Source organism: Dioscorea cayenensis, chromosome 6 (assembly GCF_009730915.1).
Source record: "Dioscorea cayenensis subsp. rotundata cultivar TDr96_F1 chromosome 6, TDr96_F1_v2_PseudoChromosome.rev07_lg8_w22 25.fasta, whole genome shotgun sequence".
In the NCBI taxonomy this organism is placed as follows: domain Eukaryota; kingdom Viridiplantae; phylum Streptophyta; class Magnoliopsida; order Dioscoreales; family Dioscoreaceae; genus Dioscorea; species Dioscorea cayenensis.
Genome location: NC_052476.1, coordinates 13,571,593 through 13,643,681, shown reverse-complemented (window position 1 = coordinate 13,643,681; position 72,089 = coordinate 13,571,593). Strand labels below are relative to the sequence as shown.

The 72,089-nt window shown below is 33.1% G+C and overlaps 1 protein-coding gene, 1 long non-coding RNA gene and 1 pseudogene across 3 annotated transcripts; all 3 read right to left on the bottom strand.

Moving 5' to 3' along the window:
- Positions 1–19,966: 19,966 nt before the first annotated feature.
- Positions 19,967–22,854, bottom strand: LOC120263505. The gene is made up of 4 exons (XR_005537104.1): positions 22,702–22,854; positions 22,322–22,368; positions 20,826–20,938; positions 19,967–20,355 (listed from the first exon to the last, which is right to left on the bottom strand). It is a non-coding gene; the product is annotated as an uncharacterized LOC120263505 (long non-coding RNA).
- A 9,090-nt stretch (positions 22,855–31,944) lies between these two features.
- Positions 31,945–36,306, bottom strand: LOC120263504 (phenylacetaldehyde reductase-like). Of its 2 annotated transcripts, none has more exons than XM_039271435.1 (7): positions 36,200–36,306; positions 36,007–36,153; positions 35,317–35,486; positions 34,102–34,293; positions 33,374–33,536; positions 32,695–32,881; positions 31,945–32,303 (listed from the first exon to the last, which is right to left on the bottom strand). In XM_039271435.1, exons 2-7 carry the CDS (start codon positions 36,116–36,118, stop codon positions 32,159–32,161), a joined length of 969 nt encoding a protein of 322 aa, XP_039127369.1. In that variant the 5' UTR covers positions 36,119–36,153; positions 36,200–36,306; the 3' UTR covers positions 31,945–32,158. The 2 variants fall into 2 exon arrangements, with proteins under 2 accessions (XP_039127369.1, XP_039127370.1); XM_039271436.1 differs by having other exon boundaries at positions 36,007–36,156; positions 36,209–36,305.
- A 16,628-nt stretch (positions 36,307–52,934) lies between these two features.
- LOC120263657 lies at positions 52,935–57,579 on the bottom strand (annotated as a pseudogene).
- Between the last annotated feature and the right edge of the window lie 14,510 nt (positions 57,580–72,089).

The window sequence follows — 72,089 nt, the reverse complement described above, 5'->3', positions numbered from 1 at the left end:
TACCTATTTCATACCATATTACAATTCGGTTGAATTCGGTAGCAACCGAATTTGTACCAAATACCGTATACCTGATTTCAAATTATCAAATTTAATTTGAAATCGCGTATGAATTCGGTACAGACCGAGTTTGCACACCCCTACCACAGAGTTAATATATGTGAAGTTGCCACCACATCTAGATTATTATATAAGAAACTAAAGTACATACCGAGCAAATCCTTTGCTTGATATTGAACCACTGAACCATCACTAATGTTCCCACTACCTAAAGCATGTTGCAAATTAAATATTCACAGAGAACTTAGTTCTGATTGGCAATAACCAAGAAATTTTTATTGTTAATTTTTTGGGAAATTTTCATAGATTACATAATCACACACAATTAAAAATAAAGGATCAAAAACTCTTATCAAATCAACAAAAGAGTTAGGTTCCTTGCTTTTCTAAGAACATGACATATTAACAATTCATACGGATGGATTCTTTTCACTGATCACATGGTTCATGTACTTGCATGGAAGCATAGCTTGCATAATCAAGTTAAGCTTTGTACAATTAGCTTTTCCCTAATCATCTATCCCATGTATTGATGACACATTTGTTGCTCATGCATTTATACCTCTTTCCACAAGTCAATTATAGTAATTCTTAATATATAGATGACAGATCTAGATTTGCGCTGATTAGATAGAAGATACATGCATTGGCTTGCATATTTCTGATGATTTAGTCACCCTATGGTGTTGCCTTGTCCTTGTGAGGATCAACAACAAATATCATTTTTATGAGGGTATTTAAGCAAATTCATGATTTTACAGGGGTATGCAAGTAAAAATCCCTTATTTAAATACTCCATCTCATTATAAGTGTTCACTTGTAAAAACTTTTCATGTTGCAATTATCTATCCATATAACTAATTTAAATGTTAATTTCTAAATTTAACAATATTAATACATCATTCATTATTATTTTCCTTTAAATGCACAATCCTAATGGACGGAAAAGATCATTAATACCTATCTACAATGTTTGAATAACAAAATATATACTTCAAACACTACATCAACTCCTAAAAATAAAAGTCTACTAGCAACAGTCACATGTGAGCCATGATCCGCTGAGGCTAGTTTGTACTCAACTGCAAATTCTTCTTCAATTCTCCGTGACTTTCTGGTTCTCTTGTATTCAATTCTGGTCTTCTCAGTTGAGTTACTCCTAGAAGTATAGACACTTGGAGTGTTTGGATAGGAATTATGCCCTTGTTTACATATTTATTATAAAATAAATAAATAAATAAACTCCTCCTTATTCACAATAAAGAAGCTCATGCTTGAAATATATATATATATATATATATAAACTGACTTGTGACACATGATTTTATGAGAGTTGATTGCCATTTGATGTGGTATTTCTTTCATCATCCCTTGTCTCTCTACCTTCTCTACAATTTACTTGTTGCCCCCTTATGTGATCTTCTATTGCATTTGTTACTTGGAGTATTTGGACAAGTATTGTAATTAACTACAATGGTAATTAGAAAAATTATGTTTATTTGTTCTTAATAATCAATCACAATGAATAATGAGGCTGAGAACAAAGCAAGATAAGAGTACATTTGCTCACCCTTTAATCCTAAACCAAATACATGAAAGTAGCAAGGATAACATATACGTACACAAAATGATCACATGTGGCTCAATTCTCCATGTTCCTTTGGTCATCTCCTCTATTTAATTCATGCATCCCCCACATCATCAAGTTCTACAACTATCTGTATTAATTGAATAGAAAGAAAAATTAGCTCACATGAATTATTCTTCCCATGAAGTACTCACTTGAAACCCACATGTTGTTGTGGTTTATGTGATGGTTGTACATCTACTGTAGTTACTTCATTTTTAGAGTGATCTTCTTTATTGATAGGAAGACTTTGACTTGCCTCTCCATGTATCTGCTCACTTGAAGTTTCTTTATTACCTTGACAAGACATGAAAGTAAAATTTATAAGACATTAAATTGGTGTTATACATATTTGTTCAACAAAACAAGCACATAGTACAACACTAACCTGAACTCGATGATACCTTTTGTTGTGGTTTGCTTCACTACAGATGATGCAAATAATCTTTACACCCTTCTTGCTCACATTCCCATTGGTAAAGCCAATATTTTCATCATCTTCTTTTCTCTTAAGTAGGGTCTTCCTACTCCTCTTATTCATTGGATCAGGTGTGATGATAGGCCCATGAGTCTTTGTCATGTGTTGGCTTTAATATGTTCTTATATGTTTCCATGACAGTGATGACCCTTAACAATTATGTAGGTAATTGTTAGGCTTTCCTTTGTTATAAAATAAAACTGAAATGGCTTGGCCACATGGAACTCAGCTTAATTACCATCTCCTATAGGAACATATGTAAAGTTTCTTATCAACTACAAATTGGCCATCAGGCCCTACAAGTTGGTACTTGTCTCCCCTGACCAAGTTGTTTTACAAAACCAACTTAGTTGTTTGAACTTCTCAAGCTTCTTCATTATTCTAGGGCAGTGTGATGCTGTCATCTTCTGCATTGCATCCTTTTGTAATTCTCCTCATCAATTGTCTTAATCAACTCATTCATGGTAATTACACCCTTTATCCTAGCTTCTTGGATGTGACTATTAAAGCACTCACACAAATTGTATAATAATATATCACATTTAAAATTACTACAAAAGTAGGCCTTACTTCAGTATTTGGGTTTAATCTTTTTTTCATGTAATCGTAGACCCTAATAGACATCCCCTTTATAATCTCCATTTCTTTCTCAAATGCATGAAAGTGACTGTCTTTAGCACAAGCCCATAATTGGTCTTTAATTGTTTTGCCCCCAAGGGGCTGTTTGGTTCAAGGTAAAGTAGAAAGATTACCACGTTTAGCATTACACCAGTGGTAATCTAGAAAGGTAATATCACATTACCATTCTAATAATATTACCAAGAAAGTTGGTAATTCTATTACCACCAAATTTGGTATCTATCTTAGATTATCAAATATGTGGTAATCTCATAACACGGTAATGAACTATTCCCAGTAATAAGAGTTCCCAACCAAACATGGTTATATTAAATTACCACAATATTCCCAACCATATAACATTCTCACCCATATTACCATGGTAATCTCATTACGTGGTAATATGTCATTACCACAAACCAAATGACCCCTAAAGGTCTTCCTAAAATTTGTGTTAATGTGTCTAACACAATACTTGTGTTTACCAAGGGGAAATAGCTTTGTAATTGCAGGCATTAAGCCCTAATTAATTTTATTGACGGCCGCATCACCACCCATAACAAATAAAAGGAAAAGGTAGAAAAAAAACCATAAATGTAAATTAGGGAAAACATAGCATAGGATCAATTTATTTAAACAATGCTTTAGTTTAGGTTGCCATAGTTTTGTCTTTCAATCATGAAAGCCCATTGTTTGTTGTCAGTGATTCTTAGATCCTGGGCTAGCATCTATACAAAAAAATTAGTACACCAAAACAAAAATCAGTACATCTTACCAACATATATAAATACTGAATTAAACTAGGTTTAATTAGGATCAATCATCTACAGGAACTCTTTCCAATTTACTTTGTTCTCTATACTCATCAAAACCCAAGCAATGGGATAAATGCAATCATTTGGATCTATCCCAACAACAGAGAGTAGCTACCCTCCATAGAGTCCCTTTAAGAAGTAGCCATCCAAAGAAATTAAATACCTATGAACCTACTGAAAATCCTACTCTCAATGGAGCCATGCAGAAATAGAGGGATTGAAAGACCCCGTCATCACTGCAGTTGATAATAATGGTTGAACTAGGATGGGGTTCGGCAACTACAGCCTGCAATCATACAACCTTTTAATTTGGGACTTCTCATCCCCATCTATGAGCCTTTTCCCCAATTAAGAATAAGGAAAGGGCAAAATAAGAAAGTTAGTTTTAAAGTCTATTGTACAAACCTAATGGAAGAAACACAAACACAATATGATATAAAGAATGAATGTAATTTACCTATGGGCAATACACTTGGCCCTATAAGTTTTCACCCTACTTATATCAACTTCTTGCTTGCTTTTGATAGCTTGAATGATTCCAGCAATATTACATACAAGACCTGCTCTGAACTGCTTCTAAATAAGTCCTTGCCATCCAATCTGCATTGACATGCCAATTGACATGATCTCTTGAATATTCATGATCCAAAAACCCTATCTTAATTTGGATTATGTTCCTATCACCGACCATGGGGGAAGCCCATAAGTAGAAGAGGTATCATTTCTTACAAAATGCTTTACATTTCCATTTATTATTAGGCTTTAATTTCATCAAATTAATGATTCCTAATCCCATAATTCTTCACAGCCTCTTTAAATTGTTTGAAACTTCTAAATTTCATTGCTATCTTAAATTGTGGGTTCTTCATATCAACTCTACCATTGAATTCTGCATATCTAGGTGAACAAAAACCAAGCACTCCTCATCTATTGAATAGCATGATTGCAGCTCTTCAGGCCTCATATAGTCAAATTCCACATCACCATCACTTCCCACTCTTCCTGCATCTCCTTCTACTTCTACATCAGCTCTAACCCTTGTAGAATCCTCCCCATCTTCTTCATTTGTTTCCCCATTAAAGCTATAGTCTGAATCATGGAACTCATTTTCCTCATCCACTATTTTCCCCTCATCTTCTCTTCCTAGTAAAATACCTTCTAGGTCTACATCCTCTACAACTTCATCTACAACTTCATCTTCATCTTCATATTCCTTCTATATAGCTTCTTTTGCTACTACAAATTCCTCATCCACAACTTCTTCTACTACTTCAGACCCCTTCAATAATTTAACCATACTTGTCTGTTGCTCTACAACCTCATCATTACAACTAGTTTGAACTACTCCATGGATACAGCCAACATTTGAAAATTTAGTGTAGATATACACTTCTCTATTAGAGCCAACACACATTGCCATAAACAGGGCATCTAAATTAGTTTTTATCTCTAGTAACATTTTTTCCTAACCATTTACATCTAACCACCAAAAACTACATCCTTCAACATCTAACCTAAATTCTTTAGCTATGGAAACTAACTCCAGCTTGGATTTCTAATTAGCACAGCAATTATCTATATACCTTGCCATGCCTTCTACCTCACCAACCATATAATGCAACCGAATTGTGATAATTCTGTTGTTGGTATTGGAAATAAATGGAGTGGATTAAGTAGCATGACTGCAAATGCTATAATGTATGCTATAGTGTATGCATTTAGCATGTGGCCGCACTTCTACTTCCCTAAACCTTAACATTAGATAATATGAATGAGCCCTAACACCTATGAAATATACAAGCATCCCTAATTCACCAAAAGTAAGAAAATTAAATCAGATAGTACCTTCACCATCTTAGCATGTAAAATCAACAAATAAAATTATTTAAATCACATATGCAAATAAATTAAACTGTGAAAATTAAATAATTCATTTAAGCTACATAATCAAATAAATTAAATAACATGATAGCTTCAAACCACGAAATGACAATTTATTTAAACTAAACCGACAAAGGCAAGTAGAACAATTTGAATACCGCAATTACATGTAAAATCCTAAAGTAAATTCATCAAAGCCACCGAATGAAATTAAATTAAAATCAACATAGAAATTAACTCAAACAATCAATAATAAGTGTTTTAAAATAATTAACATGTCACAATTACAAGTGTACATACTTACACAAATTCAATCAAGCTGCAGATGCCAAAAAAAATTAAATTTAATTAAATAAATAAATAAATCACATTGTAAGTTCAATTGTAAAAAAAAAAATCAATTAAACCAAACCATCAAAGGAAATAAATTAAATCACATAATAATTTGAATCATCTTGACTTGTGAAATCATCGGGGGAAATAATCGCATCCATTAAATCACTATCACATGTAACTTGACATTTTATTTGTTTAATTTTTTTATTGTTCATTAATTCATCACATATATAATCATATCGCAATACATTGAGTAGAACTTGGGTATTCTTCAAGAGTAGTTTAAATAAATAAAGAACATAAACAAACAGAGAATGCCTTGGAGTCCTTCGACGTTGTTTTTGACTTTGATTTCATTCAAACAAAAACAAACCAATTGAGAACTGCATGCTCTATCTTGGCATAACATCCATATCAAAGATTTAAATACTATTAGATGACAAAAGGTTTGGGGGAAGGCCACTTATAGTATTCGTGTGCTTCATCCCCTTCCTGTCATATTTCCCTGTTAATGGTCATCTTTAAGCTCCTCAACAACAGTGTCTTAGTCCTCTTGCTCTAGTGTTCGACCGATCTCTCCCTCACTGGACTAAGGGATGCACATAGGATGGCCACCATTTTTCTCGCTCTATCTCTAGGTCTTGGAACAAAGAAGGTGTGGATGAAACTAACCTCTGAAGAAGAAAGGGCCACCCTCTCTCGGTCTGGGAATGATGAGGTTTGGATGATGATCTCTGAAGAAAAGCCACATTTTTCTCCTTCTACCTTTCGGTCCGGGAACTAAGAAAGGGCTTTTCATACACGTTTATACTTGGTTCACATGTGGGTGAAAGCCAACGTGGAAGCTCAATGTGACATGGCCAACTTAGGTGACATGTCTTTGCCAGGTAGGTGTGCCAACGTGTCATTCATGTGCTGACATAGATTGTTTGGTGTCCATTTCATCATAAATTAGTTGGAATATCTCAGATAACTACCATGTGAAATAGAATAAAACTTAGGTAACCATTTTGATTCAAATTGAAGTTTGAACCCTAAAATAAAATAGAACCACAGTTTAGTGCCATCTCAATAAAAAAATTTAATAGCATGAGTCATCATGTCACATATCCGATCAGCATAAAATATTGTCTCGACACCAATAAATTCCTATTTTTCAAAGAAAATAATAAGGAACTCTACTTACTTTCTCCCATGGACAAGCATAACTCTTTATTTCTCATTTCTCTGCATGCCTATCTTCTTCCTCTCCTTTCTATTTTTTATTTTTATAATTTTTTTCAAAAAAATTCTTTTTCTCTCCACGTAAGTTACATGGAATATGTATTAGCATAATAATTAAGTTTGAGTATAATAATTGTTTTTAAAAATATTATGGGTGAAATGGAAGTCGGAAATGGTCTTGAAAAGAATATGTATAGAAAGAAGGGCCAAATAAATGAAAGCAAAATACTAACAATAGTAGAAAGTAGAGGGAAGAAAATAACTAATACTCATTTACTTTTATATATACTGAATTATTTATGGTTATCACAAAAAAAAATAAACTAGTCACGCAATATATATAATAATCTAGAGATCAAAAAGACAAAAATCTCCAAATACAAGAAGTTGCAATGAGAGATAAGACTCAATAATTATCTTGTGCAATCACTTGTGTGAGCTAAGAGAACAAGAATAGAGTTAATTTTTCAACATGTTTGTGTAATTATTTCATGTGATCTATATATGATTCGAACCAATCTTTTCAGCAGAACACAAACACATTGTATTTTTTATGAAATATGAATAAATCACGTGTCAGTGCATGTACAGACATGGAGTTAATCCCTCGAAATACTTATGCACTCATCCTATATGAGCTAAGATTGTAATCCGCCTTCTTAACATTATTTGAACACCTTATATATAATGTCCAATAACGATAGATCATAAGGTCATTGGCTTAATTAATTGTCATCTTGTTCCGTATTCTATTCTCAAATTCAAATAAAATATCATTTTTAACCTTTTTTTATTTAATTATGATCCACTGCCACTGCTAAGAGTTCTCTTTGATAGGCTTGTGCCTTTTATTGCACTTGCCGGCACCGTCATCCAATGTAGTGGTGGACTGACATGGTTGGCAGTCAGGGCTAAAAGCCCAGCTGGCAGGTCAGAAAACCTTGAAAGAATTCCGTCCAACGAGGTTTAAGCCTTAGCTAATGGAGAGGGCAGCCCAGGCTAAGGAGAGGGAAGCCCTTGGTGGAGCTGTGGTTGGGACACAGTCCAAACGTGGTTGGGCTGAGGAAGCTCGAAAATTGAAGTGTGATGCACCTGGAAGATGAAGGAGTTGTAATTTTTTTTTAAAAAAAAGACGACATTGTTTCACTTAAGGGAAACACCGTTGTTTCACTTAATTGGAACATGTGTTTGACTATGAAAAGGCGTCGTTTCTTTTTGCTTTTTCCCCCCAGAATTCAGCAACCCCATTTCATTATTTTTTTCACAAAATTAAAATCCCTAACCCTTATTTCTCCAATTCCCTTATTTCCCCCAAATTCACCTCTAAACTTCCATAACCAAACTACCACTCATCATTTCACCACTGTTCAGCCGCCATTGGCCACCAAAGTCGTTGTCAGCTGTGAAGAGAAGGTGAGTTATTAATATATATGTCCAAAAACTATTTTATGTAATGTAATTTTTATTTTATTGTAATTTCATAAAATCAATTAAACATTTATTACTAAAAATAATTTTTCTTGTAATTTCCAAAAATATATTAATTTAAGTTAATATATTTGTTGTGTATTTATTTGTTGACGGTTGTGTTAATTTGTTAAACTAGTTATTATCTTTTGTTAACTTTGTTAAATTTTTTGTGTTACTTTAAGTTAATATATGTTATATTAATTGCCAAAAATTGTTAGTTTATTCGTTTAGTAACTTTAGTTTGTTTAGATAATTGGTTTTCGAAATTTTTAATGTGTTGAAATTTTTGTTTGATGTAGGTTATTTAATATGGATATGTTTTGACTAATAGACCAAGAAGCACCGAGTCTAGTGTAAAAGATGATAACGCGGCCACATCTTTCAAGTCCGAAATGAGCAAGAGTTGAGTTTGATCCAAATTATCTAATTGTGGATCCTAGGCTTCGAATGCCGATTGAGAAATATGATGCCCACATTAAAGACGAGGTGAGATGATCTTATGTAGCAAAAGGTCCATGTCAACCGAGAACTCACAACTTTCCTAAGAAGAAATATTGGAATATGTATAGGTCCTTCATGGTTTGATTCTTTTCTGTGGCTAGAATATAGCATGGAGAAGGATTATGCATTTTTCTTGTGGTGTTATTTGTTTAAACTAGCAACTTATGGATTGCAAAGCGGGAGAGATGTGTTTTCCAAAACCGGGTATAATAATTAGAAAAAAATGCTATTTCTACTTTTAGAGATCATGAAGGAAATTTTACTAGCATTCATAATTTTGCAGCTGATAAATTGGAATTGTTCAAGAATCTGTGAGAAAGTGTCACACAAAAGATCTCACAACATAGTTCAAAAATGGAAGTTGCTTATCGTGTTAGATTGATGGTGGTTCTAGATGTTGTGCGATTTTTGTTAAGACAAGGTTTAGCTTTTCAAGAGTAAAATGAATCTTCAAGTTCCAAGAATAAGGGTAACTTTTTGGAGTTATTCTATTTGTATGGTGCACATGTTGATAAGATTACCAAGATATTGAAAGCAAATGCTCCCTGGAATAACCAAATGACTGCTCCAAAAATTCAAAAGGCTTGATGCATTCTTGTGCTGAAAAAGTGAGATCACTCATTATTGAAGACATTGGTAATCAGATTTTCTCATGTATGGTTGATGAAGCTCGAAACGTTTCAATGAAGGAACAAATGGTTGTTGTTTTCAGATATATTGATTCTTATGGACAAGTGATTGAGAGATTTCTTTGTGCAGAGCATGTGACAAACACTTCATCCCAGACTTTGAAAGAGGCCATTGATATTTTGTTTGCAAAATATGGATTGTACTTATCAAGGTTATGATGGAGCGTCTATTATACAAGGAGAATTTAATGGTCTAAAGTCACTCATATTGAAGGATAATCCATATGCAAGGTATGTTCATTTCTTTGCGCATCACTTCAATTAGTTGTTGTTGGTCTTGCAAAAAAAAATGCCTATTATTGATGACTTCTTTAGTTATGTTATCAAGATTGTCAATTTGGTTGGAGAATCATGTAAAAGGAAAGATGCACTTGGACAAAGCCACATGAAAATATAGTTACACGTATAGAGAAAGGTATAATTTTTACTAGTAGAGGCCACACTCAAGAGACAAGCCTTGCAAGACCTTGGGACATATGTTGGGGATCTCATTATTATACAATACTTTATCTTCTAATGATGTGCCCAGCAATAAAGGATGTTGTTGGAAATGTTCATGATGATGGAACTAACCCTGACAACAAGGTTTATCTTTGGGTTTGATTGATCATATGAAAAGATTTGAATTTGTGTTCATATTATTTTTTTATGAAAAAGATGTTGGGTATAACAAATGGCTTGTCATAATAAGCCTTGCAAGTGAAAAATCAGAATATAGTGAATGCTTTAGACATGGTTATTGAAGATGTCAAGTTTAAGTTGCAATCATTGAGAGATGATGGATGGGATGAATTGTTGGCAACTGTTTCAGAGTTTTGTATTGAAAGTGATATCGAGATGCCAAATAATATGGAAGATAATATGTGGTCCACTGTCATCCAAGACGTGAGAAGCAAACTACTACATATTTGCACTATTATCACGTTAATGGTTTTTACTCGGTTAGTATTTTTCATATCACTTTCACTTTGTTTTGTTATTAAACTTTACATTTTTATTGATTAATGTTTTTTTTATTTATTTGTTATGTAAGTTTCTTGATATGATTATGCAAGATATGAATAGTCATTTTTCAGAATCTATTATTGAATTGCTTTCTCGCATAAGTTGCCTTGATCCAAAACAATCATTTTCAAGACTTGATTCTATTAAATTAGTTCATATTGCCGAGCTTTATCCTGAAGATTTCTCAGAATTAGATCGAATGGCATTGGTAGATCAATTAGAGATGTAAATATATGACATGAGAAAAAATGTTGATTTTTCTTCACCAGGAAGCATTGGAGAACTTGTTGTAAAGTTGGTTGAAACAGAAAAACATCTCAAATATCCTCTAGCTTATCTGTCAATTGAGTTGGCGTTGGTCTTACCTGTTTCAATTGCTTCAATTGAAAGAGTTTTTTAGTAATGAATATCATCAAGACCGATTTGCGTAAGAAAATGGAGGATGATTTCTTGAATAATAGCTTGGTTTGCTATATTGAGAAAGGCATATTTAATGAAATTGATAATGAAGAAATTTTACAGTATTTTCAAAATATGCGAACTCATAGGATTCATTTGCCCCCTCTTGATCTTAGAAGTAACAACAGTAGCTCAAGTGTTGGCACGTAGTTTGCATTTGTATTTTTCATTATTATTTCACTTACTATGTATTATCTTTGAAATTTTTTCGTATATTTATTATTGATATTGAATATTGACTTAGTTTGTATTGCCCTTTAAATTTGTATGTGTATTTTATAATTAATATCGAACATTGACTTTTATTTAAGCCCAGGTTTGACCAAATTCCTGGATCCGCCACAGATCCAATGTTAGACTCATTTTGTAGTAGTAGAAAAAGAAGAAAAAACAAAGGAGAGCTACTAATTAAGTAATTTTTATAAAATATTATTTTCTGGTGGCTTGTCAGCATAAAGAGCTTGTTGGGCACTTGACATGATAGCCTTAAATAAAATATTTATTTTAAATCTAACATTAAACGTGAAACTCTGTCTTACTGTTTGTATTTGGGGTCAAATTTTTGAGAGGGTACCCAACTATCGTGAATTATCTTTTTGTGGAGAAAGGGAGGCAAACTTTAATTTGTATTAAAATGGATACCCATCTTTAATTCTATTTTACTGGTTGGGTACTAGGGTAACTCTAGCCACATTTTAATGAAGTGGCGGGTGGGAAATCCTTGTCGGTGGAGAGAAACCAATCTTTCTTGCCACATGGTATTTCCATCTCTGCTATTTTCCACGTCAACCCTTCCCTCACGTGACCCATAAACCCCTCATCCATGTATTGGAGAAACCTATCTCGTTTCCCTTTATGAGTTCTTTCCCCTTCTGAGAAACACAAGTAGAGGAGGGTTTCATCAGTTCATCAAATCTTAGGGTCTCATGACGGAGGAGTAGCCAACTATCACTGGTGAGGAAGAAGAAGAATAGAGTGCGCACCTTGAAGATGGTTGTTAACTGGGAGAGACTATAGGAGGGAGACGAAGCACCGAATTATTGTTAGGCCCATTTTTGGAAACCCTAAATCATCATACATTGTTAACCTTTTAGAATACATGAAGATATGAACTTCAGTTGTTAGATGATCCCATTTCGCATCATTGCATTGTGTTCATCTTAATTTAGTGCATTATGTTCAACTAAAGTTTTTCCAATATTAGTAACATATTACTAAAATTCTATTAATGATGTATTGAACCCTATGTTTTCTTGGCTATTGTATGAACTACAAGAACATAGAAAGATATTGCATGAAAAGTTATAACAAACTAGAGGGTTTAAATGGGTAGTATTTATTCCAAATATACTTTATTTGCTTAAATCCCAAATATACTGAACCTTAAGTTTTTCCAATGATTTTATTTTTATTTAAATGTACATAAAGCCCATTTCACATCCAATGCTTTTTATTTTTCGTTCTGTCTATAAATTTTAGCTCTAAAGAACAAGTTATCGCCTTGTATTTCTATCTGGTTATATGAGTTTGAACAACCTTATGTAATAGAACAGTTTTAAATCTTCAAATGATAATCTATTGCAACAAAGTCATTGTAGGGAAACCTTTCCATTAATCTGTCCTGGAAATCTTGGAAGTGTTGTGTTTAAGTATGAAGTGTGCATTGCTAATCCTGTGTCTATTTTGTAATCTTTTATTTATCTCTGAATGTAGTTTATATGAATGGATTGTGTTCATCTGATTGTTGTTTAAAAATAAAATAAAATAACATAAGAAGAATCTTAACTTTTTCCAATGTTTTTTTTAATGAATCCAAAGTCCATTTCACATCAATGCATTATGCCATCAATTATGCTTAAAATATGGTTCATTAAGTTTTTTTTAAATGAACTTAAAGTCCCCTTTGTTTCTCATTCATTGATATTCGTAACTTATGCTTTAGATATGATTTTTTTTAAAATTAACCAAACAAGGTCTGAATGCATTATGTTCATCTAAATGTAGTTTATAAGAACATAAGAACTTTAAGTTTTTCCAATGTTTTTTTTAAATGAACCTAAAGTCCATTTCACATCAATTTATTGTGCCATAAGTTATGCTTCAATTATGCTTTAGATATGGTTCAATAAGTTTTTTTTTTTTTAAATGAACCTTAACTATTTTTTAAATGAACCTAAAGTCCCTTTTGTTTCTCATTCATTGATATGCTTAACATATGGTGTTTTTTTAAAATTAACCTACAATTTGAATGCATTGTGTTCATCTGAATGTAGTTTGTTTTTTCCAAATGAATCTAAAGTCCAAAACTGTATGATATATATTTTCAGATATGCTTTGCATTTCTTCATATATTTTTTTAATTGAAACTGCAACCATGTTGTATGGATATTCTTCCAATTATTCAATTAGCACACCAACTACCCTTGTTAGATTGCCTAACAATTTGATTTGATATTCTTAGGGTTTATTATTACTATCTAATTCTAGGTAGTTGTAGGTGTGAATATCTACTAATTACATAGGGTCATTACTGTAACATATAGTGCCACTTGACTTACGTTTGTTTCTAGTACCAACTGCAGAGTTGTTCAGACTACGACTACATTATATTATGGGTGAAATTGAAGGCATGGCAGGTTATATAGTTACTATAATGTAGATCAAATATCTATATTGGAACTGACTTTCATGGCCACAGATTTTGGGTTAGATGTTCATGGTCGTACTTTGTGGTGGTTAAATGTATCCGGTGAGGAGAAAGGATTAAAAGAGATATAGAATGATTTAGATGCCCTTGAAATGGCAATGTCTGTTAGGCCAGGTAAGGAAGTATGTGTCTATATTAAGCTTTCTAGTATTAGTTATGTTGATACAAACAATCATGGAGGTAACAATGGTGATGGTGTAGAGCTAGAACAAATATGTAGGGTTCCATTAGTGACAAATGTGGAAGAACATGGAATTGTGGAGGATGCTTATCTAGAAGACATTTTAGTGTTGGGGAGAGGAGGAGGGCAAGGTCAAGGGGGAAAAATAGTGGATGAGGAGAATGAGTTTCATGACTCAGATTAAAGTTTTAATGGTGACACAAATGTGGAAGATGGGAAAAATGGTACAAGACAAATGGCAGAGGTAGAAGTAGAAGGAGAAGCTATAGGAGTAGGAAGTGATGGTGATGTGGAGATAGATTATGCTTGATCTGAGGAACTACAATCATGCTTTTCAATAGATGAGTATGAGTTGGTGTCTGCCAAGCCTAAATATGTTGAATTCAATGAGGAGGTGAACATGAAGGACCCATATTTTCAAATAGGAATAAAATTCAAGAGTTTTAAACAGTTTAGAGAGGCTGTTAGAAACTATGGGATTAAAAATCGATATGTGATGAACTTCAAAAATAATAACAAAAAAAATGCAAGGCATAATGTAGAAAGGGCTGCACCTTCTACTTATGGGCCTTTCCTATGGTGAAGGATAAGAGCATAATACAGATTAAGACTGAGAATTTGGAGTATGAGTGTACAAGAAACCATGTCAATAGGCATATCAATGCACAATAGATATCAAGGAATTATTTAGAATAGTTTAGGGCAGATCCATCGTGGAAAATTGCTGGGATCATTCAAGCTTTAAAGACAAACCAGGAAATTGATATCAGCAAACTTAAAGCCCATAGGGCAAAGTGTATTGCGCAAAGGTACCTATAACTCACTGTAATTTTTTTTTTTCTATGTTCTACTGTCATCATCTTTTTGGATTGTAATACTCAATCTAATTTACACTCATTGTTTTAATCTTCTTTTTGGGATCCTTTATGGGAGAAAGACTCATTGATGGTGATGAGGATTCCCAGGTGAAAAGGTTGCATGACTATTGACTAGAACTATTGAAGACCCATCCTGGTTCCACAGTCATTGTGAGCTGTAATGTTTTTTAGTAGGTTGTAGACACCCTTTTTTTTACTATGTTTTCTATATGTTTGCCTAAATATTAATGAAATGCTGTGTAGAAGGTTGCAAGCATCTCATTTCTATGGATGGATGCTTTTTGAAAGGGCTGTATGGAGGCCAACTACTCTGTGTTGCTGGGATATATGCAAATGATTGCATCTATCCCATTTGTTGGGCTATGGTAAAGAAGAAGAACAAGGATAGCTGGAAGTGGTTCTTGAAGGTGATGAAGTTAATGTTGTTTATCAATTATTTATTCATCCATATTAAAATTAATTTTTTTCTTATGTACTCATTTTTCTCCAGGTGTTGGCTGAAAGATCTAAGGATAAATGACAGCAAACAGTGGGCATTCATGTTAGATATAAGGTTACTGAAAATTTCATTGATGCAATTTAAGTGCATTTGTGCTTAATTCTTGCAATTAGGGTGGAATGCATGCAATTAGGTTTTATTTCTTGTAATCAGGGTTAAATGCATGCAACTAGGGTTTAATTATTGTAATTAGGGCTAAATGTTTGCATAATACTGCTTGCCATTTGGGTTCAGCTGTATGCAAATGATATTTTGTTTCTTATCATTCATTCAATTCCTCATTTTGGTTTGCTAATTTTTTTCCTACCCTATTTTTTACTTGGTTCTAGTTGGTGATGATGGTCATTTTGACTCAATTAGGGTTTAATGCTTGCAATTGCAAAGATATTTCCATTTAGTGAACATATGTATAGTGTGAGGCACATTCACGCAAACTTTAGTAAGACATTTAGGGGCAAAGCTTTTAAGGACCAACTATGGGCTTGTGCTAGGGCTTCTTACCGTGCTGCATTTGAGAAAGAAATGGAAATTTTGAAGGGAACGTTTGTAGGAGCCTATGACTAAATGAAAAAAAAATAGAACCTAAGCACTGGAGTAAGTCACATTTCTAAAGTCATTTTAAGTGTGACATTCTCTTAAACAATTTATGTGAATGTTTTAATAGCAGTATCCAAGGTGTCATCACAATGAATGAGTTGATTATGACACAATTGATGAAAAGAATTCAAAAGTGGAGGGATGCAATGCAAAAAGTAACAACATGAATTGTCCTAGAATACTGAAGAAACTTGAAAAATTTAAAAAACTTAGTTGGTTTTATAACACAGCCTGGTCAGGGGGTGATAAGTATCAAGTAGTGGGTCTTGAAGACCAGTTTGTAGTTGATAAAAACAGTGCAATTGTTCCTGTAGGAAATGGTCAGTTGAGTGGGGTACCATGCTTCCATTAAGTATTTGTGCTACATTATAATAAATAGAAGCCTAAAAGTTACTTGGACAGATGTTACAAGGTTAGCACACGCATGGAAACATATAGCTACATACTATACCCAATACATGATAGGGATTCATGGCCTAGGAGTGACCATCTACCTATCATCCCACCTGAACCAGTAAACAAAAGAAGGGGTAGGAAAACATTGCTAAGGAGGAAAGATATTGGTAAAGACATTGGCTTCAACAATGGGAAAGTCAGTAAGAAGGGAGTCAAGATGAAATGCAGCATTTGTGGCACACTAGGACACAACAAAGGTACCATGGAGCTCAGGTGAGTGAGTTGTTCATGTTAAACACATTTGTTCACTCAATTCTATTGTCTAATTTAATTATTAAGCAATGTGCTCAAGTGAACAAAAATTATCAAGTGGACAAATGCATTCTAGGACAAGTCAAGGTATTACAATAGATGTTGGTGCCACAACCTCTACAACATCGCATGCAGATCCTTTATCACAGGTCAGTAGCTATTGAAAATAAATGTTGATTTAATTTTATTATGCATTACTATACTATCTGATTTAATTTGTCACCCTTGGCATTGCAGGACATTGAAATTACTGTTAAAATAGTCCATGACACAACATCTTTGGTAGACCACACAACCACTCAAGGCTCACAAGATCCTCTAACACAAGTCAATGTTTGTTTAATTAATTACATCCTAGATTAATTTCGAGTTGTTTTAATTGATTCATGGCTTATATTCTTGTTGAAATAGACAACAATTGTAAAATTAAGTGTATGATTATGTAATGGCTTTCTGAATTAATTCGTGGTTGTTTTAAATGTCAATGGTGGTAAAATTAAGTGCTTGTCAAATTAATTCACTCAGACTTTTTGAAGTAATTGCATCATGGATTAATTCCTAGTTGTTTTAATTGATTCATGGCTCAATTAATTGCTGAAATAGTCGATGGTAGTAAAATTAAGTGCTTGTCAAATTAATTCACTTAGGGTTTAATAGATGAAATAGTTCTTAAACTAAAGAAGGGTCAATTAGTTGATTTCCATTGCAATTCTTGTGTTACAGAAGCCCTACAATTGATTTTTCATGAATATGAATTTTAATGTTGTTTAGTTTAACACTGCAGGTAATTACAGAAACTTTACAGACATAGAATGTGGAACAACCCTCAGAAGGAACTCAATCAAGGATTCCAAAACTGAGTACAATGGGTAGGGAAAAAGTAACCAGATATGGAAAGGAAGATGCAGAACATGAAAAACAACCTTCAACAAGAACTCATTTGAGGAGGCTGGAAATGAATTCAATGTAGACAAAAAAAAAACCAAGGGCTAACACAAATGTGACTACATCAAAAGTGGCACAAAAGAAACACAAGGATTCTACATAAGGAAGTAAAGCAGGAGATGCTGACAAGAGAAGGAGAGTGTGTGCCACCAGGGGTTGGAACATTTATAGGTTAATCTGACATATACAACAAGGGAGTAAAGTAGGAGATGTTGACAAGAGAAGGAAAGTGTTGAGTACCTTTTTGTATGATAGTGTATCTATTTAATCTTTTGTTTTTGTTAGTTGAGTACCTTGTTGTTAGTTTGGGACATTATACTCAATGTTGCTAACTGGTGCAGTTTGCACAAATTTTGTTTTTTTAAAATTTTGTACAGCTGCATCTTCACAACTTGCATATTCAATGTTGCCTTTGTATGCTTTTGTAAAGATGTATTTTTAACTGATTTGCACAATTAATACTATTTTCAATTCAATAGATTGATTCATTTTGATCTATGAACATGTTTTAAGATTCAATCACCAATTTCAATGGTTATTAAATTTGAAATGTTTGTAATTGAAAGTACTGGAACAAAATGCATTAATTTCATCCAGAGAATACAGTGGGGGAAAAATGGAACCAAATACAACTACCAGTGCATTCCAACTAATAAAATACACATATAAATAATAGTAATTACAATTGAGCCACAATTTAATATCTTAGTTTATTATATACAATAAAATCATTCACACAAAAAAAAAAAAAATTTGAATAAAAAAAACTAGGGCATTGCATCGTCTTGCAATTGGTGGCTTCAAGGGATGAGCGGTTGCGACCTAAGATCTTCTACCTCAACTATTGAGTGTGCCCTTGTAGTACTCCCTCATCGGCGAGCCATTTATACTTGGCTAAAAAGGCTGCGAGAAGAATCCAGAGAACAATCCCATTGCCTTCTCCTTCTATTTCTCCCTCAGCTTACCATTGCTTGTGACTCGATGAGGGGTTTATGGGTCACGTGAGGGAAGGGTTGACGTGGAAAATAGTTGAGATGGAAATACCACACGGCAAAAAAGATTGGTTTCTCTCTGCTGACGAGAATTTCCAGGCCGCCATGTCATTAAAATGTGGCCGGAGTTACCCAGGTACCAACCAATGAAATAGAATTCAAGATGGGTATCCATTTTGATACAAATTAAAGTTTGGACCCCAAAATAATAATTCACCATAGTTATTATTTATGATTAGATTTAGTAACAAAAGTTACAAATTTACCTCTTATTAGGTTGTGGAGAATTGAAAATGAATATAAATAAATATGGGAAAAAAGAATGATAGACTCTATTTTGCAATATTGAATAGAAGTACATGAAAATCTCATTCATTGAAATAATATCTAACTTGAAACATACAAATTATTGAGAATATAAGATAAGAAAACTGCATTAAATTGATCAGCCAGTTTGAAATATTGCAAGGGGGACATGATGAATTATTTATTATTATTTTAAACTCATAAATGATTTTCTTTCATGATGGTCTCTAAAAACAAAAAACACAAAAAAATAAAAAATAAAAAACATTGTTTTGAATTTTAAATTAAACTTTTTTTTTCTTCACGTCTTAGAAAGAAATGATATTTAATATGTTAGGCACATGTCATATTCTCCTAAATTTACATTGGTTTAAAGGATTAAAACAAATAAATTTGTCTAATTTAGGGTTCACCCTTCTAAGAGGTCACTAGTTCACTGACTAGTGCATGCATTTGCAATTATCAAATAGTTCTTCGTTTATACACTATAAGAAAATTACTGTTTAGAAACAGTATTTTCCGTTTCTAATCCATTGCTAAAGTGAATTAGCAACGGATTAGAAACGGAATTTATCTGTTTCGAATACCCTTGTTTCTAATTTAAATAGAAACGGGAAAATATTCCGTTTCAAAATTTAGAAACGGATTGGAAACGGAAAGCATTATATTTCTAATTTTTGAAAAATTAAAACGGAATAAGATGTGTTGCTAATCCGTTATAAGTTACAAAAATAGAAACGGATTTCAAACGAAATATTTTCTGTTTTATTTTTGTTCCCCTATTAGAAACAATAGCTATTTTGTTTCTAATCCGTTCATAAAGTTTTTTTAAAATTAAAAAACAATATTCAAACAAATAAATCCGTTTCTAATCCATTTCTAACATTTAAATCAATAAAATAAAATAAAAATTATATCCCTAATTTTTTTTAAAAACCTGCTACATAAATTTTTAACCTAGAACACCAACAAATAAGATAAACTCATCAATTCATACAAAAAGAAATATTTAAGTATATATGTTCAACACAAAATAATAAGTATACGACAAATACAACTATAAGTCAACATCATGATCGTCAGTAACTGGTTGTGAGTCCTGTGTGGTAAATTGCGACTGCTGAAGAATCCTCCTCTCAAAACTCATCATCATATCCTTCATTTGACGCATCATCTCCGCACGATATTGGTCCCTCTCCTCTTTCATTTCAAGCAAACTTTGTTGAAGCTCCTTGTTATTATCTTGTACTTGGCCAAGCGTCTGTTGAAGCCTCTCCTCACGATCTTGGACTTGGTCAAGTTTCCGTTGAAGCCTCTCCTCACGATCTTGGACTTGACTAAAAGTTTGACGCAATTCTCTAACCTATATATCTATATAACTATAAATATATATATATATATAATTATTAAAAAAATAAAAAATAAAAAAAAATTTTATTTTTATAGTTACAAAAGATACACTAAATTTCTTCCATTTACTAATCCTATTCAAAACCCAAATAATATGAAAACAGACAAATGATAATCCTGACCTGTAGACAGTTGAGAAAACAATTTCTTCTCTTATTGACTTTTTATTCTCCCTGCTAACTAAATTTGCAAGTAGAGAAAAGCTCTACAGAGTCTACTACTTTGATGAAAGGAAAGAACAATACTAAAATAGGACTGTAACAAGGCAAAACCAATATGGACAACCAAAATGATATACGGCATATAACAGTCGAAATTTCTCAACTAAATAGACAAACAACCAACTTAAAAAAAGGATGAAACATTAATTATAAGCACTACAACCGCGAAGCAATGACAATGAAGAAATGACAAACAGAATTTCTAAGGACATGCTTACCTGTAAGGCCGACTTGTCAAAGTACTTTTTTGTTTCACACCAATAAGTCCTCCTTTCTTTTGACATGTGAAGAAATCAAAATGCATGGCTTGGATTCAGCCCATAGGCAGAAACTGTCAATAATGAATGAATCACAAAGTATCAAAGACTAAATAAATTGGCTTGCAGAGAAAGGTAGTTATCAAGTAAGGGAGGGAAAATTATGACGCGCAACATGTTGCCTGATAAATACCAGTACTACCATGACAAGTTGGAATCAACCACAAAGTCAATTATATTACAACCTACCATTCTGAACATTGTTTTATGATCACATATGACCTACTGTCTTTTTAATCAATAAAATACCTAGCAGGCCGTAACAAACACATTAGCAGTCAATCCTATATATCTATATAACTATAAATATATATATATATATAATTATTTGGGTTTTGTAAACTTTAATTTTGGTGGTAACTTTTATAACAACTGTCAAGTACTTTCATTTAAAAAAAAAAAATCCATGAACTATAACAATATCATGCAAATGTAGGACATGGGAGGTGGTAATTAAGTGGGCATAACTAATTTGTTAAAAAGAATACAAAAAAAAAAATTATGATGACAATGAAATGAAAATAAAGTATACACTTAACATTGACATTAATTAAAACAAGAGAAGTAGACACATGAAATGTGAAAGAAGGAATGAACCAGAGTCACATGCATAACTGCAATTGAACCAATATCCTTAAAATTAAAATTTATTTTTTTAAAAAAAATTATGAACCATGGAAGCAAGAGTAAAATATCTTGGATTATTTATGTTTTTGGATTAGCCCATGTATTCCATAATAATTTGTAATATTTGGATTAGACATAGTGTTACTATTTAAATATATTTAGATTATTTATTATTATTATTATTTTTTTAATAAAATAAATAAACCATAATTTATTAAAGGCAAATACATATCTTTGAGATTTTTTTGTTGACTAGTACAGTGCCATCTATAATATCCCAAAGCAATCTCTATTTTTATGTAGTCTTGAGATCTTCATTTATCTGTATCTAGGTTTATTCTTGATATAGATGGTAGTCATTTGTCTATCTTCAAAATGAATTGCGGACTTTGGTCCTATTACCAACCCCAATATTTATTTCTAATATACATCATCTTATATACTAACAAATGTCTAAATATTCAAGTGCCTGCTAATCGTGTATTTTTATTTTCCTATTCTTCAACTATTGGTATGCTTTGTTTTGTAACATCTAGCTTTGAATTAAAAATAAACCAGCTGACAGATTGATCAACTAAATTGAATAAATTACCATGTTGTGAAGAACTCATTGAACTCATATCAGAACTTACACAAACACTATAAACTATAAAGACCTGTTTTACAATTATGAAAACAGTAAACCTTTAGGACAATTACAGTCAAAAATCTTTCAACAAAAAGAAACTTTTCAAGCAATGATAATCCAATATCCCACTCAAAGTGCATACCTTTGGAGAATTTTGAAGTGAAAGCAGGACTCATGTTTGGGTATATCCTGTGAAGAAGCAAGCATACAATAACAATTTATTCAGATTCAATGAAACTACATGAGAAACATAACAGAACAATGATCACATTTATTATGAAAAAAAAACATAAAAAATAAACCCTAATAAATTAGAGTGCAAAACAAACTTATCATCTAAATTTACAGCAAGGTCTAGTGTGGATCAAAAACAATAAATTCAGGAACTAATCAAACACTGTGAATACTGTGAGATTTTGGTCAAAATGCAAAGCATTTAGATTTGAGGATCGATGATGATAAGAGATCACTGAAATACAAATCAGAATGCGTATATCTCGTGGGAGGTTGGATGAGGGTTACCTTTAACAGTCAACGAAGCAGAGGTAGTCGGCGAGAGCCGACGGTCCGGCGCCGGCGGCGAGCAATGGAGGGTGAAGAGGCGGCGGCGGCCGGGATATTGAATGTAGGGATTGGCGAGCGTGAGGAGAAAGAGGTGGTAAAGGTGGAGCCAGGGTAAAATTTTAAAAACGTCCCTGCGAATTTTGATTATTTCAAAATAGGTCTAATTTTATTATATTAAATTAGGATTCATGTATTTAAATAACATATTAATTTTAAAATCCGTTTCTAGTCCCTTTCTATTAGAAACTGATATTTTTTAATATTTAATAATATTTAAATAATATATTAATTTTAGAATCCGTTTCTAGTCCCTTTCTATTAGAAACGGATTAGAAACGGATATTTTTTAATATTTAATAATATTTAAATAATATATTAATTTTAAAATCCGTTTCTAGTCCGTTTCTATTAGAAACGGATATTTTTTAATATTTAATAATATTTAAATAATATATTAATTTTTAAATCCGTTTCTAGTCCCTTTCTATTAGAAACGGGTATTTTTTAATATTTAATAATATTTAAATAATATATTAATTTTAAATTCCGTTTCTAATCCCTTTGTATTAGAAACGGATTCGAAACGGATATTTTTTAATATTTAATCATATTTAAATAATATATTAATTTTAAAATCGGTTTCTAATCCCTTTGTATTAGAAACGGATTAAAACGGATATTTTTTTAATATTTAATCATATTTAAATAACATATTAATTTTAAAATGGGTTTTCAGTCCCTTCATTAGAAACGATTAAAACGGATATTTTTTTAATATTTTTCATAAATCGTATTTTTAAATGCCCGTTTGTAGCCGTTGTTATTAAAATCATATTTAAAAGCGATTGTTATTACATTCTAATCATTGCAATCTGAAAGCAGAATACATTCCGTTTCTAATATTCTGTTTTTAAATTGTAACTTTCTTGTATAATTATTTACTATTTTTCCAACTTTTAGTTTCATTTGGTCATATATATGTGATGTGAAATTAATATGCTAGTCTTTTAGGATGAATGTTCATACCAAGCCCCATCAATGAATAATAAACCATGAATTAGATAAATTTGTTCATTTTAGCCTCTTAGACTGAAGCGACAATTAATATGTCAAACACATTCATAATATAGTGAGTTCACATCAGCTAAAAAGACCAAAACTGACAAATTTGTCTAATTCAAGCCCAACAATTCTTTAAGGGGTTATTAAGTAAACAACTAGTCTAAGCATTTGTAATTGTCAAATAGTTCTTTAGCATTGTTAAACTTCCATTTTAGTTCCACTTAATCATATATATTTGTACTATAAAATTAATTTGAAATATAAATTTATATATATATATATATACTTGTCTTATTAGACTGAATGTCCATGCCAACTTCCATTAATGAATAGCAAAACATAAATTTTACAAATTATTTTTACCCAAAATCCTAAAAATAATAATATTCAATCAAAAAAGAACTTTAAATGTACTTCAAAAACTCAAATGACATTCTTGGAACACAACCATACAAAAATACATACCATTTTCAAATATATTGGAAATATTGTTCGCCCTCAATATTCATCCATTGGAACTCAAAGGGGGTACTTGGTAATTTTATTAATTATGAGACAACCAGTCCATATAATTCCCATTATCTCTTGAAGCCAATTTGCTTTTCGATTTTATTAGAAATAAGCAATTTTCAATTTTAACCGGATGCTTTTCCCCTAAAAATAGAGTAAAACCTTTTGGGTTTTTGTGATAAGGAAACTAATTTTAAGAGTCATTTAAAAAGATAAACTCAAAAGAAGTGTTTGGAAAAAGAATAAAGATGGATTTGATTAAGAAATCATAAGATTTTAAGGGCGTTCAATTTGGGGAAATGTGGGAAGTGGGGAGAAGTGATCTGACTTCCCTCACTTCTGATGTTCATTTGTCCTAAAATGCGGGAAGTGACACTTCCCACACTTCCACTTGAAGTGGATTTTGAACTAAACTCACTTCAGTATTTATTTTACTCAAGTGGGGGGAAATGAGCTAAACTAAAAAAACTTATTTCACTTCCAAAATCTTTTCTAAATTCATAGAACTCCACCCAACACTAGAATTTTATGGTTCTATTCTCACTTCTGGAGAAATGAATACTAGAACTATTGAAAATGATATCACATCCCCCCACTTCAAGGAAGTGGCACTTCCCTCACTTTCCCACTTCAGATCACTTCCTTAGAAATGAACGCCCTTAGTGTTTCACAAGAAGAATAAAAAAAGAATAAACTATTATTTTTTTTTAATAATGGCCAAACAAATAAAGAATAGGTAAGGGTGGCAAAATAGGTGCTGGCACAATTACACGACGCGATAGGGTTTAAAGTGGTACGGGTTTAGCTTAAACAGGTTCATGTATATCATGCCAACACATGTAAGACACGTTTAACACGAATATAAGGCCAAGAAAGTAATTATACTTAACACACACACACATATATAATATATTTTAATAAATATATATATAGTGCAAAGTTCTAATGTCCAAACCCTAATATCAACCCAGCTTCTTCATTTTCCACCAGAAAACCCTAACCCATAGATCGTGGCCGTCACTCACCACCTTCTCCTCCTCACTCACCTCCTCCACCCACCGGCTATGACCTCCTCCCTTGTCTTCTTCACCGCCACGTCTGCTCCTCGTCCACCGCCTCCTTCACCAATCGACCATCTCCTCCACCGTCCACTTTAGCTGTTGCTGCCTCTTTTCAAGCCTCCTTCATCGATTCACCATCTACCTCCTTTCATATTACCTTCACTTGTTCAACTTGGTTTTTTTTCCATTTCTTTTGTATTTGTTTCATTTTATTTTTGATTTTTCCATTAGATTTAATGTTTTCATAGCTTTCCACCCTCTTCTTGTTCAATATTTTCGGGTGGATTTCCTATTTCCTTTGGTCACACATGATTTGAATTCTCTCTTGTGTTTAATCTGTGTAAGCTTCTCATCGATTGGTGAAAATTATCTATTTGATAGAGAGTGAGAGATTTGGAATTAAGGTTTTTTCCCCTTCGAATTGCTTCCATTATCTTCCAAATCCCTGATTTTATATGCTTTTCTTTATTCATAATTTAGATTCATTGAACTATGTTTATGTGACTAGAAAGGAAAGGAATTGGATTAAGTGTTCATGAATAATGCATGCTTTTTTCTTATTACTTACAGTTTTTTTAAAATCATCACTGTAATTCTGTTATTTTACATTTGCTAATAAATTTTTTTTGTTACTTTTTGCTTTGCAATTCTTTAGGTTGACTAATAACTTTTTTTAATGTTTTTTTAGAAATTTACTATGAATTCAAAGTCCGTATGAGATGACTCACAATTTGAAAGGGATGAAGGAAATAAATCAAATGATGTCAATCAACTAGATTCTGATGCCAATGAAATTAAAAATGCACAACAAAAGGGCTATCGGGAAGAGAAGACTAAGTTCACAAATTTGGCAGAATTTTGACTTAATTGAAGGTTATGGCAAAACGAAGCTAGACAAATGCAAGCTTTGTGGTGTAGAATATGTTGTTACAAGCAAAAATGGAACTTGTAATATGAGAAAACATTGGGACAAATGTCCAACCAGAGATCATCTAGACATAAGCTAGTTGGTTCTTTCTCAAGGTACTTTGAGTAATCCTAACTTCACTTCTGAAAAATTTAGAGGGTTGTTGTGCAGTTGTGTCATTATGCACGATCTTCCTTTTAGCTTGACGGAATGGATTGGTGCTAGGTCTTTATTGTAGTACTTAAGAACCAATATTAATCTTGTGAGTAGAAACACATTTAAATCTGATTGCTTAAAATTATAAAATAGAGAAAAAGATAGTCAAATCTATGTTAAAGAGGACATTAGGGAGGATTAGTTTGACTTTAAATTGTTGGTCATCATTAACCCCATATGGTTATATATATTTAACTGCACATTTTATTGATAAGGAGTGTCACATACAAAAAGAGTTCTGAATTTTTGTTTCATGCCACCACATCACAATGGCATTTCTTTGTCTGAAAAAATTCATGCATTATTAACTAAATGGGGTATTGAAATGAAGATTTTTTCACTTATTTTAGATAATGCTTATGCGAATGATGTTTCTATTGAATTGTTAAAAATCAGCTATGTGCAAAAAGGGGACTTGTGAGGTTAGGTGAATACTTTCATCTTAGATATTTTGCTCATATTGTGAACCTAGTTGTTCAGGATGGTTTGAAGGAGATAGATGACTAAGTGGTGTTAATTCATGAAAGTGTCAAGTATGTGAAAATTTCTCAAGTTAGAAAGCAAAATTTTGTTGAATGTGTAGCTCATAGTTCTCTTGATAGCAAAAGTGGTTTAAGGCAAGATGTCACAACTAAATGGAATTCCACTTTTATTATGCTTGATAATGCATTGTATTATTAGCTTGCTTTTATGCATCTAGAATTAAGTGATTCAAATTATAAGCATTGTCCATCCAAGAGTGATTGGGAGAAGCTAAGAAAATGAGCAAGTTTTTTAAGGCTGTTTTATGATATCACTTGTGTTTTCTCTGGCTCAAAGTATCCAACTGCAAACTTGCATTTCCCTTGGGTGCTTACTGCTCATTTGGCATTGAAAGAAGAAATAAATAGTGATGATGAGTACATGCAAGCCATAGCAAAGAGAATGTATGCAAAGTTTGAAAAATATTGGAGCAAGTATAGCAAGATATTGGCTATACCTATGATTTTAAACCCAAGATACAAGTTTAAGTTTATTGAATGGTGCTACAAGAAACTATATGGAGAACTTGGGAATGTTGGGTCCATGAAGTTGAAGGATGGCTTGTTTGCTCTTTATGAACATTACTTGAATGCTAGTCATCAATTTCCAAGTTCATCATCTTCCATATCATCTGACAAGGCCAAAATGCCAAGCATGAATGAAGAAGTTGCTCAATCTTCAACATCTAAAGATATATTGATGTTAAATTACTTGTATCTACTGCATTTTTTTTATTTGATATTATTTTTGCTGATTTTTTTTAAATGCTAACTACTTTCTTTTATAGGAATTTGATTCATTTGAAAGTGTGAAAAATTACACCATAAAAAACAAAATTGGTGCTTTATTTGGAGGATCCTAGAATTGATAGAAAAACTAAATTGAATGTATTGACATTTTAGCAAGCCAACTAGTAAAGATATCCGCAAGTTACGGTAATGGCAAGAGATGTTCTATCTATTCCAATCTCCATCGTTGCATCTGAAAGTGCTTTTAGTGTTAGAGAAAGGGTTCTTGATCAATATAGGAGTTCTTTGAAGCCTGATATTGTTGAAGCATTGATTTGTACTAGAATTTGTTATATGGAGATCAAGGTAATTTAATAAGTTGTTGTATGTTATTAATTTTTGTTGTTTTAGCAGAATATTTATTGCTTATTTTGTTGAGTATCATTTAAGCTTTAAAAGATTGTTATCTGTTTATTGTTTTAAACAACAATCTTGTTTTTGTTTATATATAGTTGCAACTGCAAACAAGGAGCTTGAAGAACTCACAAACAACATCATGGATCTCAATATCAATGTCAAAGATGGAAAGGAAGAGGATCTTTCATCATCAAATTCCATCAAAGCATGATTTTTATTTTGTTGTGCTATAAAGACTTGTGTAACTCTAAGAATTGTTTTAAACTTGTGATGTTCAAGACTATTGTTTTAAGTTTTAAATAATGTTATTCAATGTTTGCTAGATTTTAGGTTTTGTAAATGTTAGTGTAAGTTGGATTTTGTGTAAAAACAGGTTTATTTCTAAATGGGCCTAAACGGGCTGAATGTGCCTGTGTGTAACACGACCTAACCCGACCCAATTACTTAAACAAGTTAAACTGGTCTTGTCGGATTACATATTTCATATATGGGTCGTGTATGGGTTTAAGAAATTAGACATGATTAATAAATAAGTCAGGTCTAGATTTAGTATTAATGTGTCATACCCCTAGTTTTGACATGATACGATTGGACAAATTTACACGAATTACCACACTAAGAATAGGGGAGAATAGAATTAGCTAAGCTATTTGCGTATTTTAGGAATAAGAGGCTTCATTCTCGAGAATAGCTAATCCACGTCTATAGTGGTACTAGATTTTCCTTTTATTTGTTCTAATTAGGTACTCAATTCCACCCATTTTTTCATTATTCACTATTTTCAATTCTTTTGCTGCAAAACACTTTCTGTTTTGGATGAAAAAGGATTGAAAAGAATAAAAAAAAAAATAAGGAATAGGTGTTTAGAAGAGAAGTTGAGTGGAGATTTCACTTAAGGAGATTTTTTTTAATTTCATATTTTTTTATCTTTTATTCGACATGAATGATATATGTTGGGGGAAAAATTATTCTAGTTATGAATGTCATTGTCATTATATTAGTATTGTCATAATTAATATATTATCATTGATATTTTTATTATTACTAATAATAATATTACTATTTTCATTGTTGTAAATATTTTCATAATTGAATATTTTTATTATTTAAAAAATTAATCGTCGTTGAATATATTTATATTATATAATATACAAAAATTATAATTATTATTATTTTACATAATAGTGAAAAACAATATTTTGGTTGAAACAAAACTGCATTAAGATAAGTATCAATTAAAATTTATAATGATTCATATTTCTAATAACATTACATGCAGGGAAAAAAGATATAATCTCACAAGGGTTGTAAATATAATTTTTCTTATACCTATTAAGCTAGATTAAATTACTCCTAAGTAGTGTTTCAACAGAGAATTAAGTGGGTGACTAAACCCTTTAATCTTTGTTAATTCTCAATATTTTTCTAAACATCCTTCATAGACAGTGGAAGGAAATGAAGAATAAATTATTATTATTTTTGGAATAACTGCTAAACTACTGAAGAATAGTGGTTAACAGAATAAATTATTCTATTTCCTTTTGGAATAGAGGCTTTATTCTTGATGATAACTAATCTATCCATAGAGTAGTATTAGTTTATTCTTTAGATTACTCCTTTCTTTTACCAAACAAAGGACCAAGAATAATAGTTGTATATTTCATATTTATTGTATTCCGGTATCCAATTGCACTTTCTTACTCTTTATTCAATACTCCCTTTTCTTGTGTAACACATTACCTAGGGCTAAGCCTTTTTATTATTCAAAAGAAGGATTAAGCTTCTGAAAGGTGTTTTGCAAAATTTTAAAAATTGAGGATTTCAAAAGACACTTCTTAGCCAAAGACCTATAGATCGAAAACCAAGGGTCACTAGTGATTGGGATTTGGGAGGATACCCAAGGTTGAATCTCTGGGAATGGGAATGAGAAATTAACTTCTCCGAAGACTATAGAGAATAATGAATCTATATGATGATTATTTCTTTACTTTAGTTAAGTATAGAAATAACTCTCACATGCTAAAAGGCTCATAACCCAATGGTGTTGGTCTCATTGCGAAAATGAGTGTGAAACATTTAAGAGAACTTGAGTTTGAGTCCCATTGGGCATAGTGGTGATAACGAGTCTCTAATTGTGGGTGCGGACTTACTATCTAAACTCTGTGTCACCGAGTGAGGATATAGGAGCTGAATGCTAAATTCGCGACTCATGTGTGTGCTTGTCGCTTCAGTTAAAAACAATCTCACATTAGGCAAGGATGACTTGCTGCTTTCTCCATTATAATAATAATAATTATTATTATTATAATAATTATAATCCTCCAAGTCGGGGCTTATCTATTTATAGACTGAACATAATAAAAAACCAAAAATTAGTTTTAATAAATAACCAAAAAAACATAGCAAGAGCATCTTTAATGGCCACTCAATCCTCGCTCAATGAGTGATGGGTTAATTGAGTGGTCATTAAAAGGCTCAATGGCCATTGAGTGCTCAATCGGTAGGTTCCACCGAATCTTTTTATTTAAATATATATATATATATTAAATTCAGATAAAGCATAGAGCCCTGTATTAATTTTGAAAATGTAAACATTGGGTTAATACAACCTAAATTTTTTTAAAATTTTTCATTTTATCTCTATAAATACACTTACATTCTCAAACAAAACTTATATTCTTCTCCACTTCTTCATATTTGAATTTCCTACTCTATTATGGATAACAATACTCCATCTGCCTAAGCTCCGAATTTTTCAAATAATTTTCAAAATTTTTCATGTTTTTTCTTTCCACCAAATATGCAAAATTTTCAATATCCTCAAAATTCACTAAATTTTCTCCACTTTTATCTAAATGTCCAAAATCAACTAAAATTTTCATATGGTTATTTTATCATTTCGGGACCCCGATTTTAACAATACAAGCATGACAAGTCAAGAAGCCAACGTAGAAACAAATGGCTTTCAGATTCCTTCAAGTGGCCCCAAAATTTTGGATAAAAATTCTCGTCCCAATAAACAATACCTAAGAATAAATGCAGAATTACTTGATCAAGAAATTTACCATCAACTTCAATCGGATTTGGTGAAGTATATTTGACACCAATTCAAAGTGAACGTAGACAAAGATTAATGTTTTTATATATTTTATTAATGACTTTAATTATGTCATATTTTTAGTATTTTTAATTTATATAAGTTGTTTCCTTAATTCTGGTTCATTTTGATAAATTGTTTTTAAATTTTTATCCTCCACAAATTCATTATTTTTTTCCAAAATAGTATAATAATGTTTTATTATTCATATATTTTTATTATTTTAAAATTTTATTTTGAAATATAATTCTGAAATATATTATTTAATTACTTTATTTATAATATTTAAGATTTTATTAAATAAATATGTTTTAATAAAATATATAATATAATAGTTAAAAAAATAAATGAAATAATTGTGTTTTTATAGTATAACTATTATAGGAGATAATTAATAAATTCATGAGATAACATAGACATAAAACTCTAAGGTAGTATAATACTCTAAGGTAGTATAATGATTAAAATTGCCATAACAAGCAAAGAAACAGTGTCAAATAGAAGGCCATTTAATTTGAACTCATGGTGTCAACATGGGCTATTGCTAATGAGCCACTATAAAATTTATATTTGTTTTTTTTATAAGAGAGTAAGGAAGTACAACTCTTATGTTACGAAGATGGTATTTTTTTTTTTCCTTTACTATTATATATAAAAATTGATACGGGTATTGCTGCGCTCTAAAAATAAAATTTGAGAAGTTGCTTTAACACAAGCATCTGTGTATTTGGTCCCATCTCTATATGTACAAAAGAAGCAATTTTAAAGGACATTTTGTACAACAAGCTCACCGTAATTGACCTCAAACAACAATGAGATACTAGTGGAGTTCTACAACACCATCAATAACTATATACACACACGTTTACAATCCAAGGAGGGCAGACATTATTGTTTAGAAAGTGACAAACCCTTTCTCTTTCAAGCTTTCAATAGTCTCCTTCAAGCTTGTCTCAAGAGGGATGTAAGCTATACCTAAGCTTTTTGCCTTCTCCTTTGAGACCTGATATGTAGGGACAAATGGCTGTTCATCCTCGCACCTAATAAAGTGAATGACAAAAATTAGGATATAAAATTTGAAAAATTAAGGGTTCGAGAAAAAGCCCCTAAAGTTTTGTTCGGAATTTGATTTGGTCTTTTTTTTTAATCTAATGATAACTAATGTCACAGTACAAGTGACAGATTTAAATGATTCCATACAAGATCAAGGGCCTGAGATAAATAACAACTTAAATATGTTGTTTTTGTCAAGATTAAGATAAATCACATCTCAAAGATGTCAAATAAATGTTTAGAAACATGTTCTTGTTCAATATTAAGGTATTTTTGAAAGTAAGTTAGACTATAATACTAAATAAACATTCAGAATCACAAGGGAAAAAATTTCAAAATGCTAAAAGGAAAGTTTTAGAGTATTAAAAGATAACTTACTTATGAGGGAGCTGAAAAGTTGGATATAGTTCATGAATCAATTTCACAAGCTCCGACAAATGAGCAACTCTTTCAGCTAAGCAATATCTTCCATTTGCCGATGGAACCTCAAATGCCAGGACATGTGCTAATGCAACATCTTTAACATTTACAATTCCATAGGTTGAATTGGGATAAGTCGAAGCACCTACAATAGATTAGTCAACATTTAATTATATCTATCTGACATTAAAAAGAAACATGAGATGATCTCCACAAGGACAGTTATTGTCCTAACCAAAAGTTGGTTACCATGCATTGTTCAGTTAGTAACACAGTGCAAAACAGTTCTATGTTATCTGTTATTGCTCGGCAAAATACAATATTTTTTTAAAAACAACAATGCCATCCTTTTCTGATGAGAAGGTTCAAATATATATTTTAAAAAAGTACCCATAGTATTTCACATAAAATTAAGGCTTGATACTCAATACCAGATATACATATCTTTCATAATTGCTATGGAATTATCCTTCTAAGTGTCACCTTGACCTTAAAACTAGTAATTCTTGCTAAGTTTATGGAAAGTACGTCACTAAAAAGCAATTACTGTATAGCGAAATATGTGTCAAAAGTGAACTTCAACATTGAAATAATCATTGGTCTTAAACTCCTAAACTAGTTAGCACGAAACACGTACCATTTATCAAGTTCAAGATTATAGCAACACTTGTGTTTAAAGTTGGCTGCAGAATAGGACCAATCACCATCGATGGATTAATTATTACTAAATCGATACCATTATCCTTTGAAAACTTCCAAGCACACTCCTCTGCAAGGGTCTTCGATAGTGGATACCACAACTGAGGAAAATTTGATAACAGAAATGCACAAGTTATATAAACATATTTGGCCATAAAAGTAATCCAGAGAGACATATTAAACGAAATAACACTAGAAGAAAATATGACTATTACTGTTTAGAAAATTCATATAATTAGAGGCCATCAATAGAGTTTCACTAACAGAGTTTAACTGTTCAAAATTCTTAGCCAAAGTAATTTTGAATGACTAATAAACTAAATATTCCATATATCAACTCCCGTATAATCAAATAAGACCAAAAATGAATTAAATACATAAAAGTCTATCTCAAACTTCTGGGCAGGCTTACCATCAATATGATAAAAACATTTCAGCTCTTTCAAAGTAATTGGTAAAAATATTGGTAATCAAATCTTGCCATACCAATATCTTTTTTAGTTTGCGAATAAGTCAAAACTGATTACTTGATCACAACCCATTATAATATCCAAGATTGAAAATGATTGAATTGTTTACACTCATAAAGACAATAGGATTCCATACTCATGGTTCCACAAAATAATTCATGCATATAACTGAAAACACTATAATATGAAAGCAAACCTTTGCACGCTCACAAAACTCTGCAGCAGAAAACCATGTCTCATCAACAATCACATTAGGAGTGCGTGGTCTACCATTAAAATTAACAGCTGCCACGGATGATGTTACAACCACCCTTTTGATGGAAGGAAATTTAACACAAGAGCCTAAAACATTGAGGGTACCCTTCACCGCAGGATCAATTAACTCAGCCTGAAATATAAAAATTTCTCTTGGTGATATTTAGATGTATAAAAGATAAAATAGGAGGTGAAGAGATAAGTAAATAGTCTGAACTCTGAAATGCAAATTAAATCTTACAAGTTGAAACTCTAGAACTGAATGTCAGTTGTAAGCTTATCCATGTTTAAAAGTGAAATTATTTGAAAAACAAACTAAGCAAATGCAATAGATAGTAGACAATGATAGTCAAGTTGACAGATATAAAAGGATCTAGCATAAATAAATACATACACAAGTATGCAAGTAAGGAAAATGAGAGACCGGTGTGATAATCTCCAATGCATCAACAAACCGCATCAAATCACTTATATAATTAAATATTTTATAAAAGTAAATGCACCTCAATATGTTAACAAACTCAGACAATGCTGAAAATTAACTATAATGCCCTCTAACACATCCTACACAATGTATCTGACAAAGACTTGCTATAACCTAATTCACATAGATCCATCAGCATCCATTACAACCCATGAAACATAAAACCTAGTCTTTTTATATACCTTGCACAGGGAAAAAACCAGAAACCACTAAATTTAATCAATACCTATTTTTTCTTTTTTAAGCAAATGGACAAGCCATTGCAGGAGTGTATGCGGGTCTATCTTCAATATGCCATGCGCTCTCACCTTATAAACGGGCCATCCCATGCATAGAGGATCCAGCTCACCATGTGTTGGGTTGGAAATGAACCTCCAACCTCTCGCACAAGAACAAATGCCTTAACATTACCACATGCCCTCACCCTATGGATGGCCGTCCCATGAACAGGAGACTTAGCTCACCACTAAAAGCTTTTCACTTAAAAATTAGTATGATATATATATATATAACTTTAGTCCAACGATCAAAATGCTTTAGTCACAAACTAAGGAAACAAATTTAATAGTTCTTGTTCCTTTTTTTTTCCGTGTGTATGCGCGTGTGCATGCAAAAGTTTCAGCAAATGCGCATTTAGAGTTTGAGCATCAAAAGACAAATTGTTAGAGGAACCTGTGGATCTGTAGAATTAACAAAGCAAGGAGAAGCTGTATGGAAAACACATTCACATCCATCAACAGCAACATCAAATGAGCCCTCTTCCTGTAAATTTGCTTTGAATAGCTTAAGGCGCTCACTGGCTCCATCTAGAGCACGCAAGTGCTCTGTCTTCTTGGGATCACCTAAAAAATCAAAAGACCATTACAAAGTTTGAAATATTTATTTTCCATGAATGGATTAATAACAAAACTAATTACCTACACAAACTATCAAACCTATCATTAGGCAAAAGGTAAGGAAGCAATGCTAACTGCTCCGTAAATCTAAAACAAGTCGATAAATGTGGGCAACTCTATGCACTGTTTACAAGTCTCATGAAATAATTACTATGTCACACCAAGATCACAAACGCCAAAACTTGGCTACAAAGCCATGAAGCTGTTGATGACCAAATGCCTTTTTTCACAAAAACTTAAAAAGAGTAAAACTTCCGAATTTATTTTTAATAAACAAAGGGAAACTTGACGGATTTTTCTCTTTTTTAAAAAAAAAGTAACTAGAAGAGTATATACAACTAATCACTCTATAATAAAACCTAATGCATAATCACTCTACACTACAAGAGTATGATCAAGAGATCACATAATTCTGGAAACAAACCTAATGTATAGCAATGGAGAAGGAGAAGCTAGGGTTTGATACCGAGATCACGAACGGTGGCCTTGATGGTGTAGCCGCGATCTAGGAGGAGCTTCACCAACCATGAAGCGATGAAGCCGGAGGCCCCCGTCACGCACACCACCATCCCACTCATCTTCCCTCTCTCTCTCTCTCTCTCTCTCTCTTTCTCTCTCTCTCTCTTTCTCTCGATTTCGATCTCGATCTCGATCTCGATCTCGATCACGATCACGATCACGATCACGACAAGAAGCTGCTGGAGAAGAAGGGGGCGGTGGAGTGGGAGAGAGTGCGTTTTGATAACAAGCTGCTGGAGAAGAAAGGCGGTGGACTGGCAAAAAAATAATCACCTATGTGTGTCTGCATCGAGATTCGGGAAGGTGCTTATCTCGAGGCATACGTGGGAAGGGATTAGCGGGACAAATAAAAAAATGTGGGCCCCACCACAAATCGAGAAAATGCACCACGCCTGGGTGTGCTCAGATATTTGTAAAAAAAATACCTTGAAAAATTGGGCTTTTTTATTAGAATATTGTATATTTTTTATTTAATCACTTAAATGAGTAAATTAAAAAAATAACTAGGCAAAACGGTAAAATACTTACGGTGCGTTTGGATGATGGAATATGAATAGAAATAGGAATGGGGGTAATGAAGAGAGGAATGGGAATGAGGGTAATAGGGAGGGGATATGAATGTAAGAAGTAAGTAAAAGATATATGAGACAATTACCTTTATACCTTTCTTAAAAAAACAATTATGTATATATATTTATTGACAATTAAAAATTATTAACTTAATTAATTAGGTTAATTGATTAATTATTTATTTATTTAAGATAATTAATTATTTAAGATAATTAATTATTTTATTAACTTAATTAATTTTATTTATTAATTAATTACGATAATTAATTAAGTTAATTAATTATTTTTTAACTTAATTAATTATTTTAATTAATTATTTTATTAATTAAGTTAATAAATTATTTTATTAACTGAATTAATTAAGTTAATTAAATTAATACAATTAATTATTTCATTAACATAATTAATTATGTTAAATTAAGTTAATTAATTATTTTTTAACTTAATTAATTATGTTAATTAATGATTTTATTAATTAAATTAATCAATTATTTTATTAACTGAATTAATTAAGTTAATTAAGTTAATACAATTAATTATTTTATTAATTAAGTTAATCAATTATTTTATTAACTGAATTGACTTAATTAATTAATTTTATTAATTAAGTTAATCAATTATTTTATTAATTGAATTAATTAAGTTAATTAACTTAATTAATTATTTAAATAATTAAGTTAATACAATTAATTATTTTATTAAAATAATTAATTATTTTATTAATTAAGTTAATCAATTTTTTTATTAATTGAATTAATTAATTAATTAAGTTAAGTTAACAAAATTTATTATTTATTAATTAAGTTAATCAATTATTTTATTAACTGAATTAATTAAGTTTAATTAATTAAGTTTATTGAGTTAATTAAAGATGGTTAGGTTTTAAGTTGGGATATACAAATAATATTTTATTTTGAAATGGGTAAAAATGTAATTTCCAATCTCATTAATGGGTTTTCCCCCCAATATGAGGGAAATGACTTATGCCTTTGGGGAAGGTAATGAATACCCCATAGCCCTCAATGATTACATGCACAAAAGAACATCCAAACAAGGGGGAAGGAATGTCTAATCAATGATTACCCTACCAAGGGTAATCATTGATGTCATCTAAACACACCCTTACGGTTTTGTCTAATGATTTTAAAAAACAGTAACTGTTTACCGTTTTCTTAAAAAAAAAAAAAACAAAGCTTGCATTATCTTCTCCTCAGACCTACCCACCATGCATGCATGACTCCTCTAATGGATTCTCGTATTCTAAAAAAACAGCTGAAAAATTGCTCATCTATACCTTTTTTTTACAAATTTTTTTTGCTTGTTTAGGGCTTGTTTGGATCAGCTTTTGGAAAACAAAGAAGTGCTTTTTTATAAGTTAAGCACTTATGGGTTTAAAAAGAATTGTTTGTATTGGTTTTTCTGTAAAAACAGAAGCTGTAAAAAAAACTGAAAAACAGCTTTTTTCATAAGCTAGTTATGAGCAGCTTTTGAAAAAAACTGTTTTTTAGCTTATTTTTACAGCTTTTGCTTTTACAGAAAAGCTAATACAAACACAAAATATAAAAAAGTGCTTAACTTACTCTAGAAAAGCACTTTTTCCAGAAGCACTTCTACTAAACTTAAAAAAAGTACTTTTTTGAGAAGCCAACCCAAACAAGGCCTTAATTTGTATATGAAGTGTATGAAGTGTGAGTACAAAATAAAATAATGGTGAGAGACAGCCCAATTTGATGGTTTTTCTGACCAACTAAAACCATGACATAAGAATTTTAGTAAGGTAGTCAACTCGGCCAAACATAAAGGTTAGGGGTTGATGTCTTCAACCGGATCAAAGAAAAGTTGAATAGAGATCAATAATAAAATATTAAAAAAATATTATAATAATTAATAACGAACAAATATAATATTAAAACCATAATTATAATATAAACAACACAACTACTTAAATTTGATATTTAAATTCATTCCATACATATGACAAGCACATATCAACCTAACAAAATAATCTAAAATAAATACTCAAACAAACCCATACTGAGCAAAATTCAAAACAAAATAATTAAAATTATATAATAAAAAATAACCACAACTACTTAACTCAAGTTATCCACACTCAAAACAAGCATATACCAACTGACACACCCCTTGCGTGTGACCTGAAAGTGCACGGGTTTGTCGAAGTAATAATACCCCGGTGAGTGGGTAGTCGAATCCACAGGAAATAGTGATCAGAAATACAAAGATTGCTATTTAACTAAAGTGAAGATGAATCAATAGTGGTGTGAACAAAATCAATATGAAAAGAACTAAAGAAAATAAGAAAGAGAGGCGCAATAAAATGAGAGGAAAGACAATCGATAGAAAGTGGGGCACTCGAACATTGCTCCCCCCTAGGATTATTGCTTCAAGTGTAAGACCAACTATTATGTCCCCTAACTGATACTTAATGAGTTGTGGAAATCCTAAAATACACGGTCTTCAACTTAAGGTCAACAGTGACTAACTCTATACTATGCCCCGGTGGAGAAATCAATCAGTCTCAACACCTCACGCTGCATACAGTTACAAGAAGCTCTAGGGATTCCAAGTGATAAACCCTATTTTCTAATATAGGTCTAACCCTTTGGTCCAGACGAAAGACCCCTAGTCACAATTAAGCCCCAACACTACGGATTACTGCAACGCTTCACTCTATTGCTCGTGCAACTAAGCCCCAGCGGAGTTCCTCTCTTAACACTTCACTCTATTGTGACCGCAAAGAATTCTTAGAACATGGAGATAGGATTAATCACAACGAAGGGGAAAGGTAACGCTCCACTACCTCTCGACTCACCCTCTCGACCCTCTCCAATCTTGCTTTGTCTAACCCTCATGGTATGTCACTCACTCACAAGGACTACTAATGTAGACTCTCAACCCTAGTGTCACTCTAAGGGAGAAATCATTCAACAAGCATTCAAGATTGGAACTCAATTAAAGACATCAATTAAGGAAATTATAAAAAAAGATCAATGAAACAATAACATCCTAGGGTTTACAAGCCCAAGTACCCACTAGGGGTTTAGCTCTCCATGGAGCAAGATACAATCAATAATAAAATCGAAAATAAAAACATGCAATCCATAACTAAAACCCCTCGGTATTCGTGTCGATGGTCTTTATGGAGTAGCCTCGTCCTCTTCAAGGGTTCCCTTGTTAAGCCTAGGGCACACCTCGCCGGATCGGTGCCGACGAAAGCTCCCCCAATAACTCTCTTTCCAAAGGAACGCGGTGTCGATGGCCGTAGAATCACTCCAAAAACCTTGCCAAAGCCCCTCTAAACCCTAGCCGCAGGCTCTCCAGAGTTGGGTAAAAGATGGAGAAAAGATGAAAAAAAGAGTATTCCCAAATTGGTGCAAGCCGCGGCTTTATAAAGGGCTGGAATCGGGAATCCACACGAGCGTGTGGAATTTTCACATGCCCATGTGAATCTGCAGGAGTCTGATTTTCTGCGGCCTATGAACAGTAATTGCTACAATACCTACTACAGTACTCCGCCAAAAAAACACTCCCGAATCCACACTTTTCATCGAGGCAACATAAACGGGCACACGTCTATGCCGTAGATCGCGTCGCTTTTTCCAATAAGGGATAACAGTGATGAAGATCTTGCTAGCACTGCACAAGTCAGAATATACAAATGTGACTGCCTTTGTGCCCCTCCAAACCATTAATTACTTTGAGCGCATGGAGGTTGGCACACATTCACGTATTTTCAAGCGCAACTTTTGTCTTCACGTTTGTTCACTCCAAGATTCCATCAACAAAGTGCAATCATAATCTACTTTGGCTTACTTTCCTCTACATTTGGCTCCACAACCCTACATGCACAAAAAAAACACAAAAACACATGTATTAGCGATAAAATTTGAGAAAAAAATGCTCATCGTAAGAAAAGAATACTTTGTATTACGAATACACAAGCACTTATCACCAACCATGACAAAATAGTCACAAATGTTAGAGAAAGCAGAGATTGAAGAAGGATTTAGTGGATTTTGAGGCGTGTAGAAACACTATCTTTTAGGAATTTATCACCCTCAGGTCTGCACCAAGGTTTTGCAACAATTTCCTCAGGATACAACAAAATCTCAAGATTAAACTTTGCAGAAAAGTAATGATCTTCTGTGAGAACTATTTTGTATTTAAAGAAGATGAAGAGATGTGAACAACGGTTGGATTTGTCTGTTAGAGAAAACGACCAACATTTCTTAACTAAAAAAAATAATAATAAATAATTTAATTCAATCCAAGATGCCCCAAGTGCCCATTCATAGATTAAATAAATAAATATATAACTATAATAATAAATATATATATTGGAGGGCCTACTTGTACTTTTCTCAAATTCAATTATTTGATTAATTTCTTTATTATCTTGTATTATATAAACATATGCTCGTTCTTCTCTTTATCCGATGTGGAACTAAACTATTCACACATACTACACTAACAATCCCCCACTTAGTATGTGTGAAATTGATATAGTCATATTATAGCTAAATGCATTTATAAAAGGTAACTTTCATTTTAAACCTTTATGTAGTGTAAGTAATTCAAGAATTTAGCAAAATCACAAGTGCCTGAAGCTTAAAATGTGATTTTATCTGCCAAATCGGAATTGTCACACATGTTTTGCTAGTAATGAAATTCAAATAGAAGTTCTCTATCAAATGAAAAACAAGAACTATTAAGGCCATGTGCTCCATCCTGACTTCATAAACTTTTACAAAGTGTACATAACTTTGATAGAAACGGCACAACTTCTCAATTTTATATAGGTGAAGTTTTTGCTTCATTAAGAGTGTTTAATTTCTACAATCACCCTTTGAATGACCATGGTACTAATTTGCTAATCAGCAAAACATAGTACTCAAAACACGTATCACTAACTTGTTATTACCCTTTAAACTTCTAAATCAGTGGTAATGCTAAAATAAAAGTTGGGTTCCTATTAATGTTAAGTTTATCTGAAAGGTTGTAGACCCATCTCAGCAGCAATATTTCGTACTAAATCTCTTGGTTGAGCTTTAGTTAATGGATCTACTAGATTATTGCAAGATCTCACATAAGTTATGGTAATAATACCATCAATTATCAATTGTCCCACAAATTCATGCCTTAGACTTATATGTCTTGACTTACCATTATATATTTTATTGAGCGCTCTTGACATAATTGCTTGACTATCACAGTGCGAAGAAATGGCTGGTATTGGTTGTGGCCACAACTTTATGTCTAAAAACAGTTTCTCAATGACAAGATCCCCTTGCGTATATCTCGCAAGTGCACGGGTTTGTCGAAGTAATAATCCCGTGTGAGCGGGTATCGAATCCACAGGAAGTAGGGAGTAAAAATACTTAATTCGATTCTTAGCTATGTGAAAGATCAATGATGATGAGTGTGACAATGATTCAATTCTCAACAATAAAAGCAACAAGTAAGAGAGCAAAAGTAAAGAAAGGGGGTAAGGCAATCGATAAAGATGGGGTACTCGGATAATGCTCCGCCTATGATAACTATTTCAAGTGCAAGAACCCTCTATTATGCTTCCTAATCAATGCAATGGTGAGTCATGGAAATCCTTAATTACATAGTCCCAAATCTAAGGTCAACTATGCCTAACTCTATACATGTCCCGGAGGAGAAATCGAACAATCTCAACACCTCGCACTCGCATAGAGTTGCAATGAGCTCTAGGGATTCCAAGTGATAAATCTCTTTCTAATTATAGACCTAACCCTTTGGTCCAGGTGGAAGGTCCCTAACCACAATTGAGCCCTAGATACTAAGATCACCTCAACGCTTCACTCCGTTGCACGCGCAACTAAGCCCCAGCGGAAGTTCATCCCTTAGACCATTCACTCTATTATGACCGCAAAGAACTCGAGGAACGGAAGTAGAATCTATCACGTCATAAGGGAAAGGGGACACTCCTGTACCTCTCGACTACCCTCTCAACCCTCTCCAACCTAGCTTTGTCTAATGCTCGTGGTGTGTCACTCACTCACAAAGTTACCAACAAGAACTCTCAACCCTAGTGTCACTCTAGGGGAAATGTTCATACAATCAAGCATTCAAGGTTGGAACTCACAATAAACATCAATTTATTGAAAGCATAATAAAGAAGTTCAAAGAAAACAAATACATCATAGGGTTCACAATACCCTAGTACTCACTAGGGGTTTAGCTCTCCATGGAGCTAAGTACAATCAAAGAAATAGAATGTAAAAGCAATGAATCCATAAAGAAACCCCCTCGATAGTCGTGTCGATAGTCTTGTAGAAAGTCCTATACTCGTCGTCCAAGGATTCCCTCGTCCGGTATAGGATACGCCTCAACGGAAGCTCTCCTACCAATCTTCTTCCTAAGGAATGACGATGTTGGAGCCATAGAACCTCTCCAAAACCTTTGCCAATACCCCTCGAAACCCTAGCCGAAGCCTTCTCTCAAGTTAGGGAAAAGATGGAGAAAAGAATACTAAAATCAGGGCTGATTCGGCTTTAAATAGGGTTGGAATCGGGCGACTACACGGGCGTGGATAATTTCCACACGCCCGTGTGGATCCTCTGATCTCCTGTTTTCTCAGCCGGCTGTGAACAATGCTGTTACAGTACTTTCTACCATGTTGCTACAGTGCTCTGCTACAGTATCTGGTCTGAATAGCTTCCCGAATCCATACTTTCATCGGAGTAACGCAAACGGGCACACGTTCACGTCGTGGATCACTTGCATCTTCAATGATAGGCACGTTGGTGAAGCTCTTGTTCTATGTGCATAAGTCGGAATGCTCGAGTGTGACTGCCTTTGTGCCCCTCCAAATGGATGTGCCAACTCGAATACGAGGAGGTTGGCACACACTCTAGCATCTTACATCGACCTATGTCTTCGCGTTTGAACCTTAGCAAGATTTCCTCCAAAATCGGTGCATTGTAATCCACATTGGCTTCTATCCTTCATACTTGGCCTCACAACCCTACCTGCACGAAAGTAACATAAAAACACATATATTATTGTAAAAACTTGAGAAAATTAATGCTCAACATAAGGAATGAACGCTTCACATTCATATCGCACAAGCATTTATCACTCAACCACTCTCCTTTTTTGCCTGTTGCTGCTAAGGCAATAAATTCAGACTCCATTGTGGAGTGTGTTATACATGTTTGCTTCTTTGATGCCCAAGAGACAGCCTCGCCTCCTAATGTAAAAATCCATCCACTAATTGACATTTTGTCACTAGTACTTCTTATCCAACTAGCATCGGAATATCCCTCTAATATAGCGGGAAAACTATCATAGAATAAGCCCAAGTCTTTCGTCCTCTTAAGGTATCCTAAAACTCTTTTTATTGCATTCCAATGTAACACACGTGGATTTTTAGTAAATCGTGATAATTTACAAACTGCAAAAGCTATATCAAGTTTAGTATAATGCATAGCATACATAAGACTCCCTATAGCACTAGCATATTCTAGTTGAGCTATTGCTCTTTTAGCATTTTTAGTCAAATTAATGGAAACATCATAAGGAGTATTTGCTTCTTTAATATTCAAATGATTCAACTTAATTAACACTTTCATAATGTAATGAGATTGACAGAGTGCCCATTATGTCTTTTAACTTGGACACCTAAGATTGTATCTACCTCACCTAAATCTTTCATTTAAAAATTTGAGGATAGATATGCCTTAGTGTCATTTATTCCTTCCATGTTAGTACTAATAATTAGCATATCATCAACATAGAGACATAGTATTATACCAAAATTATTATTGAACTTAGAATAAATGCATCTATCAGCACTATTATGCTTAAAGCCATATTGTAGAATTACATAATCAAATTTTTCATGCCATTGCTTTGGTGCTTGTTTTAGTCCATACAAAGATTTTGTTAATTTGCACACTTTCTGTTCATTTTCTGGTAGAATAAAATTTTCAAGTTGTTTCATATATACCTCTTCATTAATCTCACCATTTAAAAATGTTGTCTTAACATCCATTTGATGAACTTGTAAATTATAAATAGATGCTAATGCAAATAACACTTTGATAGAAGTAATTCTAGCAACAGGAGCATATATGCCAAAATAATCAATTCCTTCCTTTTGTTTAAACCCTTTTACCACTAATCTGGATTTAAAAATATTTCCATCTTTAATTTTGAATACCCATTTGCATCCAATTGGCTTACAACCAGGAGGTGGATCAACCAAAACCCATGTTCCATTAGACATTAGAGAATCCATTTCATCATTAATAGACTCTTTCCAAAATGTCGAGTCTCTTGAAGCAAGAGCTTCTTTATAAGTATTAGGAGTTTGATCTTCTTCTATATTTAATAAAATAGGAATTTCATTTGTTATTTCAGTTATCGTACCTTTGACTAAAAAGACTAAAGCTTGAGAAGAATTAAAATCAGAATGAAGGTTCTTTTCTTTTCTAGTTCTTTGACTTTTCCTTGGTTCAACTTCTTTGACTGTGCTAGTTCTTTTAATTTTCTTGTTATGATCATCTAATGTTGTATTAGGAGTTGACTCACTTGTGGAAAATATGAAGAAATTTATTTTCAATAAATTGAACATCTCTGGATTCCACAATGACATTAGATTCTATGTCTAATAATCTATAGGCTTTAGAATTTTCAACATACCCTATAAAAACACTCTTTATAGCTCGTGGCCCTAATTTAGTCCTTTTAGAATATGTTACTCTATAAAATTCTAGACAACCCCATACACGAAAATAACTTAAATTTGGTTTTCTACCATTCCATAATTCATATGGAGATGTCTTTGTCACTTTTGAGGGAATTCTATTAAGCACATGACAAGCACTTAATAATGCCTATCCCTAGAGAGAATAAGATAATTTAGCACTTAACAACATTGCATTTACCATATCAACAAGGGTTCTATTCTTTCTTTTAGCCAATCCATTCTGTTATGGAGTGTAGTTCTTTGATGAATTATTCCATGTTGTTCACAAAAAGAATTAAATTCTGTTGGAAAATATTCCCCACCTCTATCACTTCTAAAGATTTTAATTCGTTTTTCTTTCTGATTTTCAACATTAGCTTTAAATAATTTAAATTTATCAAAGACTTCATCTTTATGTTTCATAAGATAAACATGAGTGCATTTAGAGTAGTCATCACTAAAAGTGGCAAAGTACCTATTCCCTCCTCTAGTCAAATGTCCATTTAACTCACATATATCAGGATGTATAACTTGTAACAATTCAGAATTTCTTTCTATTCTAGGAAAAGGTAACTTAGTCATTTTTGCTTGAATGCAAATTTCACATTTATCACGATCACCATTTTCATAAGATATATATCCATGTTTTGCCATAAACTTTAATGATTTAAAATTAACATGTGCTAAATGTGAATGCCATAAAGTAATTGATGAATCAATCATATAAGCAGAAACTTTCTCAGTATTATTAATATTTGAAGTTACAAAAAGTTTAAGCATTCCATCACAAGCATATCCTTTCCCTAGATGATCCCATTCTTTGAGAGAATAAGGTTATCAGCTTCTAATACAGTCTTAAATCCTCCCTTACAAAACAAATTTCCAGACACCAAGTTTTTTCTAACTTTAGGAACATGAAGAACATTGATCAAAGTGAGTTTCTTTCCAGAAGTGAAGAAAATCTCTATAGTCCCTTTTCCATGAACTTTAACTGCATTATGATTGCTCATTAACACTTCATGTCCATCAGCAGCAATCTCGTAGTCTTTGAACAGATTCTTATCATTACAAATGTGAATGGTTGCTCCTAAATCATACCACCAGCCATTGGTGTTTGAAAACACAGCCATATTAACTTCTATAATTATAGAGATATGTAAATCTGAAACCATAGCCACAAGGTCTTTTACTTGTTCTTCAACAATGCTAACTTTGTTGTTTGAACCAACAACAACATGATCCTTCTTCATTTTCTTCTAAAACCTTCACTCCTTCTTAAAATGCCCTTTCTTCTTGCAATGAAAACATGTGTTGTTCTTCTTGGGACCAGAATTGTCTAAGTTCCAATTGACGTCCACGAATTTCCTCTTCTTTTCAAATCTGTTGGACTTGTTCACATCAATAAAATTCATATTAGAGTCAAATTCTTTTCCGGATCTCTTTCCATCTCGAATTCTAGTTTCTTCTTCAATTCTGAGATGCTTGTGGAGTTGTTCTAGAGAGAAACTTTCAAAAGAATGTAAAAATTTCTTTCTATAATCATTCCAACTTGGAGGAATTTTGGCTATGACAACCCCAACTTGTAACGCTTCATTGACTTCAACATTCAAGTCCTTCTATTTAGAGACTAGGATTTGTAGTTCATGCACTTGATCCAATACAGAAACATGATCGAATATGGTAAACTCAAAGAATTTCATAATAATGAACTTATGTGCTCCTTGTTTCTCAGTGTTGTACTTAAATTCCAAAGCTTTCCAAATTTCTCTTGGTGATCTGAATAGAAGTGAAGAGATTGTACAGACGATTCAAAAGAGTGTTCAGAATGTGACCACGATATAACAACTCATCTTCTTGGCGCTTGACACGTTCTTCCTTAGCTTCTGCAAATTCATCAGGAGTCACGACTGGAACTTCTTGCAGACCTGGATCAAGCACGTACTAAATCTTCAAAGCAGTGAGAAAGAACATCATCTTGTCCTTTCAACGAGTATAGTTGGTGTCATCAAAACGATCAAGCTTCATTAAGTCTTGGTTCTTCACCTTGAAGGAAGTTTCGGGGTGTTTCTCCATTTTAAAAAAAACAGTATATAAATTCCTAAAAATTGTTAGAGAAAACAAAGATTGAAGAAGGATTTAGTCGATTTTGAGGCGTGTAGAAACACTATCTTTTAGGAATTTATCGCCCTCAGGTCTGCACTAGGTTTTGCAACAATTCCCTCAGGATACAACAAAATCCCAAGATCAAACTTTGCAGAAAAAGTAATGATCTTCTGTGAGAACTTCTCTATATTTAAAGAAGATGAAGAGGTGTGAACAACGGTTGGATTTGTATTTCAGAGAAAATGACTAACATCTCTTCATTATTTTAATTCAACCCAAGATGCCCCAAGTGCCCGTTCACAGATTAAATAAATAAATATATAATTATAATATATATATATATATATTGGAGGACCTACTTGCACTTTTCTCAAATTCAATTATTTAATTATTTTATTATCTTGTATTATATAAACATATGTTCGTTCTTCTCTTTATCCGATGTGGGACTAAACTATTCACACATACTACACTAACAACAAATACATAATCCAAAGATAACAATAATTACCCAAGTATTCAAATACAACTAACATTAACATGAGATAAAGTTTAATTCCACTCTCAAAACAAGCGCATACCAATTATAACAAAATAGTCACAAATACATTATCAAAAGATTTATCCAAGTATTTAAATATAACTAACATGAGTTAGATCCATGAAATTGGATCCAAACTTAAATTAATTTCATCATTTCCATCAAATCTTTGCTCAAAGCTTGTATTACCACCAACATCACCAAAATCTTGCAAATTTACTTCTTCATGGATATCCACATCATCTAATAAACAAAATAAAAAATAATACTATTAAAAAGATCATATTTTTATGAGAAATAAAATTTCATTATTAAGTTATTAACTATACATTTAATAGTAAAGCCTTTGCTAACTTTGACCATGATGATCATCAAATATGGGAATAGCATCATCTTCCTAAACACTATCATCCATGATTTCTTCATAATCAAGTTCATGAGGAAATTCATCTTTTGCTACCCAAAAATCTATCTTATTGATACAATCATAATCGACCGGATCATAGCTCATTTTCTTGAATTAATGTCTTTGTGAATTTAAAGATATAATAAATAAAATTATAAAAGTAAAAATAGCTAAATTATAAATTATAAATGAGAACTTTTAATACCTTTGTCATAAACGCAAGTTACAAGTCACATTTACAAGGTCATTTAACCTTTGATGCTCCAATTTGTTCCTTCTTTTAGTGTGGATGGGCTAAAACATACTACTTTGATTTTCACAATTCATCTACAAAAGGTATTAAAACACATTAGTAAATAGCAAGGTATAAATTAAATTAATATTTAATACTAAATATGATTTGGAATCTAAAACTAACTTGGTTGCATATTTTTAGCTGGCAAAGCTGATTCACGACTAAAACTCCCTAGTAAATCTTGATATATTTTGATTTTCTTCATAGCCTTCTTACTATTGCTACATATGTTACTTTACTCTAACAAATCAAGAAGGCCTTGTATTACTTTTGGAATTTCCACAAATGTGCTTTCATCATATAAAAATGTAGGGTTGTGAAAATAAGCGGCCACATGAATGTTGCGCTGCAAACGCTTATCGCATCTTTCATCAATAATTTTGATGTAATGATCATACAACCTTTTCTTGTCATTGAAGATAGATATAATTCCTTTACGAATTCTAAACATCCTCTCATAAACATAACCAAGAGAGGGCTTCTCATCAACATCCACAACACGAAGTAGCTTAATTATTGGAGTTGCTATTTTCACCATCAACAAGCAATCTTCCAAAAATTTGTTATCCAAAATAATGGAACTAATCAATTTACCCATGGTGGATTTGGACAATCTATGACTAGTATAGCATTTATATATCACCAATGCTTGCAAATCATGTTTGTCATAAATACTTTTTAGAGTGATAAAAACAGTAATAAAACGAGTTGCTCCTAGGCGCACAATTTCTTTCCTGCAACCATATCTTTTTATTAACCTACTCAACATATAAATATGGTTGCCCATAAAATGGTTACCTTAGAAACCCTGTGAGGCAAGGTCAAGCATATAATCCATCTTCCCAATATCTCTCAAAATCAAGTTTAAGCAATGTGTAGCACAAGGAGACCAGTAAATGTGATTATATTTATCATGTAATAGTTTTCCTACAATGATGACAAAATATGACAAACTAGGTAACAAAGAAGTATGGTTAAGTAAATAAAATATAAATCTATCTCTAATAAAATAGCAATAAAACTAAAAGATTTGAAATCACATACCTACAACAACAAAATTACTAGCATTATCTGTCACTAAATGTACAACATTTGAAGGTCCAACCTATTCCACAATATCTGAAAACAATATTTTTTTTTCAAATTTTTGGCATCCTTTATGATATCCTATGCATCAACATATTTTATAAAAAGATATGCCATTAGGAGAATAAACCAAAAAATTGATCAAAGTTCTTTGTCTTTGATCACTCCAACCATTACCCATAATTCTCCATCTAAAACTAGCCCAATTGCTTCTAAAGTTATCAACAAGCAACTAGCATTTTTTTCTACAATTCTTTAGTAAATGAATCTTCATATCATTATAAGATGGGCCTCTATATCTAGATCTACACCCAGCAATGGCATCCAACACTGCTTGAAAGTAGGGTGACCTTAATGCATTAAATGGAATGTACGAGTCATAAAACCACCCTGCAAAAGCCTTATGCACTTTTGAATTGCTTACTTGTTAGCAAATGCACTCTTCGTTCCTGGTTGAGACTCTGGGGTTAACCTTGGAACCATAAATTTTTCAATAGAATCCTTGGCTTTTCTTTTCCCTAAATATTTTTCTATTGTTGTTATCTTTTGTTGTGCCTTCATTGGAGGATTAAACTCTTGAACATTATCCTCTTCAACTTCTTCATATGCATCTTCAAATGAATCCTTTCCCTTTTCTTTGGTAGAAGTAAGAAACCCCGCCATGTGCTTGTGGACATCATTAGGAACTATTTACAAGCCTTTATATTTCCCAGAATGCAAACTAGGTGATACTTCATTCTATTAATTCCACCACCTTGATATTTTGATCCACAATAAAAGCATAAGATAATCTTTTTCCCTTGAGCATTATTAGACACATTGAAATGTTTCCAAGCAGGATCAGTCTTCAAACAAACATTGCCACTTGAATAGCTAGATGATTATGTATTACCGGCCTTTGGATCCTACACAAAGAAAAATCAACCGATGCATTGCCAATTTATGAGTTTGATCTCTATGGTGATACATCTTTATGAAATATATAATCTCTAGTATATATTATGCATATGATATACTCATATAATTTTAAAAAATAAACAATGAAAAAGAGAAATGTTACCAACCTACCATATATCATGAGCAAAATTAGACTAATAAAAGTCTCCCTTTTAGTTGTTCACCTCCTTTTACAACCTACAAAGATGATATCTTACAAATGTGAGGAGAAGCCAAATTATAGAAAATTAATTAATATACCAAAAGACAATTTTCACTCTATATCCAATCAAATAAGCAAGTCAAATATTTGCTTAATGATCAATTGACTGCGTCGCTTGTGGGTGTATGAGGGCACGAGAGCCTTAGTGCCCCTTGAAGAAAATTTTCTTTTAGGCACTTTAGTTAGAGACTAAATTATATTTTTGTATTGGATGCATGTATTATCTAATGCCTTCCTAATTCCAATATGGCAGATAATGATAATTCTCTTCATTGCGCATCTATTCACATGAGTGTTTCAAAATCTAACAAAGTTATTGTCAAGTAATTCACTAAGTCTTTAAAAAAAAATCTTTATTTACCTTAATCTAATAAAGTGAATAACACCTTGTAGATGGCAAAGCTTATTCTCAAAAGACCAAGAGTAAGGAGTTCTAAAAAGTAAAAAAATTAAAATAAAAAAACAAGTCAAGATAAAAATTATGAGTCTACGACTAAGATTTTCAAAGCATGAGTACAATAGTACAAATCATTCAAGAAATCTCAAACACAAGTGAGTAACTATGGAAATGATAAACAAAATCTAAACAAAACCTCATACAAATCTAGTGTTTTTGAGAGGTTGGTGGAATCACCAGAGCAAGCAAGAGATTGGTGAAGTCAGCCTCAATAGAGGGTTGGAGGAGTGAACTTGTGAAAGAGTTCAAAGAAATCAGAAAAAATAATAATAAAGAAAATAAACCCAAGCATTATCACCCAGTCGACTCGGCCAAGTCAACCGGTTCATTGTCGAACCAGTCGGGTCACCGGGTTTCTTCATACCTGATTCAATGGGGCATGCTTGGATCGACCACATGGCTAGTTCCTGGTTTTTTGGTTGAACTGCTGGGCCGGTTTGGGTTTGACTACCTTGAATTTAAGTAAAAGATAGGACAACTAAAGATATTATTGTCTTAAGTAAAATAAAAAATTATAGCGATGTCCTTACCATCATCCATCTTTGCTGACTACTGTTCACCACCGCCAACTAGCCACTGGTAATTGCCATCGACAAGGTACTAACCACCACTGACCGCCACCAATTAGCCATCGGCGTCACCCCGATAAGCCACTAGCCACCATCGACCACTACGAGCGGCCATTGACATCACGCCACCACTATTGCCGAACGACCACTAGCTACCGTCACCAGTCAGCTGTTGGCAACCGCCGTAGGTCAACCATTAGAATAGAACAAAGGATGTTATGGTAATTTTACCATATTTTGTCTAATCATACTTTCTGTTGTTCATTGAACATCAAACATGGAACAACATAAGTATTTCTGTTGTACGCATGTGAGAATCAAATGAACCCTTAAGGTAATATGATGGATATACATCAGTATGGATGTAATATGTACATTTAGTTGGCTATATAAATTAAATTGTCATTTTTTAAACAATCCAGAAGGTAGCTTACTTTTATTAGGTAGTTGGTTACCCCTTTTGGATAATTACTTAGGGCTCGTTGGGTGGACATGATAAAGAGGATATGATAGGATAAACTATGATATCCTACTTTTATTTTTTGGTTTGGTGGGCCAACATGACATGATAGCCTTATTTTACTAACACACTTTATCGTCAATTTGATAACTAATCATATGGGGAGAGTCATGATTGAAATGGGCATAATTGGATAAACAAAATAAAATTTATTTAGGCTTCTTGCTTGGCTTCTCTCCTTCATCTAGGGTTTTACCATATCCTCTCCTTTCATCGTTCCTGATGAGTAAGACATCATAAATGGTAGTTTTGTTTTTTTACATACAATTTATATTATATCTGGTCATTATTTGGCCTACTTCAAACGTTAGAATAACAAAATGCTATTAGATGGCTTATTTGTTGCACATCAAACACAAGATAGGATATAAGGTTATGTTCATATCCTTTCTTGCGTACTGCTATTCAGTACTCTCTAAACCCTTGTGTTTAGATAGTAACAATCCCTTTCTCCTTCAAGCTTTCAATAGGCTCCTTGAGGCTTATCTCAAGAGGTATGTAATCTATACCTAAACTTTTTGCCTTCTCCTTTGAGACCTAATATGTAGAGACAAATGGCTATTCATCCGCGCACCTAATAAAGCTGAACGGCAAAAATTAGGATATAATATTTGAAAAATTAAGGGTTCCAGTAAAAGCCTCTAAAGTTTTGTTTGGTATTTGTTTAGGTCTTTTTATCTAATACGATAACTAGTGTGGCAGTACAAGTGACATATTTTTATGATTCCACAAAAGCTTAAGGGCCTTAGATAAATAAAGAACTTAAATATGTAGTTTTCAACAAGATTAAGATCAATTACATCTCAATGATGTCAAATAATTGTTTAGTAATGTGTTCTTGTTTGAGATTAGCTTATTCTTGAAAAGTATGTCAGATTACAATACTAAATAAACTTTCAGAATCACAAAGGAAATAATTTCAAAACACTAGAAGGAACATTGTTTTAAGAGTATAGAAAGATAACTTACTTATGAGGGAGTTGAAGAGTTGGATATAGTTCATGAATCAATTTCACGAGCTCCGCCAAATGAGCAACTCTATCGACTAGGCAATATCATCCATTTGCCAATGGAACCTCAAACGCCAGGACATGTGCTAATGCAACATCTTTAACATTTACAATTCCATGCTTTGAATTTCAATAAGTGGAACCTTCTACAATAGCTTAGCCAACATTTAGTTATATCTATCAGACGTTAAATGATATATGAGATGATCTCCACAAGGACAATTTTTTGTCCTAACCATGAAGTACAATATAATGCCTATTATATTAGTAACACCTTATAGCAAAATACTATATTTTAAAAAAAACAACAATGCCATCCTTTCCAATGGGAAGGTTCAGTTATATATTTTAAAAAAATACCCATAGTGTTTCATATAAAATTAAGGCTCATAATCAACAGCTAATGCCTATATATATAAATCTTTCATAATTGTTATGGTGTTATCTTTCCAAGTTTCACCTTGACTATAAAACTAATAATTCTTGCTAAGTTTATGTGAAGTACGCAAAAAAGCAAATATGGCATGGCAAGATATATGTCAAAAGTTGACTTCAAAACTGAAATAATCATTGGTCTTAACTCCTAAACTAATGACCATGAAACACGTATCATTTATCAAGTTCAAGATTATAGCAGCACTTGTGTTTAAAGTTGGTTCCTGAAGAGGATCAAGGACCATTGATGGATTAATTGCTACTATTTCAATACCGGAATCCTTTGAAAACTTCCAAGCACACTCCTCTGCAAGAGTCTTCGACAGTGGATACCACAATTGATTAGAGGAAAATTTAATATTAGAAATACTCAAGTTACACAAATATATTTGGTCATAAAATAGTACAGAGGTGCATATTATGCAAAATAATACTAGAAGAAAGTATGACCATATTACCATTTAGGAAATCATATAACCAGAGACCACCAATAGAGTTTCACTAAGGGAGTTTAACTGTTCAAATTATTTGCCAAAGTGATTTTGAATGACTAACAAATTAAATATTCCATATATTAAGTCATGCATAAGCAACAAACTTCCAGCCAGGCTTACCACCATTATGCCAAAAACATTTCAACTCTTTCAAAGTAATTATTTAAAAACAAAAGAAAAAGTAAAAGTTGGTAATCCAATCTTGCCAAAGCAACATCTTTTTAAGTTAGTGAACAAATCAAGACTGATTTCTTGCATCACAATCCATTATAACATATTAACATCCGAGAGAAGATTGAATTATTTATACTCATAAAACCACTAGGATTAAATACTCATGGTTCTATAATTTATGTCATGATTATAACTGAAAATACTACAATATGAAAGCAAACCTTTTCACGCTCACAAAACTCTACACCAGAAAACCATATCTCATCAACAATCACATCAGGAGTACATGGTCTACCATTAAATTAAACTACGACTGAGGATGATGTCACAACCACCCTTTTGATGGAAGGGAATTTAGCACAAGAGTGCAAAACATTAAGGGTTCCTTTCATTGCAGGATTAATTAACTTGGCCTGAAGTATAGAAATTTCCTTTGGTGATATTTAGATGTAGAAAAGATGAAATAAAAAGTGAAAATAAAACTAAATGGTCTAAAATCTGAAATGTAGGTTAAATCTTACATGTTGAAACTCTTGAATTGAATGTCAGTTGTAATTTTATCCACGTTAGCAAGTGAGATTATTTGGAAAACAAATTGAGGACATGCAACAATTAAATAGACAATGATAGTAAAACTGGCCTAAAATAAATAAATGGACAAACAAATATATAATTAAGGACAATGAAATATTAGTGTGATAATCACGGATGCATCGACTAACCACATCAAATCAGTTAAATAATAATTATTTTATAAAAATAAATGAACCTTGGTATATTAACAAGCTCAGACAATGCAAAAGTTAACTATGGTGCTTCTCCAATGCATCCTACACAGTGAATTTGAGGGATGTTTACTACAATCTAAATCTTCATAGGTCCATAAGTATACAGTATAACCAATAAAATGTAAAAACTAGTGTTTTTATATGCCTTGCACGGGGCAAAAACCAGAAACCATTAAATTTAATCAATAGTTCATCTAAAAGTTTTCACTTACAAATTAGTATAATATGTGTGTGTGTGTATATAACTTCAGTCAGACGATAAAAATGCTTTGGACATGAACTAAGGCATGAACTAAGGGAACAACTTTACTAGTCCTTTTTTTTTCTTTTTCTTTTTTTTAATTTCAACAAATATGCATTTAGAGATTGAGCTCAAAAGACAAATAGTAAGAGGAATTTGTGGATCTGCAGAATTAACAAAGCAAGGAGAGGTTATATGGAAAACACATTCACATCCATCAACCACAACATCAAATGAGCCCTCTTCCAATAAATTTGCTTTGAATAGCTTAAGGCACTCACTGGCTACATCTAGAGCACACAAGTGTTATGTCTTCTTTGGATCACCTAAAAGATCATTAGACAATTACAAAGTTTGGAATATTTCTTTTTCCTAGAACAAATTCATTACAAAACTAATTACATAAGGAAACAATGCTAACAACTACACAAATGTAAAACAAATCCATTAACGTGGGCAACTTTATCAAATCTTTACAAATGTCATGTCACATCTGTTGGGTGTAAACCAAACATATTATTTGGATCTCATTACATTCTCTTAATATGTGCTAGGCTATTTTAACCCAACATGTTGTAGTTAAACTATACAATGGTGCATGAAGATCACAAAAGGCAAATTTGGCTAGTAAGCAACAATGATGACCAAACTTTTGAAATTTTTTCCTTTGATCAAAGTGAAACTTGATTTTTTTTTTGTAATAAAGAAATAAATATATATAAACTAACAGAGCATATAAAAACTAATCAATTTATAAAAAAAAATAAAGAAACATGATTAAAAACCCATGATTTGGTCTATGTATACTTTTGTTATTTTATTATCAAAATACCACTACATATATAGTGCCCAATGCCTTCTCTTTGGTCATTCATTTCATGCCAAGTCATTGTAGAATGAAGATGGTAAAGTCAGCATGAGTAAAATTTCTACTAACTTTTAACATGAGGTTTTTTCATTAAAAAATCAGAGTAAAAATTTATTTATTTATTATTATTACTCTTATTATTTTGTGGGAAAGAAATAGGCCTGTCCAAGGGCTGATCTACCCGCTCAAACCCGAAGGCCTGGCCAAAAATTAGGAGGTCTTGGATAAATATATAAAGCCCGATGACTGGGCCTTGGATAAAAAAAAAAGAGCTTGTTTTAAAAACGGGATGGATTTGGTTTTCATTGTTAAAAAACCGGTCCGGTGCGAATTATAAAATATATTTATTAATTAGTTTTGTACATACTTATATACACTAATGGTTTAAATTGTTATTGATTATTTATTAATTAGTTTTGCATATATTTATATAATATATATTTATTGTTGATTGCCATTGATTATAATGGTATAAATTTTAGTTGTTGTCATTGAATAAAGATGTGCATTTGGTATTTTAATTTTAAAGTGTTTTGTACAATAATATTTGGTCATGTTCACTGATGAATGTTATTGTTAATTTTTTTATAACTTATTTATTATTTAATGAAAAACCTATTTGGGCGGGCTTGGGTGGGCCTTAGTTAAATATCATCAAATTTTGATGGGTTCTGGCAAGAGTTAAAACCCATATTTTCGAGCCGTACCGGGCTTAGACAAGATTGAATTTTAATAATTATGGACTCAACCTGACCTGAACCTGGCCCATTCTGGCCCATGATAGGTTTAAAAAGGAGTGAAACTTGAAGGTTTTTTTGTTTAAGAAAAATTAATAAACCAAAAAAGTATATAAAAAAAAAATCACTCTATATTAAAAAGAGTATAATCAAGAGAACCCATGATTCTAGCAACAAACATAATAGAGATGGAGAAAGAGAAGCTATGGGTTTGATACCGAGATCACGAATGGTGGCCTTGACGGTGTAGCCGTGGTCGAGGAGCGTCACCAGCAATGACGTAATGTAGCTGGAGGCCCCCCTCAAGCACACCACCTTCCCATTCATCCTTTTTAATCTCTCTCTCTCTCTCTCTCTCTCTCTCTCTTTCTCTCGATCTCGAGATGCCAATCAGGATAAATGAAGCCATACATGTAGGTTCAAAATTATCTTTTTTATATATACATAATTTTCAAACTCAAAATTACTTATTTCATTTAATTTTAAACTAAAATGTGTTAACAACATAAATTTATATAAAATATTATTATTTTTTAAAAATTTTAAAAACATATTTTGAGCACTTTAAAACAATATGATGGGTATAGACTTATACATTAATAAAATAGTTGTAATATATAAATTGAATTGTCATTTTTTTTTAATAATTGATAAGGCAAACAATTCTTCCATGGCAAAGCAATTCAATATTCCATCTTCCCACACAACACTCACATACATTTTTCACTCCGCTAACGAGTATTTGTCTTTTCTTTTCTTTTTTGTCAAACATTTGTTAATTACTAACAAACAATATAAGTATTAAACTTTTAAATATGAAACTTCTTTTTATTGTTGGTATATACTTGTAATCTTATTTTGAATGGCAGTGACATTTACCAAAAGCTTTGTATATTATAATTATTTATCACTAAATTTAGTTATAAGTTTTACAAATCTACTTAATTTGTGATAAATTTGAAAAGCAAATGAAAATAATATATGAAGAAAATAAGAATAATAGTTTCTTTGAAATATTCTCAAATATAATAATTTCCTTTTATTTTATTACATAAGACTATGAGAAACTCTCATCCCATAATATAATATATTTGGAAACTAGGGAAAATTATTGTTTACATCTCATAAATTTCAAATATTCCTAAACAACCTCTCCAACTTTTACACACCCCGGATAACCCTTTCGTTATTGTTTAAGTTCTCTTTTACCCCCTATCGTACACTTCAAATGGGTACATGTTATAAAATTTCATTTTTGCCCTTAAAAATGGTGGGAAAAAACCTCCAAATTACATCATGTTTGACCTTTATGCATACAATTTTGCATTTTTTTTTGCCTTCCTGCTTGCTTTTTATCAAACAAAGTTTAGAAGAGTCATCACATCTTCTTCTTCTTCTTCTTCTTCTCCTCTTCATTTGGTTTGCTCGATTTGAATTCTGCCGGTTTCTTGATAAGGTGAGAATTTCTTCGTTGTTCTCACTTTGATCATTCTGCGGGAGAGAGTAACAATTTTTAAAAATGCAGGTTTATTATGAAGAGTTTTTGTGCTATTGCTAGATACAACGGGGATGGACGAGTGCTAATGTTCACGCGCTGACTTCTTAGGAATTAGTGTTATCTGAGATATGTGAGTGATGGGGTCTCGATGTTTCCCGTGTCAGGGTGAAGTTTATCACACCCGATGGACATAAAACGGTTTGTCCAATAGAAAACAAGGTTGACTTCCTCCGGATGTGTCACATGTACTCCATCTTCAAATGCGTTGTAATCGATCTTGTTGTTCAGACAGATAATGTGCCATTGTCGAATGCTACTGAAAACGAGTTCTTCTTGTTGTAAAGTTCTTATCTTTTATGTTTATCTAGTTGTAGAAGTTAATTATTATTTAATTATCCCAGTTTTTGTTTAAACATATCAAGTTTCCATTTAAAAGTTGTCTTCTCCGCTTAAACTATTCTGTTTCTGTTTAAATATTTGTTTTAACATTTAAATTTTCTATTTCTCATTTAAAAATTTTATGTTTTTGCTTAAAATATTGATTGTTTTCATTTAAACTGAAGTGTTGGCAGGAATTCGGATTCTAGGAGCGCTTCCGTTCCATCTCATGGCGAAACTGACGGTGTGGTATGGTTTCCTTACTCGTTAGATCAATCTGAAGTGTTGTCGTTGGATATCGAACAACATTTTCAAGGCGTTGAACATTTCAGAGACGCACTTTGAAATTTTGCAATCAAAAGGAATTTTGACTTCAAATTCCTGAAGAATGAAAAACACCAGGTGACTGTGGAATGCGCTGCCGATGGTTGTCAATGGTGCCTTCATGTATCAAAAGAATATAATAAAAATACTTTCAGAATCAAGACAATGCACCTGTCACACACTTGCGGTGGTGGAATTGGATCGGCTTACATTCAAAAGCGTCAAAAAAATGGGTAAGCGCAAAAGTGATTCAGAAGCTCAAGGACCGACCCTTGTACAAGGCCATCGACATTCAGAAGGACATGTTGCGGGAACATGGTGTCCACATTCCATACAAGCGTGCTTGGTTAGGAAAAAGAGCATGCCGGGTGGTCCTCGACGGCAGCTGACATCTCCGACTATGATTTGTTGCTTTGGTACGTGGATAAAGTGGTTGAGATAAACCCTCGGCAGATTACGATTATGGAAAGAGACGGTGAGCGTTTTAAACATGCATTCTTTTCTTTTAGTGCATGTATCGTTAGATTCAAGATGACCTGCAGGCCGTTGTTGTTTCTCAATGGTATCCACCTCCTTGGAAAGTATTGGGGTACTCTATTGGGTGCCACAGGCAAAGACAAAAATAATGGCTTTTTCCACGTCGCCTTCAGTATTGTCGACAACAAGACCGATGCCAATTAGACGTAGTTCGTTTCCAAGTTAGGTGATGCTTTATATGATGAAGGAGATTATCAAGAGATAATTGCATTTCGTGTCGAACAGGTCTAAGGGCCTTATGAATGCCATTGCGAGAGTCTTCCCTTCTTCCCCACATGCGTACTGCCTTCGACACTTGGAGGCTAATTTTATGAAAACCAATGTCAGACTTGGGAAGGCATTGAGGGAGGAGTGCTGGTCCATATACTTTCATATTGCATGGGAATCCACGGCTAAAGAATTCGATGATACCGTGAATGAACTACATGCCACATCACCCGAAGCCTATCAGTGGTTGATTCATAAATCGGATGTCACATTAGTCGAATTATCTGTTAATAGGTGAACGCTGGGGAGATGTATTCAAATGTCGCGGAGTCATTCAATGTGTGGATCAAAGAAGCTCGGCATTTACTGGTGACAAAAATGGTCAACTCCATAAGCTATTATAATGTTGATTTTATTTAACGCTTAAGAATTGTTCTTATCCTTTAAAACGTTTTCCTTTCTGTGCAAAAATCATTGTCTATGTTTAACTATCTGGATTTTCGTTTAATTTCTTATTCTACCATTTAATAATATTTATTTCTGTTTAAATATCAGTGTCTTTGCTTAAACTTGTTTAAGCGTTCGTGTTCTACGTTGTATAGGTTCAAATTGATGCGCATGTTATGCAACCGCTGTGAGCAAGCGAACAAATAGGTGACCTATTTATGCCCAGACATACATTTGAAGGAATGTGGTTATTTTTTTAGCCTTTTAACTAAATAAAATTATTTTGACTCCTCAATTAGATTAATTTGTTGATTTCTACCTTTCAAATTATCATGACAGTCATTTAGTTAAATCTAATTTTTATTTAAATTATTTTTATGACAATTTAAAATTAAGGAGGTTTAAATAACTATTGCAGTCCATAACATCTTATATTAATGCTAATATATATTATAGATGATGATCTAATTTAGAGTGAAGTTATAACATCCTGTATCTATTACTCATGTAACAACAAACATTCACTATTTAATATACAAAAACTGAGATTAAAAAAACATTAAAAATTCACAAAATATTAACACATATAAACTGGTAGTGGTGATTTCTTAAAAAAAATTTTAATAGTTAAAATGACAAAAAATTTTGGTTTTCGAGTTCCCATATATAAAGAAGTTATTAAGGATAGCCCATAACTGTTGTTCATTAAACCATTCAATATGATTTATCAGGTGAATTGCAAAACCGGCTTCATGACCGATTAAAGTGAATGTTTAAAATAAATTTTCAACCGAAGGTTTTCAAAAGCTAGAATTCACCCTGAAAGTTGAAAATATGCGAGTGGTTACGCGTAAGAAAAAACAGACAAATGGCAAAACACATATTCACTAAATTTCAATCTTATAAAAATTAATGAATGATGATGGTCTGGCTTTGTGTGACGTTCTACTTGAGAGTTTGATTTGACTAAATCAGAATATTTTATTATCAAACGCATAAAACTGTTAAAAAGATTTGGTCTATCCAGGTGTTGAACCCGGGTCTTTATCTGAAAGATAATGCTCTAGCCGATTGAGCTAATAGACCACTTGGTAGTAACGAATTTATATAATTTATATAGAAAATCTTAATTTCTTCTAAAAATCTTGGATGATTTTTTTATGTGAAAATTACCAAAAACACCCCTAATTTTGTAATATGCACAAAAACAACCCCTTAATTTGTAAATTCCTAAAAACACCTTCCTTTTAAACTCAATCATTTTCAAACCCCCAAAGGTTGTAACCGGCGTTAATAGAGTTACTTTTGAATTTTATAGACGAAATTGCCTCTTGCATGGGAAGTTGTGGCAGTACAATCATGTTTCCGGTTTGAGAAGAAGTAGGGGGTTATTTTTTTGGCTAATCCCTAGAGACAACCATTACTAGCGCCGATTATACTTTTTTTTCTCTCTTCATATTTTCAGCTTTTCCATTTCCAAAGTTGTCTCTGCCTAGGCATCCTTGTCTCAAAGAATAACTTCCCTTTCAACCATTGTCTCGAAGAAGAATTCCCGCTCAAGTATTCGGCATTTCATCAGTTTGCAGTGTAAGGTATTGAGCCGAGGTGGACGTCATTGAAGAAGTTGTGTTTATGGTTTTTTTTTAAACGATTCTGTTAGAAAAAGAGATTTTTCGGTTTTGTTTTGTGGTTCTGTTTTTATTGGATGATATTGAAATCTGTAGGGAGATTTATCGGCTAGGGTTTTGTTTTGGTTTTCATTTTCGGCCGTGTATACGATCGAAAGAGATTTTTCGATTGTTATGATGTGCAACGTTTACAATGTTGGTTTCCCATTTACGTTGATATGGTTGCAGTTTTAAAAATGAGGTTTCCGTTTAAGTAATAGGATTTTGTTTAAACATTTGATGTTTCTATTTAAGTGTTGTTGTTTTTTGTTTAAAATGTGAGGTTTGTGTTTAAATATTTATGTTTTCGTTTAAAAATATAAGGTTACCGTTTAAAAAACTTTACTTTCCGCTTAAATTTATCTGAATACTGTTTAATGTATGGTTGTTATCGCAGGCTTGTGATTATGACGGTCAACCTAGTAAATGGGCAATACTACTTGACACCGGTAGTGAAGACCATGGCTCAATTGAAAGTTAACATGAGTGGACAATATTGAGAGATAATTCGGAGGACACCGTTTGCAGCATTCATCAAGATTGAAGTTGTGTTCTAAGAGAGTGCCCTCCTTAATTCTTTGCTGCAGAGATATGATGGTTGCACCAACAAATTTAGGATCGGGGAAAGCTTGGTAAGTTTTAGGCCCGAAGATGTGGCTCTCGTTCTTGGACTGCGTTACGATGGAGACGCAGTCGTATTTCGAAGAAGAAGAAGAAGAAGAAAGCACGCTCAACTTTTGAAGATAGATATTTTTCCAGAACCTACGAGAGACACGGAGACTCCATCAAGAGAACACATGAGTAGCTTGTTCAGCAGAGGGGCTGGATTTTGATGACGACGACGTCATTGGGATGGCCGTTCGAAGAGTGCCACGTTTGAAGAGACTCTCCAAAAGAAGAAAACCAATAATGTCTCTCCTCCACCTCCACCGACCGATGATGATGAAATAATAACAGCACCACCTGCGATTGATCGGCATGCTACAATGGCAGTGTTTGAGGAAATTGCTCTGGAAGAAGTTGCAGCTGTAGTTGATACGATGGCCAAAGATATCCCCATCTTGGTGGAATTGGCGGATGACAATGCCGCGTCGAAAGTAGACACAATCCTGGTGCAACAACAACAACTAGCAAAGATTGTGTCTCCGGTTGATGCTGTCGTCATGCCCGTGATTAATAAGGTCGTTGACATCATTGTCAACGAAATTCCTGTCTCGGTCGAATCGTCAGATGGCACCGCCGCATTGAATCGAGAAACTCTCCCACAACCGTCAATAACAGCACCTGGTGATAAACCGAAAGATGATGCTGACGAGGGGTAAGGAAACATCAGCGAAAAAACAACGACCAGTACTGCGGTTGATAGTATGCTCCTCGCCAACCAACAATACAAGGAAGTGTGGATGGACTTTCGACCGAAGAAGAAAAGATACCCCGGACAGGGGTGCCTCGACATGGTCGAGCAGGAGTTATTAAAGATCTACCTGAATTGTATGATGGATTCGTAAGTATCAAGTATTTCCATTATTCTTTAAATATATATGATATTATTTAACATTATGAGTTACCATTTAACTATGTTAGTTTCCATTTAAATATTTACGTTACCGTTTAAATTTATGAGTTACCACTTAAATTATTTTGTCTCCGTTTAACTTTATCTTTTACCATTTAACCACAGGACTGTCGTATGGAGGAATGACTATGTTAGCACCACACGCGCCAGCCTATACACGATGCTGGATGGGAAGGAAATGGTGATAGACGATGTGATGGACGTGTTCGTTTGCATAATCCGAAATCTCTGATGAGAGTACCATATCCATATTTGAAGCGCACCTCCATCACGCGACTGCTGGCACTATTTATGTCCAAGCAAGAGGACACGAGTGAAACGGCTCTCACTATGATGGGAGATGCCACGCGTAACCTGCATGATGTTAACATAGTCATCCTGCCAATCATCATGAATGGCCTTTTCCATTTGGTCGTTCTTGATAACGACAAGCAAAAATATAGGCACTATACTTCTGTCGAAAAATGAGGAGTATGACAGAGACGTTGAAGAGATGGTAAGTGCTTTGATAACTAAAGTTTTATGAATATTGGTATCTTAGTCGGGATTCTAACATCAAATTTTAAATCTCGACAGCAGAGACTATTCGACTATTGTGTCGATATGAACCTCGGTGAGTTGGCGACTCTAACATACCCCCTTGTTCACGGCACCGACACCCGAAGGAGAAATGAGGAAGTGTCGATTGCGCCGTCTACGTCATGTGGTTCATCAAACAGTTACTCAACGGTGAAAAGCTACGGCTATCGCAAGCGGATGTCACTTACTAGCGCTTAAAGTACGTTACTCGCATACTTAAGGGAGGGAGCGCAACCGCCATCACTGAGAAAGGAGATTCGTCAACCGGGGTGAAAAAAGATTAATATGTAATTATGTAAAACAGAGTTACTGTGTAAATAACATTGTATCTCATTTAAATATCATTGTTTTTGTTTAAATATCATTTTTGTTGTTTAATTTATAAGTTTCTCTGTTTAAATTTTTAATTTTCCGTTTATCTTTCAGAGTTACCGTTTAAATAAAATTGTCTCTCTATTTAAATATCATTGTTTTTGTTTAAATATCTTTATCTCTGTTTAAATTCTAAGAGTTTCTATTTAACTTTTTGTTTATTTACAATGCCGTGTTTTTGTTTCTCAAAATGTTTAAGTAAAACGTTTAAGAGATAATGTCTCTATTTAAATATCAAAACTCGACACTCAAATAAGTTTGTTTCTTTTTAAATATTTGTTTATTTATAATGTCTATTCAACGACAGTTTAATTGCAAGATCTACGATAGTGACAAGACATGTGGCAGCGGCTGCAACGTAACTCGCGGACCTCGGACACTTGCGACTCGATCCTCTTTTTTCTAGGATGCCCAGGTTGCATTCTCATCACAGGCGGTCGCAAACACAGTTAACGATTTTCGTCCGTAGGCTTCTCATTGTCGGGTATGGGGAATATAGCTTCCTTATACGCCAGTTAGTGATTATCGACAGTGAAGTAGCCGCTAATAAATCGATCAACATTGGTGTATGTCTGCATCATTGCCTCACAAGCATGTTTGCATGGGATATCATAAACTTGCCATCTGCAACACGAGTAAGTTCTATTGGCAAGATCTATAGAGTTGCTGCACTGGTCAATCACTTCATAACGATCATCAACACAATGACTAATATGAAGATTTCGGCTTTCCGCAACAAGTATGTCTACCTTCAAATGTATGTCTGGGCATAAATAGGTCACCCATTTGTTCGCTTGCTCATAGCGGTTGCATAACATGCGCATCAACTTGAACCTATACAACGTAGAACACGAACGCTTAAACAAGTTTAAGCAAAGACACTGATATTTAAACAGAAATAAATATTATTAAATGGTAGAATAAGAAATTAAACGAAAATCCAGATAGTTAAACATAGACAATGATTTTTGCACAGTAAGGAAAACGTTTTAAAGGATAAGAACAATTCTTAAGCGTTAAATAAAATCAACATTATAATACCTTATGGAGTCGACCATTTTTGTCACCAGTAAATGCCGAGCTTCTTTGATCCACACATTGAATGACTCCGCGACATTTGAATACATCTCCCCAGCGTTCACCTATTAATAGATAATTCGACCAATGTGACATATCCGATTTATGAATCAACCACTGATAGGCTTCAGGTGATGTGGCATGTAGTTCATTTACGGTATCATCGAATTCTTTAGCCATGGATTCCCATGCAATATGAAAGTATATGGACCAGCACTCCTCCCTCAATGCCTTCCCAAGTCTGACATTGGTTTTCATAAAATTGGCCTCCAAGTGTCGAAGGCAGTACGCATGTGGGGAAGAAGGGAAGACTCTCGCAATGGCATTCATAAGGCCCTTAGACCTGTTCGACACGAAATGCAATTATCTCTTGATAATCTCCTTCATCATATAAAGCATCACCTAACTTGGAAACGAACTACGTCTAATTGGCATCGGTCTCGTTGTCAACAATACTGAAGGCGACGTGGAAAAAGCCATTATTTTTGTCTTTGCCTGTGGCACCCAATAGAGTACCCCAATACTTTCCAAGGAGGTGGATACCATTGAGAAACAACAACGGCCTGCAGGTCATCTTGAATCTAACGATACATGCACTAAAAGAAAAGAATGCATGTTTAAAACGCTCACCGTCTCTTTCCATAATCGTAATGCTGCCGAGGTTTATCTCAACCACTTTATCCACGTACCAAAGCAACAAATCATAGCTGGAGATGTCACTGCCGTCGAGGATCACCCGGGCATGCTCTTTTCCTAACCAAGCCTGCTTGTATGGAATGTGGACACCATGTTCCCGCAACATGTCCTTCTGAATGTCGATGGCCTTGTACAAGGGTCGGTCCTTGAGCTTCTGAATCACTTTTGCGCTTACCCATTTTTTTGACGCTTTCGAATGTAAGCCGATCCAATTCCACCACCGCAAGTGTGTGACAGGTGCATTGTCTTGATTCTGAAAGTATTTTTATTATATTCTTTTGATACATGAAGGCACCATTGACAACCATCGGCAGCGCATTCCACAGTCACCTGGTGTTTTTCATTCTTCAGGAATTTGAAGTCAAAATTCCTTTTGATTGCAAAATTTCAAAGTGCGTCTCTGAAATGTTCAACGCCTTGAAAACGTTGTTCGATATCCAACGACAACACTTCAGATTGATCTAACAAGGAAGGAACCCGTACCACATCGTCAGTTTCGCCATGAGATGGAACGGAAGCGCTCCTAGAATCCGAATTCCTGCCAACACTTCAGTTTAAATGAAAACAATCAATATTTTAAGCAAAAACATAAAATTTTTAAATGAGAAATATTAAATTTAAATGCTAAAACAAATATTTAAACAGAAACAGAATAGTTTAAGCGGAGAAGACAACTTTTAAATGGAAACTTGATATGTTTAAACAAAAAAAGCGGGATAATTAAATAATAATTAACTTCTACAACTAGATAAACATAAAAAGATAAGAACTTTACAACAAGAAGAACTCGCTTTTCAGTGAGCATTCGACAATGGCACATTATCTGTCTGAACAACAAGATTGATTACAACGCATTTGAAGATGGAGTACATGTGACACATCCGGAGGAAGTCAACCTTGTTTTCTATTGGACAAAACCGCTTTTTATGTCCATCGGGTGTGATAAACTTCACCCTGACACGGAAAACATCGAGACCCCATCACTCACATATCTCAGATAACACTAATTCCTACGAAGTCAGCTCTGTGAACATTAGCACTCGTCCATCCCCGTTGTATCTAGCAATAGCACAAAAACTCTCCATAATAAACCTGCATTTTTAAAAATTGTTACTCTCTCCCGCAGAATGATCAAAGTGAGAACAACGAAGTAATTCTCACCTTATCAGAAAACCGGCAGAATTCAAATCGAACAAACCAAATGAGTAGGAGGAGGAGAAGAAGAAGAAGAAGAAGAAGATGTGATGACCCTTCTAAACTTTGTTTGATAAAAAGCAAGCAGGAAGACAAAAAAAATGCAAAATTGTATGCATAAAGGTCAAACATGATGTAATTTGGAGGTTTTCCCCCACCATTTTTATGGGCAAAAATAAAATTTTATAACATGTACCCATTTGAAGTGTACGATAGGGGGTAAAAGGGAACTTAAACAATACATGACAAGATCCCCTTGCTTATATACCGCAAGTGCACGGGTTTGTCGAAGTAATAATACCGGATGAGCGGGGTCGAATCCACAGGGAGTAGGGAGTAAAGACACTTAATTCGATTCTTAGCTATGTGGAGTATCAACAGTGATAAGTGTGGTAATGATTCAATTCTCAGAAATTAAAAGCAACAAGTAAGAGAGCAAAAGTAAGGAGAAGGCAAGGCAATCGATAAAGATGGGGTACTCGGATGATGTTTCACCTAGGATAATCGCTTCAAGTGCAAGAACTCTCTATTATGCTTCCTAATCAATGCAATGGTGAGTCTTGGAAATCCTTACATACGTAGTCCCAAATCTAAGGTCAACTATGCCTAACTCTATACATGTCCCGGAGGAGAAATCGAACAATCTCAACACCTCGCACTCGCATAGAGTTGCAATGAGCTCTAGAGATTCCAAGTGATAAATTTCTTCCTAGATTTAGACCTAACCCTTTGGTCCAGGCGGAAGGTCCCTAGCCACAATTAAGCCCTAGATACTAAGATCACCTCAACGCTTCACTCCATTGCACGCGCAACTAGGCCCCAGCAGAGGTTCATCCTTTAGACCATTCACTCTATTATGGCCGTAAAGAACTCGAGGAACGGAGGTAGAATCTATCACGTCGGAGGGGAAAGGGGATGCTCCTGTACCTCTCGACTCACCCTCTCAACCCTCTCCAACCTAGCTTTGTCTAATGCTCGTGGTGTATCACTCACTCACAAGGTTACCAACAAGAACTCTCAACCCTAGTGTCACTCTAGGGGAAATGTTCATACAATTAAACATTCAAGATTGGAACTCACAATAAACATCAATTTATTGAAAGTATAATAAAGAAGTTCAATGAAATGAATACATCCTAGGGTTCACAATCATCCAAGCACCCACTAGGGGTTTAGCTCTCCATGGAGCTTAGTACAATCAAAGGAATTGAATGTAAAAGCAATGAATCCATAAAGAAACCCCCTCGATGGTCGTGTCGATGGTCTTGTGGAGAGTCCTCTACTCGTCGTCCAAGGATTCCTTCGTCCGGTATAGGATACGCCTCGATCGAAGCTCCCCTACCAACCTTCTTCCTAAGAACTTTTGCCAATCATTCTTTTTCATTGGTCATCTATACATAAATAATTTAGGTTTAAATCTCCATACAGTTCCTCCACTTTTCGAAAAATAACCTTTTAGTCCCTCTACAATTTTCTATGGCTTTATGGTCTCTTTACATTTTAAAATATGCCTCATTAGTCCACGAGAAAATATTTATCTAGTTTGCCGTCTAAAACCGCTGACGTGGCCTACACGTGGCATTGTTTAATACCAATATAAAGATAAGCATCTAACGTGGCTTTTTATAATAGATTAAACCTATGTAAAGATTAAAAAAAAAGTGAAAAAGTAATATTAAACTAATCTATCGGATCCTGATTTTGGATCTGAAACATAGACACACCCCCTTCTCTCCATCTCACAATCTATCCCCATCTTCATCCCGATCACTGACCACCTTCATCTCTAACAACCCTCCCACTCTCTCTCCCCTCTGATGTCATCAACCAAGTGACCCCATCTCGCTTGAATTAGTTCAGCCCCCCTGGCATCCGTCAGGACCCTATCATTGAAGTCAATCCTCTTTATCCTCATGGTAAGGTGCTCTCTTTTATGATGAACCCTAATTGGTATACTGTTATTTATGTTTTAATCAATCTAAATTACCGTAGTTGTGATTGGGATTATTGTTGTGATCTGTGGAATGAGATGTTAGGGATTCATTTTTTCTGCCCTAATGCACTATTTCATCCACTCATTCTTGATGAGTAGATTGATAAAGGGGACCCAATTGTTTAATTGTTTTATGCTTGAAACCTTCTCATTCCAATCCTTCCATTGCAATCGTGTTGGTTGTGCGCATGTGTGTGTAAATCTCTAATCCTTGCATGATGATGTCGAATATTAATTTTCTTCTTGCCATTTATGCTTACTAGTGGTCTATAATTGCAGTAAAGTGATTCATTGTGGGATTCACAATAGTGTCTTCCATATCAAACCAAAGGTAAGACACTCTTTGAATTCATGCTATTAGAAACTTTTTATTGAATGGCCAATTGAGTGCTTTGTTTTCATTAGTAATGGACAGTGTGGGTGTTCTTGTTGCCCTCAGAATCTTTTTATTTGTTCTTATTCCTTATTCCAAGTGGAGTAGGGAACTTTGAAGTGCTAGAAGCTTCATAAGTTTTTTAAATATTCCGATATTTCGCTTAAGTAGTTTTAACATCAAATGTAGGTATCAAGGTCTGCTTCCACCAGTTTGGAAGTTGTTATGCAAATACCTTAGCATTAAAATTTATAGTGGCCAAAATCTAGGTTTTTTTCTTTTATGATTTTTTTATATGACATTCAAATAATTATTTATAGATGTCTCAAGGATCCCTAATTTATTTGGACTGAAATGCAAGCACATTCACAGAGATAAAAAAGTTAATTTATTTTTTAAAAAAAACAGGCACGTTGTATGGAAAACATGATTTTTTAACATGATTTTGTTTAATTTTTTGGATTTAAGTTTTTTATTGGAATTTTGGAATAAATTAACATATTTAAAAATATCTTTTTTCAAATGAGACGGCTTTTAAATGAAATGATGATTTTAACCCTATGAGTTAACATTGTTAACATCTCGTTAAAGGTTTTTTTCTGCTAGTGAAGAAACCACATAGTTTGAAAAATGGTAAAAAAACCTCTTTATTTTTTTGCAAAAATTAGGAAACCACAAGGGTTTTTTTTTTTTGGAAATTTTCCCAAAAAAAATGTATATTACATGTAATAACCAAATCTTTTTCTGATGATAGTTAGACTAGGCTCGAGCATTAACCAGGCCAAGCCCAGGGGTTAGTGGTTGATGGGTTCGACTAGGTCGATTTGAAGTTAAATCAGGGTAATTAATAATGAGAAAATATTATATTGAAATCATGTTTATAATATAAAAAATGCAACTACTTAAATTTGATAATTAAATTCATTCCATACCATAACAAGTGCACATCAACCTAACAAAATAATAAAAAATACACACTCAAAGCAACCATCATAACAAAATAACAAGAACACATCAACCTAACAAAATAATAAAAAATACACACTCAAAGCAACCATCATAACAAAATAACAAGAACACATCAACCTAACAAAATAATAAAATGCACACTCAAATCAACCATCATCAAAATATAACAAGCACACATCAACCTAACAAAATAATAAAAAATTCATACTCAAAGCAACCATCATAAAAAAACAACAATTATATGATTTAAAGCTTAATTTCATACTCAAACAAACACATACTGATCAATATTTAAAACAAAATAATTAAAATTATATAATCAAAAGATAATCATAATTACTCAACTCAAGTATTCAAATACAATTAACATCAATATTAGATAAAGTTTAATTTCACACTCATAACAAATTTATACCAAGTACCAACCAAAACAAAATAATCACAAATACATAATCAAAAGATAATAACAGTTACCCAAGTATTCCAATACAACTAACATCATCACGAGATAAATGTTTAATTCCACACTCAAAACAAGCACATACCAAGTATAACAAAATAGTCACAAATACATAAACAAAAGATTTACCCAAGTATTCAAATAGACAAATACAACTAACATAAGTTAGTTCCATGAACTTGGATCAAAATTCAAATTAATATCATCATTTCCATCAAATCTTTTCTTAAAGCTTGCATTACCACCAACATCACCACCATCATCACCAAAAACTTGGAAATTTACGTCTTCTTGGATATCTGCGTCATCTAATAAACAAAATAAAAATCATTCTATTAAAAAGCTTGTATTTTTTTGAGAAATAAAATATACATTTAATATTAAAGCTTTTGCTAACCTTGACCATGACGATCAACAAATATAGGAATAGCATAATCTCTACAAACACTATCATCCATTATTTCTTCATAATCAAGTTCAAAAGGAAATT

What these genes read in the sequence shown, in the direction of transcription:
- LOC120263504 (XM_039271435.1), bottom strand. Translation starts at nt 36,118, where the DNA reads ATGAGTGGGATGGTGGTGTGCGTGACGGGGGCCTCCGGCTTCATCGCT. An exon ending in TTAATTCTACAGATCCACAG is followed by an intron (nt 34,294 to 35,316) that starts GTTCCTCTAACA and finishes TTTATATTTCAG; the next exon opens with GCTGAGTTAATTGATCCTGC. An exon ending in ACTTTTCAGCTCCCTCATAA is followed by an intron (nt 32,304 to 32,694) that starts GTAAGTTATCTT and finishes TCACTTTATTAG; the next exon opens with GTGCGAGGATGAACAGCCAT.